The sequence below is a fragment of the Vidua chalybeata genome, chromosome 15, assembly GCF_026979565.1.
Source record: "Vidua chalybeata isolate OUT-0048 chromosome 15, bVidCha1 merged haplotype, whole genome shotgun sequence".
NCBI classification, from domain to species: Eukaryota; Metazoa; Chordata; class Aves; order Passeriformes; family Viduidae; genus Vidua; species Vidua chalybeata.
Window position 1 is genome coordinate 9,522,166 of NC_071544.1, and position 70,790 is coordinate 9,592,955.

The window sequence follows — 70,790 nt, forward strand, 5'->3', positions numbered from 1 at the left end:
TCAGTTGCAGACTGTAACTGAAATGAACAGTGATTCATGGCAAATGAAGTTGGAATTAATTAGAGAATCTCTGGTCTGTGACAGCCACTCTGTTTTCATTCAATGCTTTTGGGAAGATAATGGTTATTGGCACACACAGAGGTGCAATAGACCCAAAACCAGGTTTTTCCACTTCCTCCAGAGATGAATACTGTGTTGCAACAGCGCAGGGCCTTGTAATACAGAGAAGCCCCAGCAATGTGGACGGGATGTTTTTCATATGGGATGTTTTTCATAATGCAGTTTCCATCCTACCACCTCGGTTATTAATTGCAATTTCCAGCGCAAACAGAGATCTATCCAGACCAAGGCTTGGCACAGCTTGGCTGCTCACATCTTGTATCTCAGCAAACTGAAAATGCCCCAAGGCCCAGCCAGCCCAGCGGGGCTGCAGCTGAGGGGGGTGGAAAGGGGAATCCTGCCAGAGGCAGTGTAGAGGTCTGTGTGTGGAGGTGCTGTGTGGGGACATGGGCCACTGGTGGACTTGGCAGTGTGGGGGCAACAGTCGGACTTGATGATCTTTGAGGTCTTTTCCAACCACAGTTAAGCACATAAAGGTCACCTGTGATCAGAGCTCAGACCCTGCCCATACCCTGCTCCTCCAGGTAACATGCAGCAGATAAAGTCCCTTCTGGGAAAGGGGAAGCAGCAAACCTGAAATAGCTGTGCAGCTCAGCTTTCAGGTGCCATTTCCCTGTGCATCCCTAATAATCCCTGAAGCTGCTGTCTTGGTAATAATCTAGCAATTAAAGGAAAATATTGGTATTTAATTAAACTTGTCAATCAACCAGGAATGAGTTTTCCTTATCAAGAGGAGCTGGATGTGATTTTGCCACTTAGAAGTGAATGTTAAAGACTCTTGCAGAATAAACTTTAATTAGGAAAGGAGATTTGGATTAACATGTAAGGCAGAGAGAGAACGAAAGGTCCTCAAAAATCATCTGAGTATGATTCACAGGAAAAGAGGAACCTAAATACGGGAACAGATTTTTTTTTTTTAAAGAAAAGAGCAGCTATATGGTGCTAAACTTCATGGGTAGAAGAGGCATAGGAGGGATTTTGATGAGTCTAGGATGTTTCTATCCAATCCACCTTCCTGTTCTTAATATTTAGTCATTTCAGATATTCAAAGTCTGGTCAGAAGGTACACAGCTACACTGTGGGGCATTAGAAAATCCTCAGGATTTGAATGCCTGACTCTCATAAATTTAGATATCAGAGGAACAAATGTCTCTTCTTGGAGATTTGAAACAGGTACAATTTTTCATCATTTTCTGGTGGTGTTGGTAACATGGGGGACGCTGCCTACCTGCACCTCATTCCCAAACCCAGAGCCCAGGACCTGCCTGGCATATCCACACCGGGATCTGCCCCAGGTGCCAGTGACTGCACCCTCAAAAATCCCAATGTGCTAAACTCAGTGCTCACCTCTACGTTCTTTTTCAGACTTGTTCCCAAGAAATATTGAATTTCATGGCATTGACTCCTGATCCTTGGATGGCTTCTTCAACCATTCTCAGGTATGTCTCCAAAGGCTGGTGCCTCCAAAGGTTGGTTGGGACTCATCGTAAAATCACTTCCATTTTTATTTTCTTTTCAGTACTTTTATTTTCTTTTGGGTTTCATAGGAAACAGGAAAAAGTTGAAAATATACTCAAAGAAATCAGAATTCAAGAAAGTCTGCTCTGCTCTGCACATTGAGTCAGAACAAGGCTGGATGCGGGGAGGTGTTGCCTGGAGGACAGCAATGCTGCCTACTATGTAAACTGGAAAACAGCTCTGCTGTCACTCCAAGATTCTTCCAACCAGGGGATGTTGAAATCCATGTTTTGAATTCTTGGGTATTTCTACAATGTGCCCAAAAACACAGTTTTCCATGGAATAAACTGGCAAATATCATAAGGCAAGATGAAATCTCATAAGAATGTACTGAATGGCCAATGTCAATGGAAATGTACTTCATACATTGCCAGAGATATTTTCAGGCAGAAAAAAACCCAAACCTCACCTCCCAAACAAATGACTGCCTGCCACTTGTAGTTATTTAGTGCTTCCCTATGAAAAAAAAATGCAGGAATCAGACCCAAAAGATATAATTAATCCCACATTAGCAATCTGGGAGGATGGTGCTGGAGCAGGCAGGGGTAGGTGTTGCACCAGTACACTGACCAGTGTGAAACTGGGCTGGAAGGTTTCTCCCACGTTAAGGACTTGCTTTTAAACTTTCTTCTTGAAGTATTCTTCTCCTCAGTCATTGGTTTCTCCATTGAGTACATTACCCCCCCCCCCCCCCAAAAAATAATGTTTTTTTCTAATCAGCCTGCCTGGACATGTTTCTGGATAATTGTATTCTATTGCATGTGATTGGTATAAAATTTGTCTGTCAAAAAACTACAGGAAATATTCACCTTTATAGCTGAGAAAAACATGTTTGTCACTTGTGTGATCTAACCTGAAAGAAAGGATTTTGTCCTGAAGAAATTTTGCTTAAAAGTCTGTAAAAATATTTTAATGGTATTAGTGAAGACCTTATCCCAGGGCTGCCTCAGCCTTCACAGGTTGCTCCTTGAATAGAGCTCTGGACAGAGAGCTCTGGTTTGAGGAATGGAGGCTTTGTTTTATTTCTCATTTTATCTGTGGTTCTCACAACTTATCTCTCTACTAGGAGCTGTTCAATGCACCAAGATGCAGGAGGACTCTGGGGTTGGATTTTTGAAGGTTCAGGCAATTCCCTGTGGTTCCTCAGCCAACAAAATGAATGATGGGGAGAAGCTCTCCCCAGCCACAGAGAACAGCAGCTCCTCTCTGATCTCAGCTGGAAAGGCGACACCCAACACTCCCTCCATGGCCACTCGTGCGCTCAGCTTACAGAATCATAAAGGTTGGAAAAGCCCCCGAAAGTCATCGAGTCCAACCATTAACCCAGCACTGCCAAGGCCACCAATAAACCCTGTCCCCACGTGCCATATTTATATAGTTTTTGAACACTTCCATGGACAGTGATTCCACCACTTCCCTGGTCAGTGCATTCCAATGCTTGACCGCTCTTTCCATGAAGAAATTTTCCCTGATATCCAGTCTAAATGTCCCTTGGCACAACTTGAATCCATTTTATCTCGTCCTAACTCTCATTACACAGGAGAAGAGCCCAATCTCCAGCTGGCTACACCCTCCTGTCAGGGAGCTGTAGAGAGCAGGAAGGCTCCCCCTGAGCCTCCTTTTCTCCATGCTGAGCCCCCCCAGTTCCCTCAGCTGCTCCTCATCAGGCTTGTGCTCCAGCCCCTTTCCCATTGCCCTTCTCTGGACACACTCCCATTCCTATTGCTACATGTTGCTTCTTCATACACAAAGTCTGGAATTTAATCCCACAGCCTGGACAAGACAGTCATTAATCTGCAGCACATATAGACTTTCCTTCTTGCCTCACTTTTGTTTTCCTTTGATGGTTGTTTTAGATGCATCTGTGTTTGCTTTAGGACTCAGACCAGAGCTATGTACTCTTCAGCAGACACTGGGGCTTATCCTGAGGTCTTTCATGTGTTGTTTTCATTAGAATCCTGGTTGCATCCTGGTTGCAGAAAAAAAATTCAGTATTGGAAATACCATTTGGCCAACAGGATCACATATTTGTATTATACAACCCAGCAGTGGGGTTCCCTTTTTCTGGGAATTCTTTGGTCTGGAGAAGTAGTGCCAAGGCAGTGAGATTGATTTATGTCGCCAGTAGAAACCAAACACTCATGGCAACGTTTCACAAACAGCAAACAGCTCCAGGGGCCTTGATATGGAGGTGACTAATGCAGCTGTCCCTGAGCCCCACAGCTCCCTCCCTCTGCAACCACACACAGGGAACAAAGTGTGGACACGCCGTGCTGCCCTGCAGGGGGGTAGGTGCCAGCTGGGCAGCTCATCCCACCTGCAAGTCTCCCCTTCGAGTGCGCTGATGAATTAAATGACCTGAGATATTTTCAGGAAGCAGAACAGAACAGTTTAAAGGATGCAGGGCTTTAAAATAAAACAGTTTTTAAAAACTCTGCCTGTAAGCTGGGAAAGTAAGCTGGGGGCACACACTCACCTTGTTCCTGCAGTCAGGTCTGTGGTCCTCAGATGTGGTGTTGGCTGCAGGTGACCACAGGCTCCCAGGGTAGTTAAACACTCAGTGCCCCACTGTAGCCTCTCTTACATTTTTCCATTAATCCACTTGTCTTACTACCAGGATAAAATACATTTTCCCCATCCTGATTTTCCTTATCCTGGCCATTCCTCCCTCTGACTGTTTTAATCCCCCTCTAGTCCCTGTGTTCTTTATCTATATGATGGGACTTATGCAAGGCTTTTAGTGTTATTGCCTCCTACCATCTACCCCAGTCCACATGCCTGGGAAAAACCCTTTGCAAGGCCAGTGTGTCTGGACAGGTATTGCAGCAAACGGCTCTGCAGCACCAGAGAGGATCAGATCAAAGTGCACATCCTGGTCCAGGGCTCCCTCCCAACGTGCTGCCTGTGAATTCACCACCACGTGCACACTCTGAGCTCTGCCTAACTCGGTCAAGATGTGGTGCCTGCATCCTGCACCTCTGAGAACACCACATGTGCTCGTTGTATTTAGTACGATCACATCTTAACTTACAATACTAGGGGTCAAAACATTTCAGGTGATCCCGGAGCAGCACGAGGAAGCTGTTTTCTCCTGGCTTTCCGCTCCCTCTGCGGAGCAGTGTGTGTTGTGCAGCCAGACCTGACATCCTCGCTCCCCAGAGCCCCGGCTCCACAGATGGAGGGGGCGGGCAGGGCTGCCGGATCCCGGCCCCGGCCGGATCAAAGCGCATCTGCCGGGCGGGCAGAGCATCCCTCCGCCCGGCACGGGGCTGCCTGCCCGCGGCCGCGGTGGAAGGCAACCACAAGGCAGCTGCACATCTCAGGCACCAGGAAGCTGTTCCTGGGATGGAAAACACAAGGATTTAAGTAGCAGGTGTTGTCTGGGGAAGCATTATACAAGCAAAGCTTCAGAACACAGAGAAGCACCTTTCTTCTGTTGGTACTTATCTTTTGAGATCCGGAATTCCTGCAAGGTTTTCTACTTGAAACACAAAAAGGTAGAACAGCACCTAAACAATCATTTTGTTTGCTTTGCTTGTGCTGATGCAGAGGTCAAGGAAGTGTCATAACATGATCTAATTCACTGCTGGCATGACTTCCACAGCTATAATAAATATCATATAATGCCAGAAGTGGATGTAAGCTATTAACCACGCTGAGGTAGGAAATCCAGGGATCAGGAGTGAAGTGACTATATTGAAGATTTTATTTGAGATTCAGATGTCTCATGGAAGAATACAGAGCCTTGAAATGAGATCCAGAGCAGCTGATGGCTTGGATGGGGCCAGGTTGGATGGAGCTCTGGGCAGTCTGATCTAGGGGGTGTCATCCCTGCCCATGGCAGGGGGCTCGATCTTTGAGGTCCCTTCCAAGCGAAACTGCTCTGTGGTTCTGTGAAGACACCAGTTTGCACATCACTGGAACCACTCTGATTGCTCCAACAGGGAATGGGGCACTTACAGGTGTGGTTGCAGGAAAGGAAAATAAATGTTTCAAGACATGCATATTCAGCATTTCAGCATATTCAGCATACTCAGATCAGAGTGAAAACAACAGATTTCCTCTCATACACTGGCCTGAAGAGAACTAAGTGTCTTTTGCACAATGCTCACCAAGAAGTCTGCAGAGAGAAATCCAGCTCAAGAGAAATTCCACAGAGGACAATCAGGACAATCATGACCCAGTACAGGCAAAGGGATAGTAAGAGGAAGGTGTGTTTGAGCAGTGTTCACAAGTAATGGGACTGACAGTGTTGCATACTCCTGTGCCAGAGGATTTTCTTCCCTACTGAGGCAGCAAAAGAATAGTTTCAGCATACTCTGACATTAATTGAAAATGCATTAGTGGCTGAGAGCAAACATTAGCTCTTGGTCTTGAGAAATTTCCTTTGTCACAAGCATAACAGTAATAAAAACTGAAACACCAAAATAAATGTTAGAACATTTAAAAATCATAAAGCCTTCCCTCTTTCTACTTTTCTTCTGCAATAAATTAAAAGCGTAAGACATTTCCCCTGCAGACACAAACATTAAGAAATCATTCAGCAAATGACTTTTTTCAAGCCTGGCATCTCTAGCCTGGGGAGAGCTTTGGAAAGGTCACGAGAATTTGTCCCATGAATGGCTTCTTTTCAAGCCTGGGGGGTAAATCTGTGGGCCTAGGGCAGCGTGATGTTGGCCTGGCAAGGACAAGAGGGCAGATTGTGGGAATGCTGCCTGTTCTTTGCCAGGTGAGTTGTGCCATCTCCTCACCTTTATCATGTGCATAGATACCTTTGCTCCAGGAGGCACCTGAGCTTGTGTTTAAGTCTAATTTTAAGGGAATGTAAGTCCTTTTCTAGAGATCTTTCCTGAACAGCAGCTAGGAGCGATGACTTAAATTGCTGTGCTGCCCTGGGCAGAGACAGGAGCACCCTGTGAGTGCCAGGATGCCTGATACTGCCAGCAAGTCTGGACCCACAGGCTCCTGTGCCCCGAGGATGGACAGACTCTGCCCAGCAGGTCAGGAGCAGGCAGCAGGTTTCACACACTGCCTTCTCAGCACACAGCCCACAGATCACAGCATCAGCCTTGGCACATTCCCCTCCACCAGGAAAACATGGGAAATGCAGGACAAAGACGAAGACATTCAAAGCTCACATTTGGCATGCTACCTGCAGATCATCCTCAGGTGCCTGAGTTTAAAAAACCCAGTGTTTCTGTGTGTACAATAATTTCTTCTGACAATAAAGTCCCCTCTGTTTCAGTCTGTGCTCGTGTCAGAGGGACCTGTGCAGATTCTGCATCTTGGTGCCTCTAAATAGTTTCTCTCACAATAAATATGGGGATGTGCATTTGATGACACATTTGGGGATGGGGATGGGGATGACACATTTTTAACTTTACTTCTTATGGGTGCTAAGCTGAAGACCCAAGAGTGCCCTGTTTCATGAAAGATCAAGTGTTGCAGTGTGAGAAACAAAATACCCAGCCCTAAGAACTGCTCACTGCACCCTTCTTATGGCTGGTTCTTTGTTATTGCTGCCAGACTTTAAAAGGCTGCTGTGTTTCTACCCTGTTCAGGATTGGTGTCCCTCAGAGTCCTAAAGGCATGTGGAGTTCCCACTGTAAAGCAAATTTTTTTGGGGAAAGTATTAAGAAGAATTATGTGCATAGCCATCTGAAAGAATATTCTATGTCCAGAATGAAAAGTAAGGGCCATTTCAAAGGAAAAATCCATAAACACACACTTTCTCCATGGGATGTGGGTGGAACTGTAATCCCCCTGAGAGTGACAAGTGTGCCCTTCCCTTGGACAGCAAACATGGGTCCAAGGTTTCCTAAAAGTCATGTTTTGCCATTAATGACTTAGTGTGAGCTAGAAAAAGTGTTGCAACAAGCTGTGTTCATCCCTGGGGACAATGCTTTGCTCCTACCATGTGGTTAGGGAGGGTGACCCTGTCAGGCTGGGAGCCAGGGGGATGGCAGCACAGCTCCCAGAGATGGTCACCAGGCAAAGCAAGGTGGAATATCTTTCCATAGCCCTCAGGATTTGGGATTCTTTCTCATTTACCTGCCAGGCAGCAGCTGTAATTTCAGCATGTCACTCTGTGGTAACATTTGGAATTCTCCTCCCCAGCAGATGAGGTCCAGGGTGATTCAGTCAGGTGTAATGTGGACTTTGAAGACTCCTGGCTTAAAAGCACCTCCTGTCTTGCCTAAACAGAAGAACAAAATTAAGGAAAACGAGAAAAAAACACCAGTCCCCACTGCAGGAAGAAGGGAAGTGTCACAGACCCATGAGACGTTGCAAAAAATGCTTAAATAAATAAAAGGTCCAGAGACGTCTTTTATTTTATGGTGGAGCAAGACAGAATCAAGTGTCTGTAACCAGAGTGAAATGACATTTGAGCAAAAGCTAGTTTTATATCCACTCACGCTAAAGAAAGGATTTAAGTTCAGCCAAGGTCTTCTTCTGGCTCTCTAACACTGCTGACTTCCACTCAGGGAGAACAAATACATCTTTGCTCATGTAACAATAAGAATATCTTGGTCTTTTCCTGAGCGACTTTGCCACAAATTAGCCAGAGGGAGGGAGAGAGCTAAAGCTTGTGATAGAAATAACTCTCATCAGGAACAAGTGCTCAAGGGGCTTAGAAATGTGATTTTATTAACTTTCTGTCAGTTTTCAGTGCAGGATAAATGTCCACTTAAGAGCATTAGCAATGCATTCCCTCAGAAGAGACATTTGCAGGACCTTGTTCTTCCCAAGCTGCTTGACTTGGTTTGAAAGGGTGAAAGAACAAGCAGCTGGAAGGGCTGGAAGGACAGAAGTGGAGGCAACCTGCACTAAACCTGTCCAAGGCTGCATTTCAGCTCCTTTGGCACCAAGTCCTCAGCTGCTGATGCTCAGAGCACGAAGGGGAGCAGCAGTCAGGGCAAGGAGGGGCTGTGAGAAGTCCCAGTGACAAAAAGGTGCTCACTGAGGTGCTCAGGTGTTTGTTTTGAGAAGGAAGCAGGAGCCTTGTTTGCACACGGGGGATGCAGCATCTCACAAACAGGAATGCAGGCTTTGGCACAGCAAAGACAGGGGTGGCTCCCACCTGCAGGAACAAGAGTCAGGTGTGATGAAAAAATGCTTTTAACAGGTGTTGTATGTTTTTGGTTGGGTAATAATTAGTATTGATTTTATGATTGTAGAAGGTTGATTAATTGTTTTATTATATTATCTTATACTATATTATACTATTTTTTAAAGAAACTTAGTAACCCTTACAGTTAGTTTGATATAATTTTGACTTAATTGGTTAATCAATCTAAACACCATCCAGTGTCCAATTAAGAAATCACGCTTTGGTAAATAAATTTCTTTAACTCATTCTACATGTGTACAACAGTAGGTGTAATAAGTGAAGATAAGAATTGTTTCTTATTCTTTTCTCTGATCTTCTCACAGTCTTTCCTAGGAAGATGCTTGGGAAAGTCTGTGTCTGCTCTCTGTGGCCAGAGAGCTGCTGGTACAAACAGGCTAAGCTTAGCACTGCTGAGTTAAAGCATGTGTCACAGCTCACTGAGAGCCTGAACACTGGTAAAGAGTCTGTTCATTTATTATGCACTTAATTGATTTGTTTCCTGGCTGAAGATAGAACAAAATGGGACCTGAACCTCACCTGGGGCTTCTGAGTCTGGGACTGACATCAACACTCAGCTCGTGTGTGTGACACAGTCTGTAAAATCTACATATAATTCAGCTTAACTCTCCTCACTTTGGCCAGCCAAAAAGACTGGCTGATGCACCAGGAGCAAGGGTGAAATATTTCCTCACAGCACCTTTGGAAGCAGGATCTGGAAGAAAATATCAATACACCTGATGCCTCTTGTCCCACAGTCAGATCTTCTCTTGCCACTGACTCCATCTACTCTCAACAGCAGAGGTTTTCTATTCCTAGATTCCCATCTAGGAAATCCATCTCTGTTAAGTTTCCAGAGTATCCAGCAGACAACAAGGAATATCTCTGGTTCCTAATGCCAGAGCACAGAGAAACATGGGAGAGTGCTGTGCCAAGCCATGGAATCTGTTAAGACTCCCCCCAAGAGATTTCAAAATGTAGCAGAAGTGAATGTCCATGAGCTCACTGTGATGGGAGCACCAGGGCTCTGGGCAGAGCTTCATCCATGACACAGGGATCACTGAGGGGAGGGAGAGCTGAAACCCCCCAAATTCTCTTCTCTCCAGTAAAACACCCTGTTTTTGAAATACTCTTCTGACATTCAAACCCCCTCATCTGTTTGTTTTTAACAGCTAACATTTTCTGAACTTAAATGTCGTCTCAGCTGTATTCCCAGAACTTAAATCATTCTGGTCCTATAACCATTCTTTTATGCTTATGGCATATATTTTGAATTAGTTAAATTAGATTTCACTCTGTTGTCAGTGACTGTCAGTTGTGATGCTTTTGACTTTCAGTTGCAAAATGCGTGGAGGTTCAAGAGGCAGCAGAGTAAGCAGATATTCAAAGCATGAATTAGACTTTTAATAGACAAAAAAAGCTAGGAAGATGGAACTCATAAATTACTTTAGATATGTGGCCATAATTATTACATGCATTTGATTTCTGTATACATATATAGGGATTTTTAGGAGGCTGGTTGCTATGGTAACTACTGCATGGTCCATATGTTGTTTCTGAAATTCTTTTTCCTCAGTGGAAAATTACACCCATGGACATGGATGGCATTTGTAAATCTCCTAAAAAAGCAGCAATTTTCCTTCTCTTCCTAAATGTCATTGACTGTGTAATGGAAGTCTTTGAAGTTCAATTCTCCTCGTTGTCAGTTCACCAAGAAAGAGACGTGAACTGCATCCAAATCTTCCCTCTCTGCCTCCAAACCTCTGCCTTGCCTTGCTGGAAGACTGACTGATAGCAAATGTCCTGACTTTCTAATGGGTGAGTGTGAACTCACTCCTGTGGATATGAATGGTTTTGGACTGGAGCCCCTCTGCTCTGGAGCCAGGCTGAGAGAGCTGGGGGTGTTAACCTGGAGAAAAGAAGGCTCCAGGGAGACCTGAGAGCCCCATCCAGTGCTTAAAGGGGCTCCAAGAGTGCTGGAGAGGGACTTTGGACAGGAACCTGGAGTGAAAGAACAAGGGAGAATGGCTTCAGACTGCAGGCAGGACTAGACTGGATATTAGGAAGAATTTCTTCCATGTGAGGGTGGTGATGCACCAGGATGGAGCTGTCCAGAGAAGCTGTGACTGCCCCATCCTTGCAAGTGTTCCAGGCCAAGTTGGATGGGCCTCTGAGCAACCTGGGCTAGTGGGAGGTGTTCCTGGGCTAGTGGGAGGTGTCCCTGCCCATGGTGGGGAGGTTGGAACAAGATGATTTTTAAGGTCCCTTTCTACCCAAACTGTTCTGTGATTCTGTGCAAGGAAATAAGTATTTCTGGCTGCAGAATGACAACTGGTTTGAAAAATTGGTGTAGAGCAGAATGATTGTCTTCCATGTGGCTCAGGATGTCCCTGCTGTACAAAGCCAAGGAGCTGGAGATAGAATCAGCTCAGCTCCAGATGTGTGCACAGCTGGGAACAGCCAGTGCCTTTGGAAGCTGCACTGTGCTCTGCTCTCAGGGTGAGCAGCAAATTAGAGCTATCCATAGGCACACCAGCACTTTCTGGTGTGTTTTTTTGTTGGCTCTGAACCTTCTAACAGTTCTTCTAAGGTTGGAGCATTTCTCTATTCGTCTACTGGGGTTAGGAGAAAAAAAACCCAAACCCAAATACCTGCACTGTTGCAATCAATTGCTTTGCCTGGTCTGTTTTTGAAGTTCAAATCAAGGGATTAGGAATCCACAATGGAAAAGTCCAGCACTGAGGCTGAAGGAGCAATTCCCTGAGCCAAGAGCCAGGATGGCTTGTCTGATGTGTCCACACTCAGGCTGTGCCTCAGCATTTCATTGCTGCCATCAGCCATGAACACAAGTACGTCTGTAAAATATGGATTTCAGTGAGATTGGATTAGGAGTGGATTTAACTTTGTGTATCTGAAGTTTACCCAAAACCCAGAGACACATAAATGCATTTTTAACCTTATTTTTTTTGCAGCAATTCTGATTAATGACTGTGGCTTGGAAGCCACCACCTTTATACAGCTAAAGAGTCTGTGAATGCTGGCTTTGCAGAAACCTTTCTTGGTGCCTTACACAGCTGCACTTCTGTTTTACATTGGAAAGGTTTGACACCTCAGCAGTATAAAGTTATAGGTTTTACCCCTAAAACTTCCCAAATGCAGTTTCCATTATTAACACAATTGTGACAGCTATAGTTTGTTTATATTGCTTCACCTGGGGCACATAAACTTAAAGGACTGAAAATACCTCCATGCAATAAAAGAATTTTATGTAATTGCTACCTCTTGCTGTAAGGGACAGCTGGTCTTTGAAAGTTGGGAACACATTTACGTCATTGAAGTAAAATGTAAGCCTGGGGTTTAAATGACTGTAATTTATGTTTCTGAAGCTCAAAACAAAAATATGGCTGTCCAAAGGGCAAATACCTTTCCAAACAAACTAATACTCATAATTCATCTTGGAGAGTGTATATGTCTACGACCTCCTTCTAGAAGGCTTTCTTGGCAGTTGCTGGTTTCTTTTGATACTTATTCTCTATTACCTCTGCTTTGCTATCCCCAGTGTTAAAATGTCTATTGACACTTCCCTAATTCAGCTGTTTTTAATGTTTCCTAATTGCTGTGCAAGGCTGTGCCACATCCCTGTGCAGTCCCAAAGCTGTCACAAGGAGCTCTGACCAGTGCAGCCCAAGGTAGGTGTGGAAGAGGCTGGGTCACCAAAGCCTCTTGAAAGCACTGAAAATGACTTATTTCATGTGGCTGGACAAAAACAGTGCCCTGTGAGCAGAATAGTTATTAATGACCCTGCAGTTCTTGTGCTGAGTATTTTCTTGTCACTGTCTCTCAGCATGTGTCTGAACATCATTTATATATTTTGGGTTTAGGGCCCCATTCCAAACAGCTGTTGCTTGTTTAGCCTTTTAATTTTTTTCCCCCTTGTTTTTAATTTATAATACTGAAAATCTCTCTAGCATAGGCTGACACCAGAAATATTTGTTCTAGTCCTTGGATGAAAGCACCCAGCCATGGTCCCTCCTTTTATGATTTACAAATTCACCAACATTTATTATGGCATTGCAAAACAACGGCGACAATAAGAAATTTAACCACAGCTCCCTCACAGCAAATTCCAGGCCCAGAGCTCCTCTGCAATCTTGCAAGCCCATCATCAAGGGGGAGCCTGCATCTGTTTAGATGGTTTATTTTCAAATCTCATTTTGGGGTGTGATCATGCTCTGCCTTGGCTCCGTCCCACATTTGTCATTTGCTTTTAATATATGTTCAGATATACCCATGACTTAAAAATGAGTAATCTCACTTTCATACTTTAAAAAGAGTTTTGTTGGGCTGCCCAGTATAGTTCAGCAGAGAAGAGAAAATGGCAGATTTTGTCAGTCTTGGGTTGTATAAGTGTGAACACTGAAATCAGGACTCCAGAGCAAGAAGACCATGACAGATGAATCCAAATTTCAACTGAGCATTGTGTGGATGATCTCGATTCCTTCCTTAAAAACACCTTTTTGGGCAAGACTGAGCACAACTCCAGGCAAAGTATATCCAGTTGAAATGAGGCTGATATTCAGGCCCTGCTCTGCCTGCCCTCATCACACGGGGAATGTGACCATGAACCTGCTGAGGAGGAGAGGACACGGCCAGTGGTGTCCAGCTGATCCACCAGCTCATGGGAGCATCCTTCTTGCACGTCCCTGGAGCTTTATTTAATGTGCTAGCCTGGTGTTTGGGAATGCTGTGGCTCACTGGGCAGTCCCTGTTAGCTGCTGTGGGACAAAATTCCCCTTTTCCATAGAGCTTTTCCCCGGGCATGGGGAGATGTGGGTGCACACACGCAAGTGAGGCAGGTGGGGTCCTGGCCATGACACAGGCACCCAGCAGTTTGCAGGCTGACCCTTGATGATGGATTATCTTCCCTTCAGAATCACAGTAGAAGTATTGAGGCAGGAGATTGGGAAAAACACAGAAGTAGCTTTAGAAAATGTGCTCAAACCTGGCTCCCAAGTGAGAAGGGGAGCCTGAATGCAAGCCCAGGCCTTCCCTCCCAGCACAAGTGCAGCCCCTGGGCCCCTGGGATGTGCTGTCACATCCCAGGAATGTGTTTCCTGGACATGCAGCATCCATCTCCCTCAGCTGGCTGTCCTGGTTCTGCCAGGACCATCCTCCCTTGCTCTGCTGGCTGAGCCTGCTCCGAAGGGACACCTCAGGCTGGGGATGGGGGAATTGCAGAAGGACCAGGACCCATTTTTTTGAGGAGCACAGCTGCCTGCAGCTGCTGCTGTGGTAAACAGCAAGTATGGATGGGCCACCTGAGTCAAAACCCCCCAGCCTGACTGGCCTGAGGCTCCCTGAGGGCAGGAGTGGACCCAGTTCCCAGCTGCACCATCCAAACCTTGCCAGAGGCAAAGGAGTGAAGCTTGAGTGAAACTGGATTGCTGCTGCACCCATGGATTGTTGCCTGAGAGGAAACAGTCCCAGATGTCAAATCACAGAATCCCAGAAGGGTTTGGGTTGGAAGGAAGTTTAAAGCTCACCTTGTTGCAACTCCTGCCATGAGCATGGACACATTCCACTGGGCCAGCTTGCTCGGTGAAGAATATATTCCTAAAATAAATTGAATAGTGAACAGAACCATCAAGTATGAGCCACTGGTCACTGCCATGTGTGCATGGAGGTGCTGATGGAGCTGGCAACCCAAAGAGCAATTTCCTTTCTTACTCCCCTTCAAGGGCTGGATGTCACAGGATGCAGTGGAAGTTTAATGTTTCTAGGAGGACACTATAACGAGCAGGAGCTTGTCCCTTCCCAGGAACTAACTGATGGAGGTGATTGCCACGATCAGGGACTGCTATTCAGGTCTGGACAGTCCTCCCTCTGTGTCATTGGTACCTTTTCTTCTCTACCTGCTCAGAAACAGCTGCCGATGCTGAGATGCTGAGAAAGTGTAGCCCTTAAGATCTAACGTAGTTGAAATGTCTATAAACACCTTGAGTCTCTTCAGAGAACTCTGTGCCTGTAAAACTGTGCAGCTTAGTAAGATGTCTCATTATTGGTGGTGCTTCCCCCTCCTGCAGTCCATGATTATGTGAGAACTGTGGGAAAAGCACCTTTAAAGACTTCAGTACATCCTCAATGTCTGAATTGAAAAAGTAGTCAAGGAAACGAACTTAATTAAAAAGTTGAAAACTCTTAATATTATTTAAAATGACCTCAAGACTTGGAGCATGTCTGCAGCCTTTTTTCCCAACATTGGCAGGTAACAATATTGAAATAGTGTCAGAATATTTTTCCTTATTTCTTTGTATTAATAACCCAAGAGCACAGGTTGCTCAGATGAAATCTGTTGAACATTAATCACCAGATTCTGTTTTATGGCTGAAATAAATCTGATTAGAAAACAGAAAAAAACCCTAGTAAAACCAATGGCATGAATTCACCATGATGGAAATTCACTGATGGAAATAGGATGCTTATAGAATTCAAATTTTGGTTTTGAGTAGAGATAGGTATTGCACACTGACCAGGGATCAACTAAAATGGCTGCAGGCTATTAATCAGCAGTTATCTTCCCTGCATGTATATGTTGGGAGGATGACAAGATCATTGATCTAAAAGAGCTCCAAGGATATACAAGAGGTAATATTTCCTTGGACATTCATTAAAACAGAAATTTAACTTTCTCTTCCTTCTCAGGGCTGGGTCTCCCACAGTCTGGTTCGGGGGCTGCAGAGCACCATCCACCACAGGAATGTCCTCCCAACAGGTAGCTGCTGTACCCAGGCATAGCTACGTAAGGTTTGTCATTAGGATCAGAACTTGGAAGCAAATCTCCCAACCATCTCCACTCTGGGCAATTCCGTCTGTGCCATGGCGTGGAGCTGCAGCACATGAACTGGATGGGTCACTAAAACTCCTCAGGGCTGACACCAATCCCCTGAAACAGCCAGCATGGGCACTGGGGAGAGCAGGGCTGCTGCAACCACCAACCCCCTCTGCCCACCCATGCGTCAGGCAGCACAACCATGCCCCAGCTCAAGAGTGGGGTCATTGCTGTCAATACCAAACAAGATTTTAGGGACTTTCCACCATTTATCTTCTCACTGCCTCTCTCCTCCCCACAGGTGTACACTTGATACAGTCACTTTTCTGCAGGGGAAGAGCCTGTTTTCCTGGTGGACAGGAATGATGACCCACTTGCCTTCTGCTGCAAACATCCATCAAACCCAGCCTCTGTGTCCCCTGCAGTCTTAATTTTCCTCTTGACAGCAAAGACAAATTACTCCCCCAGGGCTGTTTGCTCATGTCTACTCAAGGTTTCTGTGACATTTCTTGAAGAAGACCTGTTTTTTAAACACACAATGGGTTTTCTTTCCACTTCCACCTACCACTGTGAAGACAGAAATAGATTTGCTTTAAGAAAACCTAATGGTGTCAATCTCTGACACATTCTCCCTCTCTGCTTTCTGTTTTAGGCTTCTTCTGGTTCCCAGATGTTGCCAGCTGTAATTTCTTTTCCCCATATTTGGGGTTGTCCTGCACAGATAAAGCAATATTTCATCGAGGTGCACCAACTAAAAGAAAATATATTTTATTTTTTTTTTCAATCCAAGTTTCCCCAAACTCACCCTGAAGTCTGCTTTTGGGTCCCCCAGCTTTCAAATAGTGGGGAGTATTCCTGGGGGAAATACTCTCCAGTCTCTAGGATTATCCCACTCTCTCCAGCCTCTCTGAGTACACAACACAAGAAGGTGGGAGCTGTTTGAGTCATCAAACCAAAGGAAAGGGGTATTTTGTTTTTTTTAAGGACAATTGTTCAACTGGGGTGTTCCAGGTGATGAAAGCAAATATTACTCCAGGAACATTTGCCTTTAAGACAGCACATAGGAATCACCAACTTTTTCAAAAGACAATTGGATGGTCAATCTCCCTCACATGTATTACTTTTAGGCTTTTAATAGATTTTAAGACTCTTTTTTTTTGGTTCCTTATTTATCAGATATTTCTGTAAATGACAGCCATATTTGTAAGCATCTCAAGGACAATTTCTTTCCCAGTTATGTCCCCTGGGACCAGAGTAAAGCAATGGCCACCCACCTGCCAGCCCCTCACCTGCTCACAGGTAGTTTGTTCTCTGCAAAGCTGTGCCTTGAGCACAGCTGTTCTTTCCAGCCACGTGGAAGGAACCTGAGCTCTGCATGCCACCCGGGGGAGGCAGGCAGGCAACACAAGGAATCAGGAGCTGGTTTTGTTAATGATATTTTAATGATGAGGCATGCAGAGAAATAGGGCAAAAGCACCTTCAATTCCCCCATTTTCTCATTTTGGAGATCTTGTCTTTGCAATTAGCTCTTTAATGTCATCCTCAGTAAAAATTTTCTTCCCTTAATTTCCTTCTTCCCAGAACAACTGCCCTGCAGTATCATACATGGATAGCCATGTCTTGCACTGGAAATACCAAACACCCGATTTGCAAGGAACACTGCCAGCCCTGGCTATGATTAAACCCCATAAAAAATGAAGGGTCTCTCTGGCCAGATCATCTGGATGTTGAAAGAGAGAGGAATGTGATTGCCACTTCCCAGTTTCCCTTGGCACAAGGATTTTCCAACCATCCAGCACATCCTGAGGATGGGAAATGGTGCTGGACCACCTGCGTGCTGGCTGTGCTCAGTGGCCAGCACATCCCTCCAAGCATCAGCATTTCCAAACACAGCCCTGAGGTTACACAAAGTCTTTTTGATCCCACCTCAGTGACCCCAAGGCTACAAATGCTGCCATGGGACTTTCCTCGCTCCTTGTTCCCATAAATCATAGAATCATAGAATAGATTGGATTGGAAGGGACCTTTAGAGGTCATCTAATCCAACCCCCAAATGGAAACATTGCAATTTGGGCACTCTACCATGCAAACTCTCCTTGGCTGTTGAATGCAATAATCACATTCTGGATAGCTGTGAGTTACTGTGCAAAGGGAAAAGGCCTCTCTCAAACCCCCTGCTTTGTCCTTTTACCATTGTGTATGTGGCTGCTTAATATATATTGAATAATTTAAACAATCCACATGCTATAACATGCCCCCAAATGTTTAGTTGAGTGTCCCCAAATCTGTTTTGCATGTTTATCCTTCCATTTGTTAGGAACATAAATGTTCTTTGACTTCACCCTGTGCCTTTCAGCATTATTTTATGGAAATTCTGATTTCCTGCACTGAAAGAAACCCTGATGATAATGAGAGGCTTGAAGCGTTTCAAACAAAGAAAAAGCAGATTGAGTCAATTCTTCATTTTGTTCTTAATCAAAACTAGTTGTGTTCATTTGCATTGACAATGAGCTCAGTGCACAATGCTCCATATGGGCTTGGCTGCTGGCATTCAGTGAATGGCAGGAGCCACTGAAAAAGCTCCCTGGTTTTCAAAGATTTAGGGATGACCTTGCAAAAGTGTCATTTGTCACTGCCTTCCTTGTCCAGAATCACTAGGAAAATCCCTGGAAACAGGCTATGGAATTGCATTGCCCAGTTCTCACAGGCAGCACAGCAGCACTTGCCTACAGGGAAACAGTGGGAAATGAGAAACTGGAAGCTTTTAATGGAGCCCAAAAATATTCCTTTTCATGATTCTTTATCTGGATAATGGTCTTCTACTTCAGATGTTACTCATTTTTCAGGTACACTATTATACCAAGTCCACCATAAATATGAATGTACACAAGCTATGCTCCATTAATCCGGACACCTATTTGCAATTCCAAAGTGTCTAAAACACTTGGAAACAACCCACAAACGTTTACTGTTCCTCATTTCAGACCTGATCTCACAGAACGCCCTTCATGCTAATTCCAGTCCAGTTACACCCAGGAGGTGCAACATACGTGCCATTTTAGGACCAGGTCCTCATTTTTGAGCACATTAACAGCCCCCAGCAGGGCTGTGGTGCACAGACTTTGCAGGTCTGTTCTGCAGAGCATGAACAATTAGAAGAAAGAGGGACAGCAAGTCATACAGGCATCCCTGGGTGTGCTGTTGTGAGTGGCTGGACAAGTTCTGCTCAGGAAGGATTTATTTCGACTCATTTTGGTCTGTGGCTGTGAGAGGCTTGCAAAACCTTTCACCTTCTTTCCCTGGAGTCATGTATATTTTATGAGAAATTTAAGAATTACCTCTTATTAAAATGGGGATAGTGTAATTACCAATAAAAAGCAGATGTTATGGCATGACTAATGCTTGAAAATGTGTATGTAGCAAGTACAACATACGAGCACATCCAGACTTTTCACTGAGATAATAAAAATTGTCTTTGTTGAAACAAACTGGCCAAGTCATAGAGGTCTGAAGTCACAGGGAAATCATTGCAGAAAACACTGAAAGGCTCCACAAAAGGGCAGCTTTGCTCCCACTGATCTCAGCAGCAAAATGTAACAGCAGGAGGTTGAGACAGAGAACTCCCATGGCTGCTCACCCTGCCCTTGTCAGGAGGTGTTGGGAAAGGTCCTGTTAAAGCACCAAAGCTCACCGTGCTGAGAACATCCTTCCCCTCCACGCTGTAATGAGCTGTAATTAGTGAGCTCCCTGACACCTCCAGCACCTCTCAAGGGTCCACGACCCACCTGCAACAGTCAAGATCATTCCCTTGGAGCACTCCCAAGTATTTTGGCAAGGCGTATCAGGAGCAATCCGCATAGGCTGACTTTTGAAACAGGAATGTGCAAATAGCATGGAAATGGAGTTGTTCAACAAATCTGCTCAGGCAGTCCCAGAGTTCAGAAATTTCTGCTGAGCTCAAAACTTCCTCTCCCTTCCTTTCCTGAAAATTGCATTTATTGCTCTCTACAGATACTTGAAGGGAGGCTGTGGCAAGGGGAGGGTTGCCTCTTCTCCCAGGGAACTAGAGAAAAGACAAGGGGAAATGGCCTCAAGTTGCACCAGGGGAGGTTCACATTGGATATTATGAAAAGTTTGTTCACTGAAACAGTGGTTAAACATTGGAAGAGACTGCCCAGGGAAATGGAGGAGTCATCATCCCTAGAAGTGTTAAAAAGTGAGTAAACATGGCACTCACGGTTTTGTGGTCATTCAGTCAAAGGCTGGACTTTATGATCTTGAAGGTCTTTTCCAATCTTAATGATTAAATAATTCTATTGTGTTTTTGCCATAAATGAATGTTTAAAGATGCACTCATTTTGCAAAAGACCCTTTTCAGCTTGGGATGTGTGTGGATGTCAGCCTGTGGGTATAAATTTGGAGGCACAGGAAGATCTGTGCCTTGGCCAGAGGAGGCTGTAAGGGCAGTGGGAGCTGGAGGTGGGAGCTCAGTCCCCGGGGGTGCAGGAGGGCCTGGAGCACCACAGCCATGGGCTGGTGCTCACCCCAGTCACTCATCTCCAAATCCCAAGTCTGAATCTTTGAGTTGTTCCTGTCCCAAAGCCCATGCCCTGCCCAAAGCCCAGTGATTCAGGGTGCACTGGAGGCAGCAGAGACCTCCCCACTTTTCCCCTAAGTCCCTCCCAAATTCAGTCATTATTTCCTCTGCCTACAAATTCCATATTTCAATTTCAAGGGAAAAAAGCACATCCAAATCCTCAGACTGTTCTTGGCCCTGCCAGAGTGTTAACTCACTGGAGGAAGCTCCAGCACTGTGCTGGGCTGTGCTGCAGGCTGGAGGGGTTTGTTCCTGTTGGTTTGTACCAGCATCAGCTCTGGCATTCTGTGAAATGAAACTAAGACGTGCATAAGCAGCCTTGACAGCAATTAGTTCTGGCAGAACCTTTGTGGTAATGAATTTCAATGATGGTGGGGTTTGGGGTGCCTGAACACTTCATCAGCTGCCGGTATATCAGACTGCTGCAGCTGAGAAATCACATTATAATAAACCACTTTTTACTGCAGGCACCAACCAGGATAATATATGGGATGAATAATAATAGTCCATTCAAAATCATTCCTGTGCTTTAGAGCTTTGGATTTTCAGTAAATAGATCAAATACTATGCAGAAATGAATCTTATTCAGAACTTCTCCATTACCCAGCTATTTATGAGCATTTTTAATGTATTGTCAGAGAAGTTGCTCCACTCTATTACACTTGCTAGCTAAACTCTGAAATACATACATGTTGATGCAGTAATAAGAAAAATAATCTCTAATACAGCAAAATGTATTTTAAGTTTAAATGAAAAAAAACCCCAACTATTTCAGCATCAAATATCATCAAGTCTATCTCTTTTTATTTACAGCAAAAATTCTTCTTTTGAAGTATGGAAATACATTACTTAGAAATACCTTAAAAGGCACAATTGAGCCATTCTCATGCTTTCTTCTATGTTTATAAACCAGAAGTGCATTGTTATAAGGGCAGATACTGGGACAGCAGCTCTGTGCACAGGCCAGTAGTGACAGGGCAAGGGGGAAAGGCTTTTAACAAAAAAATGAGAGATTTAGGTGAGAAGTTTGGAAGAAGTTCTTTACTCAGAGGGTGGTCAGGCCCTGGCACAGGCTGCCCAGAGAAGCTGTGGCTGCCCCATCTCTGGGAGTGTTCACAGCCAGTTTGGATGGGGCTTGGAGTGACCTGGGATAGTGGGAGGTGTCCCTGCTCATGGCAGGGGATTGGAACAAGATGAGATTTAAGGTTCCTTCTGACCAAAACCACTCTGTGATTCTGTGATTATCTTGCAATTGAATGGAATGTTACTTATCACCGTCTTTACAATAACTAGCATTAAAATGAAAAAAACCTGCATTAATCTGAAGTTATTTCTATTAAAATTTATCCTTTTGAATGTGTCACTTTGGCTGCTGGTCACATGGTTGGAAGTCCATCAAACATTCTCTCCTACACCAGAGAAGGAAGGTGATGTCTGGTTTACCAGGGCTTGTCTCAGGAGCTCATTACCTCACTGGCAGAGATAAAAGCAACTGAAGCTTTAGAAAGTAGCCAGGCCATCTGCAATCATCCCAGCAAAGCCAGGATGCCCACAACAATGTAGTGGGGAGGAGGAAAGGGACCCCTCAGCCAGCAGGGAGCTGGGGTGGGTGGGTGGGGTGTTCTCCCTCTATGATGCTCCCCTGGAACCCATCACCATGGCAGCCAGAGATGCAGGACAATGATTCTCTCCCTGCTGGCTTTCCCCTGCCTGGACTCTTCTTGAGCATGTGGTAAACATAAAACCATCCTTTGTCTCACCCTGGGGAACAGGTGCTTGGCAGTTACGTTGCCCAATGGGTATGTTCAGGCCCAATTGAATGAGATGCTTTTAAGGTATCCTTAAAGTGCAGAAATCCTTGGACACAGGGCTTTAGGTAAGAAAAAAGCGGGAGAAAGTCAGTGTGGATGAGGAAATAACAGCACCAGAGTAGCAAATCACCAAGAAGCAGTTAAATTTTCTAGTGCAAAAATATTTGTGTGTGTTTACCTGTAACAGCAAGATGGCCTTTTTTTTCCACAGTAAAATAGTGGCTTATATAGCAATGATATGTTAAATTAACTTTTCAAATTAAGACAGAAATAGAAGAAGAATTGATTTGAAACTTCAAATTCAAACTCTTTTGAAGACCTGAATTGCGTATGTCCATTTTGGTTGTACAGAAAACTCAAAAAGAATATATCTGGAGGAAGGAGGATTCTAAAATATTTTTTTTCAGGCTCTATCCAAATTTCAATGTTCTTCCATTTCCAGAATGCTCATAATTACTGCTGATCTACAAATATTTTCAGGAGACCATAAATCACCCTAAATAGCCCAAGGCTATGGGAGTTCTTTTCTTTGGCTAGGAATCTTCCAAGGCAGCTCATGAAATCTGATGTAAGTTTAACCTCAAATGAAGTAAAAGCACTCTCTCTAAGGTTTCATACAGTGCTGGACAGTAGCCTGTGAAAAATCAGGTAGTGAGACAGGGGGTTGTTTTCTGAGCTTTGTTATTGCTGTTCTTAATCAACAAGGAGAAAATACCAAATCACATATTTTTCCTGTGTGAACTACTAAAGACTGCTTGACAGTATAGAAACTAACTTGGTATTTAGATTTAATTGAAAACCCTACATGAGAAAATATTTCACGACTCAAGAAGAAACAGCTGAAAGACAATGTGAAGTCCTTACAATCCCTGGTCTTTAACTGGCCTGATTCTCTCTCAGCAGTGGCCGAGGTGCCATGGCCTGGGTGTAGCAGGACACATCAACATTGCTTTTGGCCCTTGCCCACTGATGGTACAATTTTATCATGTTCAATCAAATATAACTTCATTTCAGGATGTGGAGACAGAACACCACCACAGCCCTGTCATCCTGCCCAGGAGGCTTGGAAAACATCCTGCTCACCAGAGACAGTCCTGAAGACTTCAATCCCAACCTCCTGCTTTACAATGAGCAGCCTGGCCCAGATTCCCAGGTGCTGGACCTTGAGTACCTGCCCTACTACAGAACATCCCACCTCTGTGTCTGCCCAGCACCCCACATCTACACAGAAAGAGAAAAAAGCTCCAATGAAAGCAAGGCTAACACTAAACAGGATAAGAAAGTGAGTTATTCAGCCACTCCACAGGATATTTGCCATGCTGAAGGACATCTGAAGAGCTTCTTGGCCAACCACTGATACAGATTACATATACGGTTAAATTGGGTTAAATACCTGCACATTAGGTTCAGGTGAACTCACCTTGAATGTTTCTAAAAGCTCTTGGTCCTGTGCATGTTTTTTCCAGAGCATCCTGCCAAGTTTAGAGCTGAGCAAGAGGACAATTTCTCCTACAAGCAAGGAAAAGCCCCCAGCCCAGGAGTTCCTGGGAGCCAGCAGCTCTGCACTTCACCTGCCCGTGCCCTCCTTCCCCAGCAGGCTCCCACACCTGACACAGCCCCCTCCCTGCAGTGGGTACTTCCCTTACTACAGGACAGAGGGAGGGATTTGCACTGGCCCACTTCAAAGAACAGAGTCCTTCACTGGGATAGAAGGTCTGGAGACCAAAGGGGGAGGACAAAGGGGAGGATCAAGTATTTGGAATCTCCGTGACAGCTGCTTGGTGTCCTGAGAAGAAAGAAGGTGTTTTGTGGATGCAGATGTGAAGGAGAAACTCCTGAAACCTATGGCAACATGAAAATCTGCATGACTTTGAATAAAATGAAAATATTCCTTCTCTCACAAAAAAGCCAACAAGTGATTTCTCAGACTGTGTAATAGAAGCAGAAAGAAGCAGAGCAGGAGCTTGGGAAATCCAATAAAATTTCTCTAGATATGAGGAAGAGAACTGTGCTTCTCTGTAGCTAACCCCAAAGGCAAGATGCTCACTCAAGGGCTGTGCAGCTATGGGAAATGGCCAATGGGAAAAAATTAAGAATTATTTAAATCTAAGTTGCTTGGAGGAATTAAAAAGACACATAATTTCCAGTTGGGATTGGGAAATACATTTCCTTTCCCCCTCACTACAATCCTTCCATTGTATTACTGGCATCTGTTAGACCTGTGCACAACAGCCATACACTGGAGGAAAAAAAAAGGTTTTATTTAAATTCTTTCTCAATATGATTTTTTGAACACATTTCCATTATGTCTGTCTTCATTTCACTTGCACAGTCAGTAATGAAAATACTCTTGATTACTTTAATATGTGAAACTAGGAGCTTCTATAAACATCAGTTTTGATGCTGGAAAACTGGGAAACAGCATCCAGAAACATTTTGGCACTGGTGAATCTTGACTGATTTACACCAGATGAGGATCTAACCAAAAAAGGTCAGCTCAGTATTTTCTTTGCAGTTGTGAAATCCTGCAGCATCCTCTCCTTACTGCCAACTATGTCACCTCTTCGAGACACCACACGAGTTGATGAAACACGGCTCTTTCCCATCCCTGCACTGTGCACAGACAATTTCTGCTCAAAATAGGTGAGCTCACTCCAACCAGTTAGTAAATCTGCAAGTGTTTCTGTAATGATCACACACTGGTCTGACAGTGTATTGACAGGCTGTGTCTAAATGTGCCAATGTTACCTATTTTAAGGATTGAGGAAGAAAAACACATCACATTTCTCCATTCACATCTCCATAGGCAGACCGGTTTTCCCTGTGGTAAGTGTGACACTGAGACCAGGAATGCTACAGCCATGCAAGGCACATGATGGTTTTAATAATAATTTTTGCTTACACTGCACTTCAGTGGTTTTTGACCAATTGGGAAGGGATTTTGCTTAGATGCTGGAAACCAGCAGAGCTCCCTGATAGGAGTTTTGTTCCCAGTCTTTCTCCTAGGCACTGCTCAGGATGAAGTGGTGCCTCATCCCCAGGTTTTTAAAAAATGTTAAAAAACCTGGGGTCAGCCAGACTGGTGAAAATTTGTCCCAATGTCCTCACACAGCTGCTCCAGCTGGAATCAGGAATGCAGCTGGAGCACCAAGCATGCCTTCTGCATCCCTGCATTCCCAGGGGCACCCAGTGCCACCTTCCTGCTGAAAAACAAGATAAATCAGATTCCAGATGAACAAAGTCAGACTTAGGTATGAAATAGCTTCTGGTTTTAAGCACAAAGAAGGCTGACGTCTCGAGTATGTTGAAAGAAAGCCGTACAAAATAGAGTGAGATTATCCAAACTCAAGGGATCAGGCAGAGAAGGGAAGGAATTCTGTCTGAAAAGCAGGTGTGGATTGCTTTGTGAATATTAAATTCAGCATTTCCATATATTTGGCATATTAAAAACTTTGAATGAAGTCATATCAAATCCACAAATCTGCCTGATTTTTACAAGATAGAAATTAGCTGCTTTCTATTGGCTGTACTTGATAATTTATGGGAACAATGGACATCAGAAATCAAGGATTTGGGAGATGGGAATATTACAAGCTTTATGCTCATGGATCAGAGAAGCCTAATTTTAATCAAAAGCTGGCAAATATCATATGTTGCCATCTTGAAATCGGAGCTGAACAAAACTCATGATTCTAATGTGTTCTCCATACAGTCATGCTCAGAGGTAAAAAGGAAAGGATGGAGGGCAGTGCTGGAAGTGTCTGTGTTTCTCTCTAAGGTTTATGCTACTTTATTACTTTTCCACATAGTTAACATCCTGTACACAGGCAGCAAACCATTTTTCTCAAACTGCTCCATGGATCAGATTCCTGCCTTAGTGAGGACATCATGTGCCTTCACCCCAAGAGTGGTCCTAGTCACACAGTGTGGTTCATCCTTGTGTACTGATAATGTATTGCCTTTCATCTCTCTATTTGAAAAATTCATAATTACTGCCCTAAACCTTCAGTTCTTCAGCACTAGCAGTCCTCTGAAGTTTGAAAAACAATCTGCAATTACTTTGATGCATGCTGTGCAGTCCTCATTGATCCCGTTCAAGCTTTTAATCTCATGAATTCACAAAGTTAATTCATAAAACAAACCAAACAAACCATAGCAAAGTATGCCCTTTAATAACAAAAGTGGTGATGATCATAGATGTCTTTGGGGATTTCTGATAACTCAGGTTCTTCTTTCTCAACAGTTGATGTCAGATTTCATTTGGAAAGGGAGGGCAAGACTCTAGCCACAATATCTGTTAGTCTGTGTGCCTCTTGGGAAAAACCTACTTCAAAGTCAATAAAAAGACTCACAGAGACATGTCAGGTCATGGAATTTGTCTCTGAAGTCAGGTACAAGAGACTTGTTTTAGTAAAACACTGCAGACCTTAAGATCTAGACCCAAAGATTCCTAAAATCAATGAGAAAACTCCATCAGCCTCAGCAAGGTGGAGCTTGGGCCTCCAGTCTCCCCATGTGGAACAGAACAGCACATTCCTTATATAAACATGAACTCCATTAAATGTTGTTTTAGGGAGAAAATTAGCTTCCAAACATCTAAATGTATTGGTGTGCACCCTGCCCGAAGGACTGGCCTTAGCAGGGCTCTCCTTTCTGTCCCAAATCTGGATTGTGTCAATGTATATTACTTATTATTACTTATTACTATTTTGAACTCTGCTAGAAAGGAAGCTTTTGGCAAGTAGCATCTACCACAGAAGAGCAGAACTCAGTATGAAACAAAAAAGCTTAAACAAGTCCCTGCCCAGCAACGTGATGGGAAGGAATGGAAGTGAGTCATTAATAGGAAACAACTTGGCTTCCTTTCGGAACTGTATTTATGGTGAGTGACTAGAGAATACCTTGAATATACACCTCCATGCAAATACCAGAACATGCACATCACTGGGTAAGCCCAGGGCTGGGGGAACAACACAGCTCTCCTGCTGGGACAGCCTAATCCAGGATTCGCTGTTTTGCCAATGCAATTTAGGAACCACATCAGAGATGAGGAACTGTGCTCTGCAGAGCAGGGGCAGGTTGAAGGTAGTGCCTGAGGGCTGTGCTGAATGCTGATCAGCAGCAGGAACATGTGGAAATATGAAGGAATGAAGAAGCAAGGATTGCAAGGTGTGGTTGTCCACAGGGAAGCTGATGCAACAGGAGGGGAAGCAGCTGTGCTTCTGTCACACCTGGACCTTGGAATGGATTCCATCAGTCTGTCCTGACACACAGACATGTTTCTGTACATACCTAGAGCTACATCCTAAATCTCACCAGAATGAATGTGTTTGGACCCAAGTGAGGTACCTGTCCAAAATAAACCTGTTGCCTAAAATATGAAAAGGTGGGATGGGGTGAAGGCACAGGCTGGCCCAGTCTGCAACCCTTTCTCCGTTAATGATGTAGGTGGGAAGGGATGGTGAAAAGGCAAAGAGCGCTGACTTACATAATCCCCCATAAATCTATCTGTCCCTACCCCAGTGCTACCAGTTCCCATTAACTCCTCCCAGGCTCCTGGGGGCACTTTTGCCTTTCCCAGGAACATAAATTGATGGGATTTGCAGGTGTTGGGCAAGACAGAAATGCCAGCACCTGATCCAAATTAAGAAGTCCTTGACTTCCACAGCAATCATCAGAGTTTCACATGTGGAAAAATGCATGTGCTACATATTTTATTTTGCAGCCTTTTGTCAAGGCTGGTGTCCCTGGGCTAATTTCTGCTACTGGTAAACATACATGGAGAAATGCATCCCCAAGGACAGCTGAACATCAGGATCACCTGAGTTGTGGACTCCTCTCATGTTTGAAATATATCCACTGTGCGGGGGAATGTGCTCTGCTTTTCTGAGCACCTACCTCTGTGCATGAGGAAGAACTTCTGTACTGGGAGGGTGACGGAGCGCTGGGACAGAGAGGTTCTGGGGCTTCCTTCCCTAAGATATCAAAAGCCACCTGGACACAATCCTGAGTAATGTGGTCTAGGGGATCCTGCTTGTGCAGGGAGGTTGGACTAGATGAGTTCCAGTGGTCTCTTCCAATGTGAACCATTCCCTGACTCCTGTGCATCAGTAACTGCACGGGGCACAGCCACCTGCCTGGCCATAGCCTGTGGTCTGAGGGAGACTGGGCCACCTTCTCATGTGCTTAGCTGAGAAAAAAATAATGCCAAAGCCTAGAGGTGGCACAGAGCTCCTTCTGTTGCGCTTACACCAAAGAGAAAGCACATTCCATGGTGGCTTGTACTGAACAAAATTATCAAAGACAAACAGATAAATTGGAAATTCTTGCAGGAACAAGACCTGAAGGCAACTGGCAATACAGGAAGTGCAAAGGGAGAGTGGTGGAGAGTGAGGAGTTAAGCTTGCCTGGCTGACCAGAGCTGTGAAAATAGACACCAACCTGCCTGGGAGGAGGCAGTGAACTCTTTCCCACTCCAAAGCTCTGCAATGGCTGAGACATCAAAACCCCAACACAATATAAACCTAACAATAGGGTCTGACAGCTGCACAGTGTTTGAACAACGCCTCAGATGGGGAAGTTTGTGAAATCCTCTATATCCCACCGGACCATGGGAGCTGCAGCTTTTCCTGGTTTCTCTGGCTGTATTTTCCCTTAAACCAGAGACTGTGCCCCTGGTCTCACCACATCCTTTCAGGGACTCAACTCACACCCACAGCCACCAAGCTTTGGATTTACTCCCTAAATACATTTCCTCTGGCAGCAGAGTGCTGATCCCTTCCTTTGAAGAGCTCACTGTCTTATGGCATCCTCATGAATGGGTGCTCTGGGTAAACTTGAGGGGGTCTCACTCCAAGCAGCTGCCCTGTTAGCACCTGATGATGGCTAATAATAATGATTAATGAATCTTAATCTTCCTGCCACAATTCTCTTTCATTAATATTTATATTTGGCAGATGTATCCCCAAGGGATAACTTGAGCTGCTAAGTATTAGTCTGCTATGTACAGCTGGTATTTTCTGTAGAAACTTTGAGGACAGTCTTTGAAAGAGCATATTATATGCAACTTTATTTTCAATTGCTAATGCTGTCACATGTCAGCATAGAGAAAAATGTTTATTTTAGGCCTCCTCATCTGATGAAGTAAAAAAACTCCCTTAGATACCAACATTTTCATGAAAAAAAAAGGATCTGATGTAAAGGAATGATTACACACTTAAACAACTGGCATTACCACAGAGGTCAAGCTCAGCTATGGATACCACTAAGCCTCCTAATTACAACAGGGTGTAATTTAAGGCATCTTTAGATGTCAGTGATTAAACGTGTACCATTTTCCAGTTAGATGTATGTGTTCAGCTTCAAAAAAAAAAGTCTTGTGAAGCATTTTTGGAAGCACAAACATTCAATTAAATGATCTAGTTGAGTCCTCATAATTGGACTGAAGTCTGTTTATAACTAATTCATGACACAACATAATTAGCCAAATGATTAATTGGTAATTACTCTATGAAAACAAATTAATCATTGTGTTTCTCAAATCAAGATTCTCTCTCTACACCATTGCAAACCATTTGGCTCTGGTCTGTGAATGTGTTGATTTAGTTCTAGTTATCCATCTATGTCCTGGCTATGAAATTTGGAGGAATCTCCTCCCGGCTCTCAGCAATGCACTGACAGCTGTAGCAACAGGCAGCATCAAAAACATTTTCCATTTTTTTAGCATTTTATTACCCTCTCCAGACATGCCTGAACCTGCTGGCTGGATATTGCTTTTCTTTGACCGTGCTCTCACTTGAAAGTAGGAAGGAAAATTTTGCAATTATGTTCATATAAAGACTAAGAAAATGAGCAGATGAGGATGTGAAATACAGTCAGCCTTTTTGTCTGAAACACTCCTCAGCCTGCAGGGCCTTCAACCTTACAGTTTCCAAAATAAATTGTTAAACCATGTTGGCACAGGGAAAGCACCAAGAGGTTTTATATTTTAAAAATAAGCTGCTTGCACAGTTGTGAGTTTTCTCCAGGAACTGCTGGGAATGCTCCAGCCTTTGGGAAATGTGGCTCACCATGTCCAGCACAGGGAGGGACAACTGAGCTTGCCCATCAGAGGGTCTGGGGACAGCAATGGGCACGAAGGAGCTTCACAGCCAGAACAGCCTCAAAATAGAGTCACGGAGCAATTTAGGTTGGAAAAGCCTCTGAGATCACCGAGTGCAACCATTAACCCAGCACTGCCATGTCCACCACTAACCCACATCTCTAAGGGCCACATCCATGTCTTCTAAATCCCTACAGGGATGATCACTCCATCACTTCCCTAGGAAGCCTATTCCAATGCTTGACAACCCTTCTGGTGAAGAAATCTTCCTTAACTGCCAACCTAAACCTCCCCTGTGCAACCTGAGGCTGTTTCCTCTTGTCCTAGAAAAATAAATCTTTAAGTGGCTGATAAACACTTTTGTCTTTGCTTGTTCTCAGAAAGAGAAGGAAAATCTGAAATGCTTTAAGAGGAAGTACGCTGGCAGAAAGGAGAGATGAGCTCTCAGGGAATGTGCTGGTCATCTGGAGAGAAAAGAGACCATGCTTTAGCAGGGAGCACAAAAATTCTAAAACAGACCAAAATGGAAGGTTGTTCAGAATTTCCTGAGGAAAGATTTCAAAGGACATGCTTAAACAAGCAGGGCAGGCAGATGGGGTGTAAAACCATCCATGGGAGGTGGCTGGATTCATGACTCGAGTGCGATGGAGACGTATCCTGCTGGTCCCACATGGAGCTGGCAGCCCCTGCAAAGCTCTGTGCTGACTTCAGATGTACAGCCAAGATAACCACAAAGCCCCCCGCTGTCTGATGGGCCGTTTGCCAAATAGTCCCTGAGTAACCAAAGTCAGATCTACCTGAAGCCCCTTGACAAGTCAGATTCCCAGTCTCAGTTTGTTCCAGATTTTGAGGAACTATGGAGTGAAGTTGATTTCTGTAGCAGCCGGAAACTGGGTATGGTGGTGACTCTGGGTGGTGACTCCATGATAGCACTCCACCAAATAATTTTTATTTAAAGGAAGGTGACATTGCTAGGTGACACAGAAGACATCAGCTTCTTCATGCTCTAGGTATGATTCATGGCAGTTTTAGTATTTTAGCAGGGTAAGTAGCTTCAGTGACGTGCTAGAAATGAGGGTTGAGCTGTTTTTCAGCTCGGGTGCCCTAGGGACCCTGTACCAATTGCCAGATTGCTTCCTGGATGAGAGCGTAACTCAGCCATCAAACATTTTTTTACCCTTTGCATTCAGCTTTATGTACCCAAAGCTGTTCCTAATGGGGTGCAGATGTTTCTCACACTGAGTTGTTACACAGAATGGGCAGGGGAAGGAACTACTGAAAACTTCAGCAGAAACGAAGGGAAATCATGGCACTCTTGAATCACCAGCAATGAAAGAGGTGGGGAGAAAAAACACAAACAACCTTTTTTGTTTTTTCACCAATCATTGCTGCTGTTTCATGAGGGAAAGATGGGAGAGAGACGAGGACAACTGGAACTCTGAAAGTTAATAAAACATAAAAACTCACAGAAGGAAAAGAAAAGGAAAAAACAGAGGCTGTGAGTCTGTGCTGGGGTGAGCTGCAGTGAGAGCAGCAGCTTGGGTAGCTCAATCCTGGCCCCAGCACTGCTAATTGTATTAATTGCACAAACTGTGTGACTTCAGGGATAGCAGCACACAGCCTCAGCACTACCTGCTGCAGCTATTTCCCTGTCTCCCTCTGGGCTCCCCAGGATCTGCTGATGGAGAACAGGACACCTGGGAAGGGACAGGGATGAAGTCACAGCACATCCAGGCATGGTGCCTACAGCTTTGAGATTTGGTTCACACCAGCTAAAGAAAACTCCTTGCAGCAGCAAGCAGCTGTGGGGTAATAAAACAAGCTGGAAGTTCCTGCTTGCCTTCATGTACAGCAGGTCTGGGCTAGTTTGATTTATGTGATTTTTCCACTGAGCAGCAGCAGCGATGGATGGAACGGAATGATCTTGGGATAATTTGAGAACAAGTCTTCTGATGCTTCTTCTAAGTCCCTCACTGAGAACATTTTTCTCCCTTCTGTCTTTTTTTTCTGTCTTTTTGCAAGCAAAATGCTGAGGCTTGATAGGCAGGGCTGACAGGCTGGATACCACACACCCTGTTGAGGGGGATACTGAGACTGGAAACAGGAGCTTTCTGCCTCCTCCCTGCACAGTCCCAGCCTGCCCTTGGGAGTACCCTCACTCTCCAGTGCCTATTCCTCACCACATGCTCACACAGCAGTAGTAACAAAAATTCAACCAGCTTTGGACTGACTCCTCTGACATTACTCCTCCTGATAGGGAAAGGCAGAAAGCTGGAAAAATGATGCTGAAACTATTATTAAAAAAAAATCATAAATAAAAACAAACCCAGAAAACCTGAGGAGGCAAAAATATTCCATCTGTAAAATTGTCACAGCCACAACTCAAAAGGTCACCATTACCTTTGGCCCATTCAAACCACTCTGTTGGCTGCATCTGTTAGCTGGCACCAGTGTGTACCCCCTGAATGGAAAATAATTGCACAGGTGATGAGCCAAATGCTGAAAATCATGGTCCTCAAGGAGGTCTGGTGTTGTAGATGTCGGCAAACCCAATGGGAAGAATGATGATGTCTGACTTAGTTCAGAAGGCTGAATGATTGCTTTATTATAATTATGCTATAATACATTAATATACTATATAAAAGAGGATACAAAAAAATACATGCTACTTTCTTTAACTACCATATCTAACTACTCACAACTCGTGACCCTGTTTGCCAGAGTCCAGACACAGGTGGATCCGATTGGCCACCAGACCCAAACAATCCACCATGATCCAACCAAGCGATCACTCTGGTAAACAATTCTCCAAACACATTCCAAAACCAAGGAGCAGAAATACAAATTGTTTTCTCTTTCATTTCTCTCTGCGTACCTTTATGAAAAATCCTGAAAGAGAGAGAAATGTGCTTGCCACAGTCTGGAGGAGTGGGGGAGCTGCAGCTGCTTTTGCTAGAGAGGCAGGATTAGAGGAAACCCAAGGGCAACCAGGAGCAAAACCATGGCAGGAATTTTAAGGGACGAAAACAGCTTTCTAAACCATTGTGTAGTTGATGATGAGGAAGACAAACACATTTAATGCTGAAATGAAATGGATTTAAAAGCCATCATGAAAAAATTATCCCAGCTGCTGAGTCCTGTAAAAGCTCTTCACAATGTTCCACAGTTGGAGAGGGCTCATGTTGCCCACCATCACTTGCCACCTCCATCCGTGTCCTCATCCCTGCCCCATCTTGGTGTCCCCTGCAAGCACCACAGTGCAACCTGGGTCATGCTCCTCTGAAACAGGGAAAATCAAAATAAAGGGCAGAAAGCAGCATTTGGTAGTAGGAGCACAGCCTGGTTTTATCATTATTTAGGGCAAGAAGCTGCCTTTGAAAACAGAAGATGAAGTTTTGAATCATACCAAAGGAGTGAATTACTGACTCCTGGCACGTGATGCTGCAGGAGAGCTCCAGCTCTGAGCCCCATGGGTGGGACTGACAGCCTAGCTGTGCCTGTTCCTCAGGAACAAATGGCACATTTTCAGGTTGGTAAAACAAATAACAGCTCGTGCCAAATGCTGGGAATAGACAAAGATCCTTAAGACTGTGACAAAAGACTATTTTTATACTTCATCAGTGCAGGGAGGCCAAGTCATGGTTTCCTCATCATCAGATTAAAAAGAAATAGGGATATAGATCCTTCCCCCACAGCAAGGAAAACACAGCTTGTGCAAAGCTCATTGATCCTTCCTGCTCTGCTCCAAGTGTAAGCCTGACCTCACTGAACCCCCTTCTCTGGCTGTTTCCCCCTCAGATACATCAGTCTGGGGACACCTGGGGTGTGCTGAGAGCCAGCAAGAGCTACAAGATCCTGCTATGCTACGGATCCAAACTGTTTTATCCAAGCCAAGGCACCTGGTGGGATGGGCTTTTCTCTGTCATATTCAATCTAAGTCCTCAGATGCAGCTGTAGCATCCAGGTCTGTGCAGAGCCTGAACTGACATCCGGGCAGGAAAACTCTTGAACATCCCCCTGAATGCCAGGGGTCTGTCCTGCTGTGCAGAGCCCATCTCGGCACTGGCGTGTGCAGGTGAACAGCACCCTCTGCAGCCACCCCGGCTGCCAGAGCAGGGAAAAGCAGCCTCGGAGAAGCATTTTAATCCATCTTCCTCTGTAAATGGAGACCGTGAATTCTCGTTAAATTAATATAAACTTGCAATTGTGATACCAGCTTAATGTAAAGCCCGTCAGATAGGCTCACTTTAGCAAAGTCAGCTACGGCAATGGATGCTTTAAAGATCTGGGCAAACTCTAATAGGTTTAATTTCTTGTCATAGTGCCTGCTTAGAAACAAAATAATAAAATTATTCCAGTTAACTACAAGCAAATAAAATGTTATTTTGCAGCCTATGGGGAATATGTTTTCCATAACAAAGAATAAAATTTGTCCATGTGCTGTAATTTAGTAGTCAAGCAATTTTATATGATTTTATAGAGCTGGAAATATCTTCAGCTGCTAAAAAGAAACTCTTTCAGCTAAACCAATAATTTCTGTTTCCCGGTGCCTCAGGAGGGCTGTGAGTGTTTCTTACAGAAACAGATGTAGGGAGGAAGGGGCAAAGCAGAGATCTGGAGGGAGGGCAGAGGGGAAACTGCTCCAAAAACAACGTCAGGAGGCACTTCTAGGATGGGCAGTTTATCCCATTTCCTTTTGGTGGCACTGTCGGCCCGAATATTATCGAACATCAGGTCCTTGGGGGTCTGGCGTTCTCAAGGTACCAAAATCTGGCTCTTGGTGCTGTGGGAAGTACATTGCAGCAATTTGTTTCTGTTGCTTTAATAGGTTTTGGAGGAAAACTGTTGATATATGCAACAAGGTAATTACTCAGCATTCTGTCTGTGACAAACACCTGAAGTTTTTGTGCCTAAGTTCCTTTTGGTAGTGCTGTAGACACTGATGGTGTCTCTGGAATGACAGCAAGGATGCACAGCAATGAGCCACTGGCAAAATAATACATTTTGAAGAATAAACATTTCCTTGAGCTTTGTACAGACACCACAAGAGCACAACTCAGACCAGATCTGGGCTCTGATCCACAGCCTTCCAGAGTGAAAAGCTCTAGAATTTGCACACAAGGACCCAGCTGTAAAGCCCAGCAGCCTGAGCTGTGCGGAGCCCAGCGTGGGGACGTGGGTGCTGAGACATCCCCGTGTCCCATGGCAACACCAAAAGCAGTGGGAGATGTTGTCATGCAGGGAGGTGACCCTTCACAGCACCCAGGCTGTGAGACCCAGCTGCCTGGATGGGAACGGGACCATGAGTGATCAGCAACTGCTTCTGCCAGAATTTCACTCACTGGGTGTTTTCCTTTGCAGTGCTTGTCACAGCCTCCCTCTGCTAAAGCCCAGCAGAAGGCTTTGCTCCAGAGTATTTGCTTTCCCTCTTTGTCCAGGAGATGGACAACTCCACCACACAAGCCCTCAGTGAGCTCCAGGGCAGGTCGCACATGTGTCTGAGGGAAAGGAGCCATGAGCAGGCATTTTTTCTTGAGGTACTCCTCATCTTCAACAGCTCCTGGAGCCAAAATCCACAAGGACACATCCAGCCACAGCTGAAGGTGCAGCACTCTTCCCTGCTTTACTGGACTCCAAGGAGCCTCTAGAGGGACCTTCCCGGAGTCCTGTTTATAATGTCAGATAATTGCCATGCAGAGATTTGCAAAGGGTGAACAGGATTTCTCCAGCAGACCCAAGGTTCTGCTCCCCATTTTCCCATCTTCACTCTGCTGACTTTTCCTACCCAAACCCTTCTCAGCTTGATGCTCTCCTGATTTTCCCTTTCACTACAGTGATGCTGCAAGACCTTCCAGAAAGGATGAACACAAATTCTTCCTATAAAATCCACAGTGAATTAATGGGGCTTAAACAGGACTTTGTGAGCAGGGAATCAGCGAGACTGAACACAAACAAAGGATGCTTCTCCATTAACACAAATGAGAAACTGTCTCACTGTGCCCATTCAATCAAAGGATTGCCCACAAAGCAGTGGTGTTTGCTTCTCTCATGTAAATTTTCCTGCAGCTTTTGAGAATCGTGATTGGTATTTACAACTTTGAAATCTCTGGTTAACTGTGTTGTTTGCAATTCCTCTTCCTGGAGTTATTGATTGCAGAGATGTTTCCAAGCAAATAGGGTGTTCACCCTGTAAAGTTAGCCTGCTCTCCTTCCTCCCATGACTAGTTTCTACCCCGGCCAAGCTGGGCTTGGCAACCTACACAAAATCCCTTTCCTGCAGAGGAATAGTAAAAAAGGTGGAAGAATGTTTGGAGGGGTAAACACAGAGGAGACTTTGTCATGGAAGACAATCACAAACACACACACACACACACCCCTCACGCAATTTAAGTTTAATTTTAGCACTAAATATTTTAATTACTCCCAATTACTGAGATTTTCAAGGTGACTTACAAAAGCCAAGGTCCAGTTTGCCATTTATTTTTCTAAAGAGTTAGATATCCAGCATCCACAAGCCAAAAAGGGTTTATTCTAATTTACAATTGCCAGTGGGGTTTTGTGTGAGATACTGTGCATTCACCTGCTGGTTTTCCAGATGTGGTATTTAGCAAATGCATGTCAGCAGAAGGGGTTTGGTCACACGAAGCTGGAGCTCAAACCAAACACATCTCACCTGAAGAGGTTCTGCCTGGTGTCTGACTTTACACAAGAGCTGGAAAACAAGAATGGGGATTATTTTACCTAAATGTGGATGTCTGCAGTGGGACTGTGTTCACCTCACCTTAGGTTCCCACTGGATGGTGAGCCACAGCTCACCTCAGATGCCCAAGGGGGCTGCCATGACCAGCCCAGGCAGAGAACTGAGAAGGAAAACGTGAAGCTCAAAGGAATAAATCCTGTCCCAAGTGTTGAGAAGATTCCTCCTGGCCACCAGCCCTTTTCCCAAGACCTTCTCATTCTCATTTACTGTGAGGTTGCAACAGGCTGCCCAGAGAAGGTGTGGATGCCCCATCCGTGGGAGTGTTCAAGGCCAGTTTGGATGGAACCCTGGGCAACCTGATCTAGTGGAAGGTGTCCTGCCCACGGCAGGAGGGTGGAATGGGAGGATCTTTAAGGTCCCTTCCAACCCAAACCATTCTGTGCTTCTGTGACATGACCATGAAGTGTGGTGGGGCTGAGCTGAGCACCATGAGCTGTTGATGAAACAGTCAAAACTCGGAAACCTGGTCATGGCTTTGGGCAAAGTGCTCCACTCAGGCTCATTAGCAGTCCAACCACATGTTGCCTGCCCAGCTGCCCCTGCCAGGGAAACTTCCTGCTCTTTCCAGGTCTTATCAATAGCTGCTGTGTGGAAAATGAACCCAGGCAATGGGAGCAGGGAGCATGAGTCACAGCTGGCTGTTTCCTCCTGCCAGGACAGAGAAGAACACCTTTGCTGCCATACTGTAGCTGGCTTTTACAGCATTGCTCTGCTCTCAGCTTCAAGCATGTCCTGCTGAGCTGGCTCATCTCAGCCAAAACCTCCTGAGCCTGTGGGACAGTCAGCCTTGCCTGGGTGGAAGCGTGGCTGCAGCTCACCCAGCTCCAGATACTGCTGCTTCTCCTGCTCTCCAGAAATTGTGGCAGAGGAAGAGCTTGGTGCAGTGGACAGGGCTGCTCATTGCTCTCAAGAAAAGGTGTTGGATGGTGTTTGAGAGCTGCTGCTCATGGAATGTCTACCCTGACTGCTGGCCGGTGCTCAGCCAGGCTGGGATCTGGGGGGGATATTTAAGATATGTTAGATATGTTAGATATGTTAGATGCCTGGTGCTGGAGGCTGAGGGCAGTCGGTCCCAGGTCTGTGCAGCACCATGGAACTGCATCAGCTGGGTCTTGCCTGTAGGTCTGGAGAGAGATCTCATGGGATAGCAGCTACTTCAGGCATTCGTCAGAAGACTTCCCTAAATAAAAATAAATAGATAGAGAGATGATCTGATGAGATATGATATGATGATATGATATGATTGATATGATATGATATGGATGATATAGATACAGATGATGAAAAGACCAGAGGATTCCCTTCACTGCCTAGTTCTTCCTGGAATGCTTCTCCTCCAGTAAACCCTACCCGGGTTCTGGGCAAGGAAGGGCAGAGAAGAGCTTTTCAGCTGTTCACAGTGGGGCCCCCCATGCCTGTTTCTGGTGTGTTTGTAGCCTCTAATTCATCTGCCATGCACATTCCTGCAGAACAAGCACTCATGTTTTGCTGCCTACAGAAACAGGCTTGTTTGGTAGCTCCTGGAGGGGAAAACTATTTCTGCTATGTGCCCCCTGACATGTCTTTCCACAGCCTGGATCTGTCTGGTTGCTCTAGTCATGAAGCTGTCCTCCTATCACCACTTACAAATTGCTTCAGACTGTTTGTACATGGCTTTTTTTAATTTACTGGGCTCTGCTCATGTGACTCAGCCCCCCAAAGAGACACCAAGCATCAGAATTTGGTCCCAGTGACTTTGGCTGCAGAAGTAAGGTTTAATGTCATTTTACTTGTGTCTTGTCCAGCAGCTTAAGCCATTATTTGTTACTAACAGGTTAATATTTTAAAGGAATTTAAAAGGAATATTTAAAGGGAATTTGAAAGTGAACTTACAATGAAATGCATCCTAGCCCAGAAATTGTTTACAGATGGATATGAAATTAACAACTCCTTTCTATCTCTAACATACTCTGTCCCTGCTGAGTTGATTCTTTAATTCCCAGAGAAGTTAAGTGTGAATCTACCACAAGTTTCTGAGTCTGTACCAGTCCCTTCACTGCAATGCTCTCCCAGAGAAAATATACAACGCCAAGTAAGACAGTGGGAAATTCCTTCGTATTTATTGGTAGCATTATAAATCTGCTGTGGAAACTATGTAAATTGGTCAAAAGAGAGTGGTACTCTAAATAAAATTTAAAAAAAAATGGAGGGAGGGTTGTGGTTGAGAAGGAGGCAGAATCCAGAGTGTTCAGGATGACACAATCTCCCTGTTTCCTCTTTTGGCAGGGGGAAGAGAATTCCTCATCCCTAATCGAAACCACACTTATCTCCCTCTGATCAGCGCTTGTGAGCAGCTACAAGCCAGGCTGGGACTCAGAGCAGCAGAAAGGATGGATTGATCCCTTCCCAGCTTTCCATATGTCACTGCTGCCTGTTAGAGGAGATGTCCTGCCAGCTGGGGGATGGAGGTGTGTGCACAGGTCTCAACAAACAGCTCTGTATTTGACAGCAGAAGGTGCAGACAAGAGCCCTTGAGCCTCTGGATGTGGCAGCATGCTGGAAAGTGCTGGAAAGTGCTTCTGAGAGCAAAGATGCCCCTGCCACTGTCCAAAAGTAGCTTTGTTTTAGTGGTCCCAGCTCAGACCAGTTTGGTAAAAATCACAGAATCATAGAATCCTAGAACAGTTTGGGTTGGATGAGAACATTAAAACTCATCCACTTCCAACCTGCCTGCCAGGCAGGGACACCTTCCACAAGGCCAGGCTGCTCAAAGCAGCAGAAGGAGCTGCAGCACAGGTTCACCTGTGCATAACCAGAAAGATGCCTCAGCCTGGCTGGGAGTGACTCACCTGCTCCCAGTCCATAGCTGGCACGAAGGATAAAGTCTCTGAGTGGCAGCCACTATGCTTCAGGGACAAACACCCCCTCACAAACCACAGAGGAGCAGGGCACTGAGGGGCTGACTGTCCCGGCTTGCACACAGGTCCCTGCCCACACTGGGATCATTCACAGGTTTGTGGGCACTGCTGGCAGCAGGAGCCTCGAGCATCCTGCGCCCCTGGCTGTGTCCACAGGGACAGCTGCAAGGGCATCTCCCTACCTCCCTCCTCTAGGCCAGGAGCTGTTTAGAGTAAACTCTCCAAGTGGTTTCAGCTCCACGTTCAGTGTTGCACAAAGACCATGTCCAGTATTCTCCCTGAGTTAGCAGATGTTCTGAATTTGTAATGGAAATGTGTTACTCCCAGTTAAAGAGAATTCATATGATTAATGATTAATGTGCTATCTGAATAATTACCTTATTCAGCCAGCTTTTCTTCTGGTTTTGCAAGAAAACATGCATGAAAAATGAGGACAAAACTCTTTTTCTGTGTTAGTGTACATGTGGAATAATATTTTTTCTAAATGAAGAAAGCAAATTTAAGAAAACAAATAACTGACAAGTTTCCACAGTGCTTGTGCACACATGTTCTCTCCAACATTTATCTAGGACCACAGTCCCCCTCAAAATTCATTAGAGACCTGGTGCTTGAAGAAAACCTTCCTCATGAAGAATGAGCATTGTTATATGCATTGAAAAATCTAAAGTTTCAGGTGTAGATTATCTGAGCTGATAACCGTGCACACAATATTAAATTTCTATAAGCAGTTTCTAGACAAAAGCCCCCTTCAGCCAACTCAGTGATAAGGTTTCCCATGAATATGTGCATGCACATAAGGGAACATTGTTTTAAGGCCTTTTTTTGTGTAATATATAATTTAGCAATGGAAATACCAAATTTTAAAGAAAAAAAAAATTTATATTTTCAGCCAGTATTTTGGCATTCAGGATTTCTTGCTCATGAGCTACCAACATTTTCTATAGTTACCAGAACATGTAGACAAAATGCATTTCAAGAAAATCCAACCTTGCATTTAAGGAAGGTAATGTAGGAAACCTGATGCCAGTTTTGTCAGAAAGTCTCCAAAACTGACCCAAGGAACTGCCACCTACAGAAATCTAGCCTAGACAGAATAAAATTTGCTTTGGGCTGTAGTATAAACCTCAGCCAGATGTATGTGTACAGTGCCAAGGGCCAAGATGTCTTTTTTGGAGCAGTCATGCCCCTGAAGTGCAAGAGCACATTTCTGATGGAGTTGGTGAGCACAAGGAAAGCTGGTTGAGGATGGAGGAGGTCCTGTACTGAGTGGCCAGGTGCTGTTCAGGTGTAAAACATTAGATTTACTATTTGGAAGTGCCAAAGAGGAGGCACAACAGCCAGGTTGGGCTCAAAATCAGGTATTCATGATTCAAGAGAGGGAGCCCAGCCTTCAACCTCAGTCAGAAAGGCATGTTAGGAATCCCCAGAAAAGGGGTTGAGATCAAAACAGAAAATATCTTTATTTTGCTGAGTGGTTCTTTCCTATCACTTGTGGCACTGGCTGCACAGTTGAAAGACTTTAAACAAAAATGATTGAGGAGGGTGAAAAGGAACATCTTGCATGAAAGCAAAACACACCAGATCTGGAATCTTGACTCTGGGAAAGACAGGACAAAGGGAGAAGCATGTGACCAATGTATAAGAAAATTGTGAATACTACATAGAAGGAATCATTCAGGGGGACAATTGTTCATTGCTTCCCAAAATACAGAAATTGGGGTTATCTCCTGGAAAGATTATAAAGAAATTTGAGTTATCTCCTGGAAAAATCATACAAAAATTGCAGGTATCTCCTCAAACAGTCATTTCAATGAAGGGAACGGAGATATTTTTCGACTGATTAAGGGTGCAATACTCTTTGCCTCTGTACTTACATCTTCAATCCACGAGTGTGCATGACCTTCCCCACATCCCTACCTTTTCCCCCGTTCAGGCTGAGCCCCGTGCCCCGCTGCCTGCCCAGGGAGCGATGCTGCTCCTCCCGCCCCTCGGTGCCCCCGCCCCGGGCTGGTGCGCAGCCCTGTCTGCACCGTCCCCCGCCGGACGAACCCCGGCGCTGCCGCGGCCGTCACGCCCGCCTGGACCGCGACCCTCCCCGCCCCGGCCGGGCGGTGTCTCCGCGGCCCCTGTGGCGCCTTTAAGCCGCGGTGCGTGATGTCACAGCGCTTGGAAGCCGCGGGCGCGGAACGCGGAGCGCACGGAGCCCGCACGGCCGCGGGAGCGCTGCCCGCGGGGATCCCCTGCCCGCCGGGAGCCGGCCCCGCGGGACGGGCTCGGTGGCGCAGCATGGGGAGCGTCCAGCTGCAGGACTTCGTGGCGGGCTTGGTGGGCGGTGAGTGATGCCGTGAGCGCGGCCGGGGAGGCGCCGAAGGGCGCACGGCGGAGGCGCCGGGGATAAAACCCTCCAGGGATAAAACCCTCCGGGAATAAAACCCTCCCTCCGGGTCACCCGCGGTCTGTGCCTCCGCCCGGCGTCTCCCACGGTTTGCTTTGCTTTGGTACACGGTTTAGTCCCACTTCCATGGGCGGGATGGTTAAAATTCAAGTTTGGAACGTGTGATGCTGCTGTGCGGGCCGGTTTCCAGAGGCCCCCGCACGTCCCCAGCTCCCGCCGGCTCTGCTGTCTTTGCCCCCGTGGCTGGAAGCGCCGCGGGGCTCGGAGGGGGCTGGCAGCTGTCAGCCCGGGGCTCCCCGTGTCCCCATCCCCGCGAGAGGCACTGCCGGGTCCTCACCCCGCCACAGGGCTAATGGCCACGGCAGGGATTGATCCTGTCTGCCGGGAATTCCGATGGCAAACACCGGGAAAGAGATAACAGAAAGAAAAGGAAGGCAAATGACACGTAGAGGCGTCAGTAATGGGACAAGGTTTACTGAACTGAGCTGGTTTGCCAGCTGAGAGGGCGACCAGCTCTGCTGCCCCCAGGGCTGCAGCAGGACAGGGTCACCAGCCACCGCAGAGCAAACCTCTGCTCAGGTGACCCTTCAGACCCAACACAGGAGCAGGGTGTGAGGTGGCTCACAGGTGTCCTGCCAGATGAGGTTAATAAGTTAGCAGACTAAGAAACCCAAAACCTCTGCCAAAAGTTTACATGAGCAGCTGATTTTTGGATCTCTGTAGGCTGTGGTTGCTCTCTCTGCCCCACTGCCCTGTGCTGTTGCTGCACACCCCCAGCAATGGGACAGGATGTCCTGGTAGATGAACAGCCACCAGTGCTCTGCAGCAGTGACAGCTGAGAGCCTTCATGCATAGCACTAGACCATGGGTGGTCCCAGGTCTGGGAGGAGAGGGGACATTTTTTTAGCACATTTTTAGAAAAGTCATAGTGTGTTGACCAAGGACATGCTCTTTTCAGTACTAACCCACTATGAGTGAGAAATTGCATGTAGTCCCCAAAGCACTGTGGGCACTGGTTTGCACAGATTTGCTGGTGAAGACCCACTCTCCGCAAACCCTAAAACCTGCCAGTGTTGTTTGCAACAAAGACACAAAATCATATCCTGACCATGGCACACAGGTGTTCCATTCTCCTGGAGAAGAGGGAAACCAAACTGTGCTCTGTGCTGCCACGAGAGCTCCTGGCAGTGAGTGGTGTGAGTAGGTGGGTAAAAGGTAAGAGAATATGGGCCAATTTCTCCCCAGAGAACCATGAGGAGGAAGGCAGGATGGCACTGGGCAGATCTATACAGAGCAGGATCCCCTGTAGCTGAATCCTCTCTGACAGATATCTCTATAAACTGCTCTTAAAACAGCAAAGGATGAGGAATTTGCAGGTCCCATTAGCAGTCAGCTAGGACATCACTCTGAGCCAGGAGAAAGCATTGCCTTGTACTGAACAGGAATCTCACCATTCTGAGGCTAAAAATTTGTGTGAGCTTACAGGAGTGCACCTGGACAAGATATACAAACATGACTTCTCCTTCTCTGGTGCCTTTGATGTAAAGCTGAAGGAGTCCAGGAGAGTGTACACAGAAAAGTGATTAAACTCAGCTTTTAGCTATTGTCAGGGAAGGGGCATTCTGATGGACATTGCCCTGGCTGAGTCCCTTACAACTGTTCCTGTGGAAATCTCTTCTCTCCTCTAAACCCACTGCATCCTGTCCTGCCACAAAAGCTTCAGTGTTGTGCATAATACTTTGCTTTCATCCCCAGGAATTGCCAGTGTGGTTGTGGGCCATCCGCTGGACACAGTCAAGGTAAAACCCTTTGAACTGTGTTCACGTGTCACCACCCAAACCCCCACCAATCCAGACCTTCTCTCAAGCTGATGCCTTGAAGGACCTTCACTTATCCCAAAGGGCAATTTGGAATGTTTTCACAGACCTTCTTCCTCTCCAATGCTCATTTTGAATGAGGAACTAAAAGAACTGACTGATATGTGCAAGTTCCTCTGTGACAAATTAATGCTGAAAATTAACCTGGCCTGACTCAATGTGTGGTTCACTGAACAGTTCTGCCAATGTTTTATTGAACTTTGCTACAGACCAGCATTCAGAGGGCAATGAGGGAACTGTATTTGTTTTGCTGCAGGCACATTTTTATGTGTTTCCCTAGTGCTAGTAATGCTGGAAGGGCAGAGTTCTGAAATTGTTATCCCAGGGCTGTGACACACAGTGTTTATGATTCCCTCATGATAATTATTCCTCCAACAGAAGGGTTTAGAGAAGTAAGAAGGTATTTGTCAGCATGATGCAGACAAGCCCATGCACATACCAGTGCATCCTGACTCGACCAAGCTGACCATCCCTACTGCTGCAGAAACAGGGAGGAGGATCCTGCTCCTTTCTTTTTTTTTTTTGCCCAGGCATTTCTGGGCAGCTTTCATCACTTTAGCTTCTCTGCCCTTCTTAGGGTTGTTCAGCCTGAAGAATAGAAGGCTCCAAAGAAATCTTATTGCAGCCTTCTTGTACTTGAAGGGGGTCTAAAGTAAAGACAGAATTTTTAGCAGGGCCCATTGCAATAGTATAAGCAGTACTGGTTTTAAACAGAAAGGGAATAGGTTTAGATTAGATATAAGGAGGTCTTATACAAAAAGGCGGTAAAACACAGGCACAGGCTGCCCAGAGAGGTGGGGGATGCCCATCCCTAGAAACATTCAAGGGCAGGATGGATGGGCAACCTGGTCTAGTTGGAGATGTCCCTGCTCACTGCAGGCAGGTTGAAAGAGATGGCCTTAAAAGATCTCTTTCAACTTGAGCTATTCCGCAATTCTGTGACTCTGTGTTCTCTGCTCTGGTTCAAGCCTGGCTCTGGCACCAGGCAGGACTGTCAGTTGTGGCAAACCCAAAAGCCATTGGTCGCGTTTGCACCTTAAAGACCTTTGGAGGTGATGCCAAGGAGGCAGGACCCAGCATGGCCCACACCAACCACATCCCTTCCCCAGCCATCACAGCCATCCCCTTGCACACACCAGGCTCTCCTTGGATCAGGAGATGCCCAGCCAGCCCTATTCTTTCTGAGCTGCTAAAGTGATACCAGCCCCAAGGGCATCCCTGTGCAAAGGTGGGTGCAGACCCCACACGGGAAGAGCCACAAGGCACCCCAACCCCCCAGCCATGGGCAGGGCACAGGCAGCAAAGGCAGGCTCTGCCCAGCGTTGCCAAGGTAATTCCCATCTCAGGCTGGTGTCCATGGCATCATTGCCTGGCTTGGGGGAGTTTGGCTATGAGAATCCTGCTCAGAAACATTGAGTTTGCATGCCAAGAAGGAGCAAGCCCATCCTTCAGTGGTTATAAAGACAACTGTCAGGCTGCTCCCTCTGTTGCTCTTGGCTTTGGGCAAGTTTTGCCTTGAGAATACCAAGTAGGCAGACTTGTTACGTTCCAAATTTAGGAGCAGGAAAGGGGAAAAATGGAGTTTTCATACAGCACTAGGCCAGCAAAGGGGCTGCTCAGCAGCACCTGCAGCCTCCAGGGGATCAGGTGTCTTTCCCCATCTGGGGGAAGAGGCAGGACTGAGTATAAGGCTCTGTGCAATAAGTGGTATCTACACCACACTTCCCATCAAGTCATCTCTTCCCCCTTCAGCCACCTCTTCCCATCAATGCAGCTTCCATCAAACCCCAGCAGCTGGTTTTTCCTACATCCTTGCAAAACTCTCAAAGTTGTGCCTTTATTCACTTTTCATCCTACCCATTGCATTCATTTTCCCAGAACTGTCTTCAGCTTCTGGGTGTCACCCAAGAGCCCTATCTAATCAAAACATAACAAAAAGGAGAACTATCCAGAGGTACATCTATACTGGTAGTAGCTGACTTTGTCACAGATGCCAGCAGGGATTTCAGTGCCGGGTTAGCTGAAGATTAGCTAAGGGACATGTGTGAGAACCAGATTGTGAGAACACTCTGTTGCCCCCAGTTACTAAAAAAATATACTAACTTGAATCTCTAAATACCTGATTACTGAGTAAAAAAAAAAAAAACAAAAAAAAACCCCACAAGCCCATGGAGGCAAAGTGGAAATGTCTGGGCTTTCCTGGGTCACTCAGGGTGCAGCCACCTTCCCCTGTTCCCCCCAGCCCCATTATCCCCAGTGTGAGTCACGGTGTGCCCGGTCTGCACCCATGGCCTGAGCCTTCCCACATTGCACAACGTGTGCTGCGTGAGCCATGGCAGCATCTTCAGGTACCAGCTTGTTCTGGGTGCTCAGTAAATATTCTGCTTTGGCTGCTGCTTCTCCATGGCCTCTGGCCAGGCCTGGAGTGGAGCAGGGATGCTCCATGTGTGCAAAGAGCTGCATGGAACCACCCCAGGGTGAGGGGCAAGCCTGGGCTGAGGGGTGAACGCAGACTTTGGTGCCTCCTGCTCCTGCCAGCGTCCCATGGCAGCACTGGCAGCCTCTTGCAGGGCTCTGGGCCAAGTGATTGTACCATCCAACCTGCTGTTTGCAATCTAAAAGCTCCCCCAGTCATGAACTCTGGCAGACACACATTCCTTTGGGCTTTAAATTCCCAAATAATGTCCTGCTTCACCCTGGTGTAAATCAGGGCTGAGCCAGTGGATGGGATTGGACACCATCCCTCCAGTGCAGGTTGGCAGTGTCCCTCCAGCCTTCATTGCTATGAGCAGTGCTGATAGATAGAGTCAGAAATGTCCCCATTTCCTAAAAACATTCTTGATGGAGCATGTGTGTCTTTCTATAGCAAATGAGCTCTGGCCTCAGCCAAGATGAAGCCTAAGGTGCTGTGAAATGAGCAGTGTTTCCATTTCCTTGCACAACTCTAAGCCCAAAAAATGCATCCCTTGTTAGGATGTTTCTAATGCAACCTTGTGAGCAGCTTGAATGAAAGATGATCTAAATATATACATATGAGAAGGGGAAATGCTTAATCCTGTAGGCTCTGTTGTGACCTACGTGCCATTTCTTACATCTCTTGGAAGGTGTATAACCAATTTGCTCTCCAGAAATAAAATTGGTTTTTTTTGAAATTATATGAAATTGTGTTTTTGAGTGAAGCATGGAGAATGTCTGAGATGGTGCTGAATTATTTTAGCTCCAATTAGTATCGCTGTATCTTAAAATCCACCTTGGAGCAGAAGGGCCCCAGAAGTCTCCCAGAGGAGCTGACCTCTCCTCTCTTTGCAACACATCCCAGTCTTCCCTGAGAGTCTCCAAATGGAGAAGACCACACCACTCTCCAATTTCCACATAAATCAGGCCCTTGCCAATGACAGCACTGCACACCAGCAGCCTGCTGTGCCGGGTCAGGGTGGCTGGTCCAGACTGGAGAGCAATTTGACAGTCATTGATTCCAGATGTTCAGAGAACTTCAGGCTGTGAGATCCTGCTTAGCCTTGCTTCTGGCAAAGTTCAAGAGGGTGGATGCACATATATCTTATTTTATTGCTCAGTTTTCTTTACAACTAAGGAAGGACTTGCTCTCAAAGCAAAGTACACATTGTTTACATAGCATGAGCCTCCATTGGGCTGGAAACATAGGATTTTAATCACATTTTACAAATGTCTTTTGCAGACTCGTTTGCAAGCTGGAAAAGGATATGGAAATACACTCAAGTGTGTTCTCACTGTGTACAGAAATGAGTCTGTAAGTACTTCATCGTACGTTAAATGTGCTGGTAGGAAGTGCAAGTCAATAAATAGATAAATACATAAAGCCATTGTACAAAATGCTGTTGACGCCAGCAGTTATATAAAGACCAATAAAGTTTATGCAATTGAACCTGCAAATCCCTACAGCCTTCTCTTGCTTAACTCTAAGGTTAAGTCACCACTTGGTGACTCCTATAGGGAAAAGGGAGATCCCTGACATGGAATGATCAGTGTCTCCACAGGGGTTGCATCCACAGTGACTCTTTTGCCTGATCCTACTGGCAAAGGTCCCCCAGAAGGATTTTGCTGACTTTGGTGAAGCCAGAACAAACACTGTGTATATGAGGCACTTCTACATGGGTTCCTGTGCTTTCAGCCATATCCCATATTCTGCACAATCTTTATAAACCTTTAGCAGCATGAACCAATTTCCTTTGCTCAGCGTGTGCAAACAGTTGGTTCCAGGAGACATCTGCTACTTGGATTTGCGTTTCATCCCTGACTATGGCAGGGGATTGGAACGAGATGACTTTCCAAGTCCTTTCCAACCCAAACCATTGTGTGACTCTGTGATTTCTAACCTGATAGACAAGCTGGGGTTTGCACTGCTCAGTCTCCTAAGCCCTGCTCCCTTTCCTGGGTAGCTGGCCGGCTTCTTCAAGGGCATGTCCTTCCCACTGGCCAGCATCGGCATCTACAGCTCCGTGGTGTTTGGAGTCTTCAGCAACACGCAGCGGCTCCTCAGCCAGCGCCGGCACGGGGACCCGGCCGCCGCGCCCTCGCTCACCGACATGACTCTGGCCAGCGTCGTGGCTGGGGTCATCTCTGTGGGCATTGGCACTCCCGTGGAACTGGTCAAGATAAGGCTACAGATGCAAACACAGCCCTACACCAAAGGTAGGAAGCAACAGTTTCATCTTCCTGTCTCTGCCAGTCTTTGGTACATACACAGAGCTTTACAACTGTGGTCAAGGCCGGGCTTTCTGCTGCTTTGTGCTGCTGCAGTTGGGCTAAAAATTCCCCCTTTTACCTGAGGATGGACCCCATCCTGCTCAGCTCATGGGAAGGTTTGTTATCAATGGCATTTTTAGACAGTTGGTATCTATAAGGAACATGAAGCAGGTCTGCTCAAGACCAGGAGCTGCAGAAATTGAGTCCTTGGGCTGTGGGGTCCCTTAGAGATCTCAGCAGCAGCAGCACCATGGCTGCCAGTGGCAACGCCAGCTCCCCATCTCCCTCTGCACACTCTCAGTCCCACATATATTTGCCCATAAACCTCTGTTATTCCACCATTCTCTGTTCAAAAGCAGAATTTTACCATTTACATTTAAAAACCAACTTATTTCACACCGGGTGCCAGATAGCCTAGGTGTGAGCAGGATGGGTCAGGAGGGGACACCAGCAGGATGGCAGTGAGTGGCTGTTCCTTGTCCACAAGGTAGAAGGAGCTGCTTCAGCCTTAGACAGCAGCTGAACTCCATTGCAGGCTGCCAGCACGGAGCAAACCCCACCAGAGAACATGCACAGCCAAATGAAGACATGGAGCAGCTTCAGAGCTGAACAGCTTGGATTTCAGCATTTCACCTTTCTCACAATTACAGTCATGGCATTTAACTGTGAAATGCTGGCATTTTTCTGTTGCTTTGATAAAACAATATTATGTCCATTTTTAAAGCCTCCATGAGGCTTAGAAGCCTAATGCCTTTTACAAAAACAGCTTGGTCTGCATGGGAAGGGCAGACTCTGAATATGCAAAGGCTTTCAGAGATGTGACTTGGCAGAAGTTGAAGTTGAAATCCATGAAAATTTGGCACATTGCCTTAAACTTATTTGGAAGTCTCACTGGGCACATACCTATTGGGAGGTACACCATGCATCTGAGAAAAATCTGTCTGAAGTGTCTACATGTTTTCTGACAATGGACCTAAATACTCTCTCCTAAAACTTTTTCCCCATGTTATCTGCTGACCCCAGAAGAAACTGGATGGCAGTGACTTCTAATCAATGGCACTGGGCTTTGGAGAGGAGTTCTGTGGCAATATATATATATTCCAACAGTTATTTTTTTTTTTTTTTTTTAGCAAACGTTAAACTAAATTCCACAGTTCCTGGATCTCCTGTGTACCGAGGCCCAATTCACTGCTTAAGGACAATCCTACAGAAAGAGGGGATACCTGGAGTATACAGAGGCAACATAGCAATGCTCCTGAGGGATGTTCCCGGGTACTGCGCCTATTTCATCCCATACGCAATGTTCTGTGACTGGATAACGCCCCATGGAAGCATTTCTCCTAATCCCTTCTCTATCTGGGTGGCAGGGGGTGTAGCAGGTAAGCACCTTTACTTCCTCACAGCACTGGCAAAACCACAACAGGAAGGTTCTCACGGCAGATTATGAGGGTGACTCAAGAGCCACTGCATCCTCCTGAACACCAGCAGAGGACATGGGACTGAACCTTCCTTCCCCAGGGCTGGGTTCCCCCAGCTGCACTTTATGACTTGACAAACTTTATGGAAGTCATGTTATCAGACCTTCCTTGGGATCTTTTCAGTGAAGAGAACAGACAGCGCCTTCATCTCCCTGGATACCTCAGGGCAGCCTGCCAATCACGTTGCCAGGGATATGTGGAAGCCAAGATGCCTCCAGAAGAGGACTTCAACCTGTTGGCTGCCCACCAGGAGGGTGTGCACCTACCCACACCTAGCAGAAGCCCAGTTGACTGTTACTGATCTCTTTTTCCATACGTACATTTGCCAGTAAAACTGGCATGTGTGCCCCCACCGTGCGAGAGGTCACCCCCACTCCCACTCCCCACTTCTTGGTCATTTCTAAATTGCAGATCCATAAAGGCAAGTCAATCCTTAGCTCAGGTAATGATAACAAAATGCCTTCTCCTCAAATAAAGAGGCCCCTGGTGCCTCTGGATAGCTTTTCTGGTGTGCCCCAACACTCATGAAGGTCCAGACAAACTCTTGTCTGTCCAGCTGGGCCATGGATTGCAGTCATGTACTGATCTTTCCAGAGGCAAACCATCCCACTCAGCTGCAGGCTGGTCAATGGAAATAGGCATTTCTGTAGAGGAATGACAGGGTATCTCACTGTGTGGAGCCCAATCCTGGCAGCCTGAGATGCGCCTACCTGTGAGCTGTATCCTCAGCTCACACTTTGCTTTACAATGGAATTATCAGAAGACTCAGTTTTTTCTGAAATTGTCCCAAGCAGCAGCTCAGGCTCTTCCCATGGCATGTCCATGTTCCACCAGAAGCACAGCAGAAGATGTATTTGCACCTGGAGAAGCCCCTCTTGGGCTGCCTGCATTTGATCAGCAGCATAACCTCCAAAATCTGAACTCTTCTTCCAGAAACAGGGAACTTTCTCCCAGAATTCTGTTTCTGTGCCGAGCAGGGTGAACACCCTGAATGAAAATCACATGAATATGATGTGATAGATGTGAATTCCTGAGTTCATTGACATGCGGGCAAGGAAGAATAGAGAAGGAATTATTCAAATACTTCTGCATTTTTCCAGGAGCCGTTTCCTGGGCAGTATCTACTCCAATGGATGTTGTGAAAAGTCGGATTCAGGCAGATGGAGTTTATTTAAACCAGTACAAAGGGACCCTTGACTGCATGTTGCAGAGCTACCAGAATGAGGGCTTAAAAGTAAGTGACATTTGAAGTTAAATCTGGTTATTAGGTATTTGTCAATTGGAAAATACAGTGGCTGTTAAAAACCTATCTACAGTGTTGAGAGACAGCTAAAGCCAGTTAGTGCTAAATTATTATTATGGCAGTAGGTAAATATAGTGTAGATTCCTTCTAAATCAAAATAGTGAGAGTTATAATACATGTTACATGATGAAGAAATGAATGACTGGGGGGGGTCACACACTGCTGGTGTAATTAACTTCAAACAACATTTCATGTTAGTGCACTTAATCATGGATATAATTTCACTTAGCATAAATCAGAGGTAGAAAGTCTTACCTCTGTGATTCTTCTGCAAAATGCAGAGGCCAAATGTTTCCCATTGACTTTGGTGTCAATAAACCGATTCCAGTGGGACTGTCCTGGCACTCTGGGTGTGTCTGGTCACCTTGGGCAATGCTTTGGCAGCACTAATGCTACTTTGGCACTGCTTGCCCTCATTTTGCACCAAGATAGTGTTGAATGTCAGCGTTCTTATATCAGAATTGCTTTAGTTTCAAACATGAAGAAGGGCTGCATGCCAAACAACTTATCTCCCTTTTCTGACTTTGTCTGTTAGTGTAATAAAAGATATTTGTTCTCCCTGCAAATTTTGCCTCAGTTAGATGTGAATGGCAGAGAATAAGGGTTTGCAGCTTTATTGTGCTGCCAAGGCATGGTTGTGGAAGTAACATCTTCTGATATTGAAATAAATTTGTATTTATCATCAGAACAAGATGTGGTCTCTTGGCTCCAAAGAGTTAATTTTCACATTCTGAGAGAAATGTAACAAGTTGCAAACAGAAAAATAACCTGCAAAATCACAAGTCAGTGTGATTTCAGTATTTGCCAACATGCCACTATGTTATGCTAGCTGTCACAGGAGCCTGTGGTCTGGCTCAACTTTTGCCACTGAGTGAAGAAAGTCACATTCATGTGAAGCACAAGCACCTGAAGAGATGCTGAGGACTGTGCTTGGACAGTCAGATGGGGGACAGGGTGCCCAGGCTCTACGGTACCTGCCTTGTGCATTCCACTTGGTGTGCACTTTCACAGCAGGGTGGCTGAAACTGGAATTTCCATGGGTTTTCCCTTCTCTCTCCATCCTCATCCTCATCCTCTGCCTTCCTTGTCCTGCCTGAACTAACAACTAGAAGAGTTTTCTGGTAGAGTTCTGTACTTGTAGTTTTTCTGCTGTCACATCTGACACCTGCCCCAAAGCCATCAGTAGGCATGAGTAATTAGGTGATAGCAAGACTGGATCCTGCTCTCGTTAGGAAATCTTTTTAAATGTTGGGAGACTCACAACTGACAAATGGCAAACCCATGGCTGGATGTTTTCATTCTGGCACAAAGGAACAGCATTCTCAGTGCTGGAAATAACTGCCTGATGTACACAAAGAAACACACCTACACCCTTGTCTTTCTCCACAGCCAGATGTGCTCACTCAGATAAGAAAAAATTATGCCTCTGGACTTTCCATCCTAAACCTTCATTATTATTTAACTTGAGTCTCTCATGTTACTTTATGGATAATGCAAAAACATTGAATTTCCTCCAAAAAACTTCTCTTTCCTAACAAAATAAAACATCCCAATAAATCAATTAATATCCTAAATGTCCCAATACTGCAATTTCACATTGCAAGCTTTATCTAAACTATGTGAACATATTTTGATTCTGTCTCAAACAAGTCAGCACTATGCTTAGGATTTATTGGACACAAGATATGATGATGTTTAGTAGAGTTCAATAATTTCAGAGGGAAAATTGGTTATATGCTTAAATCTAAGGGCTTCTGATCTTGGGGCCAAGATTTTTCATGGTTTTTTACAGTAGCTGTGGGAACTTTGCTGTTATAAAGCCTGGAAAGGGGTTTGATTGCTGATGTTCCTTTTCACATCTATTCTGAATTTTTGGTGTTTAGATTAGTGACTTGTGGTGATGAGCCTTGGTGGTTAATGGGGTGATTTTGTGAGATGTAGGCCAGCAGAGATCCCCCCTGGAACCATCATACTGTGAGCAGACTGGCCCCCAAGTGAGCAGTTTATGCACATCCTCGCACACAGCAGGATGTGGTGTTTGTAGTGAGGAGCACAATGATGCCAAACCAGTGACTTCTGCCGCTGTGCTCCTCTTCCCCAGTGCAGACCTCAGCCAAGACCAGCAGTGGGAGCGCATCTTCCAAGCAAACCCAAAAGATTTGGTCCTTTAGAATCCCACCACAACTTCATTCAATGTTTTCTTCCTCTTCTTAAAATAGTCCATATATTCCTATGCTCTAACCTTGCTCCATTCCCAACAGGTCTTTTGTAGGGGCCTCCTGGTCAATACAATGAGAGGATTCCCATCGAGCGCAGCCATGTTTCTTGGCTATGAACTTTCTCTCAAAGCAATGAAAAGATGTCAAACTCAGACCAATCCCTAACTTCCAGGTCAGCACATAAAGACCCCCTAGCTTTATTAAAATTACAGAATTAATCTTTGAATCAAATAGAGTTGCAATTGTATAGATCCTCTGAAAGTTGTACAACTTACATGGGTACCTACACCTGAATAGCCAAAGACAATTTGGGTCTGTGGGATTCAGAGCAGGCTGCAAATGTGCCAATGGATTTTAGTTTCAGTCCATATCTCCTGGAGCTTCACTGTAATCTGTTCTGATTGTTGTGATTATTTTAATTAATATTAATCAGAAATAAAAATTTGAAAGGAGATTATTCTGTAATATTTTATAAGCTTTGAAATATCATTTTTACTATAGTCCCTGCACAGTATTCTTTCCTCACTTGTTCCCAAAGATATGAAATTAAGTTCTTTCAAAGTGCATTGACTATCAAGTCACTGTTTCACTCTTTCCCTCATTAACTTGGAGCTGCATAGAGAAGCAGCATTACAAAAGAAATAAACTTTTTTAGCATCTAGATACTCAAGATTTTTCTTGGCCATCTTTGCTGTTTTCTGCAGTACTTCATAAATCTCTTTCTTTATTATTTCAGAAGTGTTGCCAAGAAGACCAGAAAGTCTCCTACCTCCTGAGCCAGATCAGCAGTGTGATGATGTTGGTGAGGGCTCAGCTGCTCTGACTGAAGACTCCCATCCTGCACCTACAGCAGCTGCTGTGGACACGTGGTCCATGGAGGACTCCGAAAATCACACCAGCTCAATCAAACCCAAAGACTATTTTATTAGCAAATCTTTCACTGTTGACTAAGAGCACCTTAGTAATTCTCGTGGTGGTGGGCTTCTCCACCAATGACATTTTTTGTATTGAACCAGGAAGAGAACTTCCCTTTCCCAAGGGATATACCCAAGCCCAGCCCACCTAAAATCACCAAGGGAGCGTCTTTTGTACGGCATTATAATACTCAAGGAAAGGAGGAAATGCAGTGGGTACCCAGGTGCTTTTTCTGGATTCTCACCAAATCCTAGCTTGCTTTCAGCTTCAAAGAAGTGGTTGACTCCTCTCATACAAACACTTGTGTTCTACAACACAGTTTGGCACAATTTAACACATTACCATGAAAAATGTAAAGGCTTCAACAACCTCAGTCAACTGAAGATAATTTCAATTATCTAAGGTATAAATTAAATTGGGAAACAGGAGGATGTTAAATTCAGAGACTAGGCTGCTTTTTTTTTTTATACAGAAAACAATAAAACAAGTTTGTATTTCATATAGAAGGCTGCCTATTAATTTACACAGCTTGCCTGGTGCAGCCCTCCAGGGACTGGCTTGAGGTATCTCACTAGACCTTCTGAGCTCCCTGACATGACTTGCCAGCTGCCAAAACCTGCAGACATCACTTTGTAGCTGTGAGCAGACCATCACCAAAGGAAGTCTCTTTAGGACACAGTGTACTTCAGACCTCCAGCTCTTTGCTGGAATCCCACTGAGACCACTGGGGCAGGCCCAGTCTCTCTTCGGTCTACCTCAGCATCTCAATTATTCCAAGATCATTTACATCATGATTATTTCTCTTTATGCTTTTAAATATCCTTATGATTTATTTTCTGAGCATGGAGCTTTTGATGCCAAAGCCCAAGAAGAACCAGCTTTGCTGTGACAAGAGGACTCTGGTGGCACTGGCAGGAGAGGCCAAGGGGGCTCACATGCAGAGGGACACATGACATGAGAGAATAATCTAGGACAACACCTCATCTGGGAAATGTTCTAGAGGAACAGCTCTTCTTCTGGAGAAGAGCTCTGGGGGAAAAGTCCACTGATTGCAGTTTCAGCAGATGCCTTCAAAAAAAGGTTTCTGAAGAAAATGCGGAGCAGCTGTCCAGCTTTCCTCCATAAAATGAGGAGAAGGAAAGAGAAACTCCTATGTCTTCTTCCATGGATGAACGGGGGAATTGGTCACAACACTTGAAGATCACAGCAGAAAGTGCCTAAAACTTTGGGTCTTGAGCAGAACTTGGAAATGGGGTCACCTTCTCTGGGCTCCTCATCACTGGGGCCCAGATTAAAAACAGAAGTGTGGGTTCTCCCAGACCTGGCCTTAAAATGGGGAAGAAACAGCTGGTGTTGCTTCATCTCAAAAGGCTCGCAGTGCCCTTGGCCTTCTTTAGGCTACATGGAACAGTTTTTAATAAACAATATGAAAAAAATTGATGAGCCTTCACAGAAGTATTCGTTGCTGGCTGCATTTAAGGATTCATCCTTTTCATGTTGCCGATTTTACTGCATGTATGTAAAACATGTTTTTTATATCATGTGTCTCCAGGGATAATACTTGGGCGGACTATTTTTTAATGCAAATAAATGGTGTGTTCATCTGCCTGTATAATGTAAAATGGATCATGAATGAATTAAACTGATGAGGTCACAACAAGCTGTGTATCTGCATGATCCTGCCCTCGTGGTGCCCAGGTTCGATGCACTCAGCGCTCTCTGAGTGTAAAGCCCTGAGACCCATGTTGGAGTTGCACGGTGATATTTCATGATATGATTCATCCAATTAAACCAATTTTGAGACTGGAGCCCAGGATTTGTCTGGACAAAACTCTTGTGTAGCACACACCTGCCAGAAGGAGCTGTCAGGGAGAGCTATGGGCAAAAGGGAGAAGAGGGCAGAAAGTTACTCTAAATAATATAAATATGTATGAAATAAATATATATAACATAAATATAAAATCCTGAAGATCAAGTGGGAAGTGAATATAAAGCTTTGGCCACTTGATGGCATCCTCATCCCTGGCAGGGCATGTGTTGCTCACTGGAGCTGCCAAGCAACCCCTCTGTGTCTTGTCCATTCTGCTGCCTAACCAGCACACATTCCCTTCCCCATGGGCAGCCCCACACTGCACAGCCTGGGGTGACCCTGCCCTGCCAAAGGCTGCCCTGGTCTGGCAGCACTGGAGGCAAGCCCTGGACACACTGGTTAATCAGTGCATCACGCCATTAGCGCTCACAGACAAACCACAAAAGAGGCAAAGCAGCTCCGGGCTAGAGCACGAGGGTTTCAAGGGTGACAGCAGCACAGGCCACTGTGAAGGAGATTCGGCTGCCTCTGGGCCACTGCTGGTGACCAAGGACACTTTAGGGTTGGGACAAGCAGCTTTTGAGGCACAGCACTCTGTGATACCCCTCGCTGTGACCAATCACCGCCCTGGGAAGTGCTCAAGGCCAGCTTGGACAAGGCCCTGGTTTAGTGGAAGGTGTCCCTGCCCATGGTGAGTGGGTTGGAAGGAGATGAGCTTTAAGGTCCTTTCCAACCCAAACCCTTCTACAGGTCTATGATCCCTGCACATGGAGACTGATAGACTGTTTAGTCTTGCTTTTGCAGTAGTGAGTGTGTGGCTGTGTCATCAGTGAAAGAGGTCCAGTGATGCTGGGGTTGTGTGACACCACAGGGGGCCAGCCCCATGTCCCAGAGATGAGGGATGGCGATTAAAATTTATACACACAGAGAATTAACAAGTCTGTGTCTTGTGAATAATCTCCTAGATGAAATATCAAATGCATTAATTTTTGGAAATAATATCATTATAATTATCCATGGATAGAAATTAGGATCTCCAAAGAATTTTTCAGGGACCTGGTGATGGGAGTTTAAAACAGCGTTTCCTGGGAGGCAGGCAGACAGACAGACAGACAGACAGATAGCTGATTCAGTGGGGCACTGATTACATATGTTGGTGATTTTGTCTCTGAATTACAAGAAAGAAAACCCCTGTGTCAACAGAATTCAGAATATAGACCCAGCTCCTTTGTCAGTGCTGTGTCTGTACTGACCTGCCATCAGTGTTCCACACACATGCTGGAGTGGTAGAAGCCATTGCTTGGTAGGTTGGTCAAAGTGTTTACAGAGCCCCTCATTTCTAAAATAAATGCAGTAAATTCTGAGATTGTTAAAAAATGAGAAGGCAGACCAGAAGAACAAGGGATACATACTTCTATGTGTTTGTTGCCTGGATTGTGAAAGCATATTCAGACCTGTCATCCCTCAAATAAGTCTGTAATTGCCCAACTTTCATGTCTCTGGTGGCATTCCAGCTCTTACAACAGCCTGTATTACTTAATGAGATGCAGGCTGTTTTTCACACTTTATAAACTATTTAGTGCTATGAAAGCAAAAAGTGGTAACAACAGCTTATTTCCTTCATTGAAAAAACCCAACAGGAACCAATTTCCCATTGAAAATATGTTTTTCCAGAAAACAGCCCTGACCTGGATGAAGGTCTTTGGGGCTGGGAGAAGCTTAATGATGTCTATGGCGGATAGAGTGGGAAGAGGCTTCCCAGCAGTTTTAACATCTACTGAAACCCTGCCTATAAAGGTCTTCTCCAGTCTAAATGATTTTATGATGGGTCTAGGCCAGGCTGAGGTTTTCTCATGCCTCGGAGTCCCTGCCTGGTGTTTCCCCACCACAGGGAAAAAGGCAAGATCACAGTCCACATCTCAATTTCTCTTTTTCTGAGACAGAGGAGTAGGTGACGTCTTTGCAGGCATTAAGATATATCTCTTTGGTTTATCTGAAGTTTTTTGTTTTGTCATAGAGATTGTTATAGTAGAGATTCTTCTCCTAGGCGTGGCATTCATGTCAGCCAAGTAGGCCAATGCCTGTCTTGTACTTGCAAAGAAAAAAGTAAAGTGTAGAGCCAGAAAAATTATGAGATCCAAAGAGACAAGTGGGAAGAAGTTCAAGTGCTAAATTGAATGTAAACTGCACAAGAAAAGCTTCCTCTCTCTAAAGCCATCTTCTTCCTATATATGCTCCTTCAGTATTGCACAGACTGATCACTGCCAGCTTAGATGAGCAGTATGTAGAGTGTCCTTCCAGAGACAGGCTCCAAAAGGAATGAAGCCATAAAGTGAGGGGAAATTGAAGTAGTCACACTGATTTTCAAGGCAGTTTTCCTAAACCATTGATCCTGTGACAGCTCCAGAATCAGACACAAGTGGAACAACCAACCTGTTAGGAGCCACTCATGCAGCAGAAGTGTTTTTTTAAGGGGTTTTAGAAGTCCCATGTGCAGTTTCACTGTAAGATATAAAGTGCTGGATATATCAAGAAATCCTTATATAGTAAGGGTGAAATTCCAAGGCTACTGAGCTGTCTCTAAAGAGAATACAAAGGTCCTCTGAGTGATGGAGAAAGCAATGGATAACCTTGAGTCACAAGGAGAAATATTTGGAGAAACCAGAACCTTGCAAGTGGGAAAAAACATGTTAAGTCTGCCCTGCCACCAACACCTGCTGCATCAAACTGGCACCTGCATGGCCTCACCTCTGTGAAAACACCAGGACTTAGCTCATCTTCATGGACTGCTCTATTCTCCCATGTTTCAAAACATTTTATCATTAATGTAGCCTACTTCACACACAGTATAGAAACACATGGTATAGAAATCCTGCCAATTCTCATGGATAAGGGCCAGCTTGTTCTAACTTATGCAACCAGGTGGGAACCAATATCCTGCCCTGCTTTGCTGCTAAATTACTATTGCTGTGTTTCCTTCAAGCAGCCTGCAGGTGGATTTTCAACGCTTCCAGCGTGAAAAGTGAGCTGCGATGTGGGGCTGGCTGGTGAAAAGCTCTAACACAGCCATGGAATGAATGCCTTGTGCTGTCTGTCTGTCCTGCATGTTCAGCCTCCCTCTGCGCGCTGTGCTGAGTGGGAAATCCAGCACACAAGGTCATCGCACAGTGGGACAAGCAAGGAAGGGTGAGTGGACTTCTGATGTGAGAGCCCTCAAATTTCCCTTTCCTGGTATGAAAGGCCACAAAAGAAGACACTGGAAGAGGACACTAGGAAAAATCTTAAAATACAAGAGAACTGGTGATCTCTATGATCAATTCCTGCTGCCTTCTGCCTGCTTTTAGAGATGGTTGGTTGTGGGAAACCTTTTAAATATGCATGACACATATCGTGGCTGGCCTATTGCTGTCAGTGCTTTTTTCTTTTGGCTCTTGCTAAATATTATTGCAACATGGAAAGCTTGGCTGAACCCAGGCCAGCTCTGGTGACGGTACTATTGCATGGAACAAGGAGGACTTGCAGTCCTGAAGGTCTCTCTCATGTGCTCTCCCCTCTCCCAGATCCTGAGTGCCACTAGTGTTTGTTAATATGCTTAAATGGCTTCAAATTAATTAAAACGCTTCTGAAAGTAATGAGAACTCCATTACCTACAGAAACTAATGTGAGTCCTGAGGACATCCTGTGGTCCACCTGCTAGGGCAGAGCACAGCATGTGGCTCTCAGGGGGTGCACTACCCTCTTGGATTGGATTGAATTTGGAATGTTCTCTGATCTGAAATGTTCGTCAGAATTTGATACCTTTCTATTATAAGCAATCTTGCTATTACTATGCTATGGTTTACCCTTTCACAGAGGGATTAGAATGCCCCTATTTTCCTTGATTTCTACATTAGCATATGTCATCTTTATCTAAGAGAAAGGGAAAAAAATACACCTTATCTCCGGAAAATGAAACTATGAATAGCATCTCTTCATTTGAGGTCTTTCTATCTCCCATCTTGATCAGTGCATACAGCAAACGTAAAACAAACTGCTTTGTTACCTCCTCTGCAGGGAATTGGTTTTTTCTACATTAGAAAACCTAAAATGTGTAGAAATTCTTAGAAACTCTACACTGGGATGCAAATTCTCTCGTGAGAACTCATGAGAACTCACAAACTCTGGAGATTTATGCAAACCAGGTTAAGACACCAATCTGGAAATTGGATGTTTTGTGCAGCATTTTTGGCCATTCAACCTAGCACCAAAGTAAAGGCATTATAAGAAAATAAATATCCCAAAGTATTCACACATAAGCCAAAAAATGTGCAGGACATTAGAGTCTCCAAAGGAACCAGAACGAACTGCCTCTAAGATACCACAGAAATACATTGGAGAGTTTTATATATTCACCTTTCCCAAATAATCTGTTCAGAGTTGGAATCTTAATATCCCATCACTCGAAAGCTGATGGGCTGCCCAGGTGCTGGCAGTACCCGTGGTGATGGAGCTCTCTACCCACTCCTTACTCTGCTCCTCCACTGCACCCTGCCCACTGCATCCCTCAGCATGCAGGGAAGTGGCAGGACACGGGGACACTCCACCTGCTGCTGTGTGGCTCTGCCCCAGACTGACCACAGAGAGTTTCTCTACTCAGGTGTCCTCATGGCAACATAGGGGATGTTTTTATGGGCTACTGCTCCCAGTACCTTTAAGGTTGGTGATCTTTATTTCATTTTTTTGAGCAGTGGATGAAAAACTTTTATTTCCTTTCTTCCACATTTTGGTCTGTGTTGCTGAAAGAGAGATTAAGGGAGAAGAGTGGATGATCAGCTACCTAGACATGAGGACAGAAAATTAACTGGCAAATGACAACCTATTTGTGAAAATATGTTGCTGTAGCTTTTCATCATAATGAATATTTTTAAAATATCAAAGCTAAATGTTTGAAGATTCTATTAAAAAGTTGGTCTTTTTGCTGGGATGGCATCAGATATTAATTTCTACAGCCTTGGATGTACAGCCTCTAAATGCCAGAAAAGAATCTAAAGTCTCTAAAGAGAAGCTGCAACTGGTACCACTCACTCCTGCACCTCATCTACCTGGGCTCTAACCAATACATGGAAAGATCTTTCAGTGCCAGTTTGACTTCTAGTGACTTCTCTTTCACTGTAAATTGAATGCAGCTTCTCTGACAACTCATTTGGCCTGGAGCAACAACAGTGTGAGACAGATCTCACTAAGCAATCAAATAGAAATGCTAAGATGTAGAGATAGTGCTGGCACTGCTGGCAGAGAGTGACTGTGGGCAAGGAGGAACCACGGGCATGGGAGCAGCTCAGAAGCAGCTCTGGAAGCTCTGATATTCTCATCTTCACTTAGGAACAAAAATACAGACCTTGCCTTTTGGGCTGTAGGCCTGGGAAGAAGTTCTGCTCACTGCCCAATGTCCATAATTACATCTTGTGTACAGAAAGGTCTTAATTATGGGCTCTGTACACCTTCCACACTGAATCACCTAAAGCAGGAAGCATCCAGCCCAGCCCAGAGGAGGTGCTGGTGTGCAGGCAGGCAGGCAGGGGCAGGACCTCCTCTGCTCCCCTGGTAGCGGAGCCACACGCAGCCAGATGAACCCATTGCTGGTTGGCAAATGCCACAGAAAAAACAGCTAATTGTAGCTCCGTGTTTTCTCTTTCCAGGACAGTTTCCAGAGGGATCACACTTATCCTTCAGCCAGGCTGACCTGAAGAAGTCTCAAGCTTTTGGAGGAGACCTTTAAGGCATAATGGGACCTACGGCAAAGAGAAGGGATCCTTAGAAGTCAACCCTGGGGATTTAAAAGAAATCTGAAGGGCTACCATTTGCTCTGCCAAGGTGTGCAACTTGCAAAAGGAAACTTCTGTGGCCAGGGAGGGCTCTCACCAACACTCAGCTGTATTTGGAGAGGCCACCAAATTTCCAAGGGAATTTCCAAGTTAACACCATTTGAGTTCCCTAGGACTACATTTGCATCCAGTCCTTCCAGCTCAAAAAGCAATGGTGGGATGCAAGCCTGTTTGCACTCTCAGGGCCCCACGCTCAGCCGCACACTGGTGCCCCTGCACTCAGCAGAGATGAGACCACGGCCAAGGACTATGGGTTGGCTCTCTGGATGCAGCAGCTCTAATTCAATGTGACAACTTGTCCAGGCAGTGCTCCACGACTTCATCCATCTCTCTGTCTGCTCCATGGACCCCTGCAGTGTCACCAGCTTCCTCTGAGCAAGGTCCTGCTCTGAATCTGGGGGAAGCCACCCTGCAGCACATCAGTTTGCCTTCTCAGGAACTTTGGCAATGCTGAAACATTATAATCTCTTTGCTTTCATGTAACTATAATTTACATAGGTGCAGAAGGCAAACCTCATATGCGAAAAAAAAAAAAAAAGCTTTCATAGATTTTTTTTTAATCATTGTTTCCTGCTGGGGTGTGATATCATAATGTTCAAATTAATCACTTCTGAGGAGCATTTGTAAATTTCCACAGTACTAAAGTCACTGAAGTAGGTGACTCAATTCCATGTTTGATTTCTTTAAAATGCTGTCCAAGCTATGGGAAAAAATAGTGGGCACCTGGTATCAGTTTTATAATTGGGTTTTTCCATATTAGAATGGGAATTTTGTGAAGACTCAATTAAAAGGAGCGTCCTCCTGTTCTTCTGTCACCCATCAGACTGAGTTAACATGAATGCCAGCATGCTGTCATACATACTCCTCTCTTGTCTGCTGCTCTCTGTGCAAGCAGAGTACTGTGGTGTCCGGGAAATTATCCGCTATACACAGCGCCTACTTGTAAGTGGCTGTTTAGCACCTTAATTCTGAAAAAATGCATGCTTGTGCAGGACATGATAGCAAATACTGAATTCTCACTTGCTTTCTTCCAGGACGATAGTTCTGTGAGTTGCCCATGTAGGCAGACAGCTACCAGTGTGAGTACATGGCTTTTGAGAATATGAGACTAAAAAAATCTGTTCTTGTACATTGAATGCTGGATGTTAACACTCATTCTTTTTTGTTTTCAGTCATGTTCGTGTCTCCCCATTCCTGAAGTGAGTATATTTCTTTTCAAGCTCTTGTAGATGTTAAAGAAGTTTGGTATTAGCTGAGTTTAAGTTTGTTCACTTTGCTCCTTACGTAACTTTTGCTTTCAGTTATAAGGAAGATTCTAATACACCAATAGCAACAAAACTGAACTTGCTGAATAGTTGTGGGGAGGGAAGCAGAAGCCTTCCCACTACAGAGCAATCAGAATCAAGCCCAGATTCAGGCAAAAGTCCTCTGTAGGCTTGACTTGCATATCAAGAGATACAGGCTCTTGCTTCGAAAATCTCTGCAAGGCTTTGTTTTATGGCTGGGTGCCTAAATACCAAGTGAACCTGGGCTAGAGATACTAGTCATCTAAATACTAAGTGAATCTGGGCTACGTCAGGCCTCTGACTTATCTCTAGGTGTATCCAGCACTATTTCATTGTTTTAAACCTCCCCAGATATGGTGAAGCCCCAGCATTAGCTGAAACTATGCCTCAAAAAGGTAACGTTTACAGTTTGAGGTTTTCTGAGAGATGGTACAGTTGTTTCTTATGGTATACATGAGAATTCAGTGTTTTACAGTCCCCTCAAAGGTCTTCTGTCAGTTTTCAATATATTGCAAAATATGTTGCATTTGACTGTGACCTGCTGCCACATTTAGGAATACAAATTTCTTCCTTCTGTGGATAAACACAGAATGCATTCTGAGTTTTTCTAATGCCTTCTTTGTTGAACAGCGTGGCCACGAACTGGCATGCTTTGTGGATGGAACCAAACACCTGATGGAAAAAAACACACCTTCCAATCCAGTAATTACAAGGCTTTACTGGACCTTCCAGGCTCTACTGGATAGAGGCCTCTGTAAAGTAAGACTTTCTTACTTTTCTACGGATCTTTTTTTATCTTTTACAAAAGAAAGGATTTTTAAAATAATTTAAACATTTGCAGATTAAGTGTTTCATTAATTTCAGATGTGTTTTAAATGTTCATATTGTGCAGGAGCCAGATAAAGCTGCAACATGTGTGAGGCAGTGAAAAGTTTTTTAAGTTGGCAGAGGAAGAAGGGAGATGGGCTCAGCCCCACTGTGTCCTTTCTTTTCTCCAAACCCTTGGAACATAGATCTCTGGGAGAGGAGCTTTATTTAAATTGCTTTTCTATTCTCCTTTCTCAAAATGTATTTTAAATAATAATGACCTAACACAACCAGGTGGGCAGAGCATCCTTGTCCTCTGCAGCTTTAATTCTACCTAAGCAGCATTGTCTTCACTGATTCCCAGCTCTGAAATACAGCTGTGACCTGCAGCATCTTGCAGCTCGTGATGATGCTCAGGAAGGCTCTTGGGTCCTCCCTCAGGTGCCTTTTCTGAGGCAGTGAAACATCCTTTATTTCCATACTGAGCAAAGCTCCTGTGTGATTCAGTGAGGCACAGAAGATGCTGACACTGCAGTGTCTCCAGCTCCTTAAAGCTGCCTTCAAACTTGCAAGGAAGAGTAGTTAGGGTGGCCTTGAGACACTGACCCCTTGCACCAATCCTACCCAGCTCCTCATGGTATCCACTCTGTTCTCTGGGCTGAAACAGCCTAGTTTAGGTGACTTCAGCTGTAACTGGATATATGAACTGAATATACAGAATTACATGACAATTCACCCGCCACCTTCTTAGTCACCATGAAAAGCCACTCTTACACTCACCACTCAAGGAACAATTCTCTGGGAAATGATTTTGAAATCCTTGTAGCACCAAATAATGTATGTTTTCACTGGGTTGTCTAAATTCTTTATTTAATTTTAAAATCTTTGCTTACCCAATCTTTGTTCTTTCTTTCACAGAGACTGGCACATGACAATCAATGCCAGTATGAAGTCAAGGGAAATGTGAAGGAATTTCTGGAAAAAATCCTGACAACCTATCAAGAAATTGATAAATTCAATGCTTAATGTTATTTTTTTTTAAAGATTTTAAAAACCCAAAGTCTTTGAAAAGAACAGAGAACAGAAGAGTTATTTATTGTATTTATTGTCCATCTGGAATGTAGAAGGTAGAAATAATCATTAATAAACCAATAAAATTATAATTTACCTGAGCACAAAATGTATTTGAGTCTTCATTTTATGTTCTGTACTTGGTAAAAGGTTTGAACATCCTGTTATCATACCTGTAGGTATCAAAACGCTTCTGCAAAGCTCCAGTCCAACAATTTCACCAATATGAGATGCTCCAGCAAAATTCACACTCTGCCCATTGTATAGCACAAGAAATATTTCAGGACTTGAGATGGAAACAAAAAATCTGTGTTTTCTTCCTGCATCATGTGTTTTTTGATAATACCTACACACCATGAACAAGTCACTTAACTTCTTCCTTGCAAGGCTGCAGGTTTTCCTGCCTATAGCCACTTTTTTTTCCTTCTAAATATTCAGTAGTAGACAACTCATGAACATCTTAACTTACAAAAACAAGACCAAACCCAGCATTAATTACAAGCTCTTAACAGGGTTGTGCATTTGGAATGTGTTGTGGTCAACTGTTTCTTTCCCAGTATTTAATGCTGGCTTTTTTTCTATATGCCATGAGCTCAGAAATGCCTCTCTCTCACTTCTCTACTCAGCTCAACAGAAGAGTCAAAAATGGAGCGTTGTTGGAAAAAGAAACCAAGCAATGTGTAAGAGAAGATGCTTATCTCAGCCACCTATTCTAGCCTTACCAACATCTTACTTAGATCTCTTCACAGTAGGGAAAATCCTAAATTTCATCTCTGTTGTGGCCCAGAGAGGAGTAAAAGCACTGTAATGGGGCCTTTGAGATGGAATATCTTAAATATCTCCAAGGACTCATAACTTCACCACCTCCAGTGGAGTGGGGTGGATTTTTCAGAACCTCCAGAAAGAAATAAAAAGCATGTAATTTCCTTTCTTTATTTCATTGATGGGATGGACATGTTTCTGGGATCAAAAGCATGATCACCTACACTGTTGTTCTTAAGCTTCTGATTTGTATGGGCTTAGGGAAAAGACAGAACTGGGTTATAGAAAACACACCTAATACAACTATATAAAAGGAGTTAAACTTAAGTCAGAAGCATTTTCTCATGTGTTTCTGCCACCTGTTTCAAGTATGATAAAGAAATAAAAAATGCTAAAATAGAAAAACCATTTCTGTTAACACCTACAAACATGAAACCAAGAAATAAACCAACTATTTCATCTTTCTCACATTTCTATATCTTCCTACATTCTCTATACCATTCAGCTCAGACAGCTCTCCCCTAAATAATCAATTCGTTTTTTGCATTCTAGTGCAAAGAAAAATCATCCATGATTGAATCAGCACAAAGATTCAATCACAAAATATCCATCTGACAAATCAGCACAATGCTTATGTCTGCTCCTGGCTCTAAGCAGAAGAAAAAGGTTCATTAACATCCATATTGAATCTATGATGCTAGATCCCAAAATTCTAAGTACCATCTCCACCAAACTGATATTCAGGCTTGTTAATATTTTCCAAGTGCAAATCCAAGCTATTCCAGTCTTCCTGTTTTGCTGATGTTTTGCTTTGTGTGTGCAGCTCACCTGCACTGTGTCTAGACATATTATGTAGCAAGAGGAAAATCTGATAAAAATCTGCTCATTTTTATAGATGAATGAAAGACTTCCCAAGTCATAGGACTGCAAGAAAAAATAAAATTCTTTGTCTAATACTTTTTATTCCCAAATTTACTTAATTAAATTTATGCAATACAAGAATAGTGAAATTGTGACACCAAGCAAAAGATACAGAATAAATTCAGCTTTGTCCAGCATAAGCTGGCAAGAGTGGAATATAGTCAGTCAACTTCCAGTCAAGAGACAATAATAGGAAACTCTTGCACAGATTTTGAAAAACAAACAAACAAACAAACTTTTAAACTGCAGAAGATACATCTGCAAACTATTATGTGATGCCTCAGTTTGCACTTGTGTGAGAGAAGTGATCACTGTGTGCTTAAACTATCGAGTGCAGGATTGTGCAACCTGAAATAAGAGCTCCACTGCCGACTGCCACTGAAGCCCTGTGAGCTGCTGCAAAGTGTTTGCTTGCACTGGTGACCTCCCCAAGCTCCTGTGAGTCCAGGAATGGGGCAGTCCCTCAAATACTTTCACTGTCTGCGTCCCCACAGGCAAATTCAGATCTTCTCCCCGGGACTCTTATGCCCTGCATGACTTTGCAAGCCCCAGGGCAGGCTGTGGGCAGGGCTGGATGTCTCTTGGCAGGCCAGAGCACCCCTTCAGCTGACCCTGGGCCGGCTCCTGGGGGATTTGGGACCCAGCAGATGCCCACGGTCCGCCTCTAACTCTCGTGTTTGACTCTCAGTAGGACTGGAAACTGACAGATGAAAACAAAAGGCAACTAATCCATTAAGTTACTTAATTACTGTAACGAGCACCTTATTTTCTTATCTCAGTTATCTCTCTGTTGCAGCTCTCTAGCGGGATGTGTCATATCGTGCTCTGATAGAGAGGATGTGGCCTAGGGCAGGGGGGACAGGGGAGGTGAAGAAGGTCAGACATTCCTGAGGCAAGATAACTTGTCTGCACAAGTCAATTACATTGTGGAATACATTGACAATTCCTAATTGTCAATCAACAGTGACTTTGGGAAAGAGCCCTTCTTCCAGCACTTCAAACCTGCCCAGGAGCCCGTGGCACGGTGCATGCGTGTTTTCAAGTATGCACAGCTCCACACCTGCCTTGTTTGAACACCTCACATCAGATACAGGAAACTCGGAGACAAGGTGGACAATTTGCTTTATGATTTCAGAGACAGAAACACTTGGTAACTGAGGATGCAGGGTAGGAGTGGCTATTTTCTGCAAACTGGGAAGTAACACCATTATCTGTGTACAAATCACCTCTTTTTTCAGGAATGCCTGCTCAGGAGAGTTCAGTGTTGGGCAGGCACAGACCAGTTCCATATCATGTACCACCACAACTGTAATATTTTCCTCCTTAGCATGAAGTAATGCAAAATTATATGCTAAGAGTGACCCAAAGGCACTTGAGAAGCTCTTTTGCCCTTCAGCAAAGAGGAATTCTCCCAATCCTGCTACAGCAGCCAGCACACAAGTCTTTCTTTGAAGGGTTTTGTTGCTGTCAACAGTCAGCCAGAAACCCATTCACAAAATCTGCAGTTCCACAGTAGAATTTTCTTAGTTCAGGCACCCACATAGAAGCATGGATATTGCAAAACTTGTAGTGTTGTCTTCAGAAACCCAGCTAGGACAGCTTTATGTGCTGGAGTCTCTGCTAGGATACTTACCAGGGCAGAAGTACAGCAGCAGAGCCAAAGCTCTTGTGCTGCAGTCTGTTATCCTGCATGGATATTACCTAAGTCCATGACCTGCTGCAGGACAAGCCCAAGCCCTGAGCAGTGCCAATGGTCGAATAAGAATCTGTTTCCAATGACAAATACATGAAAACTGCTTTTGAAGATATTTCTGGAGGCACTAGAACTGCCCCAGTGCATCTGGCACGTTGTTGCTCTTCCCTTAATCTCCTGCATCCATGTAAGAACAAGTCTGGTATATGCCATGCTATGGGAAGGAGAGGCTGCTGTTCAAATGCTCCCAGCCATAAATCACACTTGGTATATAAAAGCAGCTTTGCATACTTGTAAAAGAAAGCTGATCTTATCTGGGTTATCCTCACAACACACTCTTGAGGCATGAGGACAAGCCTCACTCTTCTAGTTTTACAGAAAAGTAAGGAAATTAGTTAAGATGGAGAACTCATTTCTCTGCATTTTTTAATTTTCTGAAGACTGGTAGTGTTTGATTGTAAAATTCAACACCCACCAGGGTTTAACATTTTCAAGACTCAATAGTATCACATAAGTTATATCATATTAACAATATCAGGTGGTGGTACTAGCAAGACTAAAGCCAAAGGAATTACAGTTCCCAGTCCCAGAAAAACCTTTACCTGATCATAGGTGGTTGCAGCTCCCTTCCCATCTTCCCTATTGGCCTCCCACTTTTGATTCAATCAATTGAAAAATCTCCAGAAGTGAGAACTAAAGATTCTTCAGGACCTCTAGGGGCATCTGCCATGGAAGCAACCACAGTGATCTACAAATCTATATCATGCAGCATCTTAATGGACACACTCCACAACACAAGCTGCACATGTTTAAAACATAAATCCTTTGTGAACTTCTGTAAATAATCCTGAATTTTCACACCATTGTTATGAGATACAAGATTAACGCTGTCTTCTTCCTATTGGGATACAGATATAGTTCAGGTAACAAAGGAGTGACAGAGCTGGAAAGAGAAGGCAAAAAGCTTTAGTAAAACAATGTCATGATTGCAATATATATATTTTTTTTTAATCACATACAAAAAATCAATGATCAATGAGCAATGTGTCTAAATTGCTTCTGCTGTCTTAAATCTAGTAGTGAAGTAACACATGATACAATCCTAAGCTTATATCAGGTTATAATCTAAAAAAAATCAGTAAGTACAAAACTACCTTAAAGATAATTTTCCATGTATAATACCAGTGTTTTTTCTTTTTGTTCATGTTAGAAACAGCATCATCAAGATACTTCACAGGAAAACAGATGCCCTTGATTTTTTCATTATGTTCATATGGCTTATTTTTAATTTGATAAATTTCAGACTAAATAAGTATTTCCCAATAAGTCAACAAAAAGCCCAGGAGTGAGGGGAGTTCCCCCTGACTCCCCACAAACTGGAATTGTAAAAGAGCAAAAGAAGAGGGAAATCATGACTTAAGAGATGAAGATAGTGATCTGCCTAGTTCTGACTTTGTAAGCAGCCTGTGGGAGAGAAGAGACATGTTCTGTCTAACATTGACTTCAGGCAGGATATACATCAGTCACTGACAGAAGATTGTTCCACAGTGGCACAAAGTTTCTCACTCTCATTTTGCCATACTTCCATACACCTGACATCATGCAAGTAAGTAAAACAGAACAGAAAGGAAAGCATGAAACTGAAGATCCCTACTGACCACAAGGGATTTTCAGCAATATAGTGCACTTAGAAATAGAGGCTGTGGCATTCAAAGAGAAGGAAAAGTGCAAACATGCATTTAATTGTTGTCACCTACTCAGAAGCAAGTACCCTACAGACCATTTGCTTTAGCACATCTCACAAGGGTTTAAGAGAACAGGCATTTAGGGCCCAATGAACCCTTCACTGATGGCTGACTGAGGCAGCAAAAATTATACAACAGTTTTAAGGACAGGGAAGAGAAATTTATGAGTTTTAAAGCA

The 70,790-nt window shown here is 44.7% G+C and overlaps 2 protein-coding genes and 1 long non-coding RNA gene across 8 annotated transcripts; 2 read left to right on the forward strand and 1 right to left on the reverse strand.

Annotated features, from left to right (window-relative positions):
• Positions 1 to 21,814: 21,814 nt before the first annotated feature.
• Positions 21,815 to 23,980, forward strand: LOC128795746 (uncharacterized). 5 transcript variants are annotated; one of them, XR_008433626.1, is made up of 4 exons: positions 21,815 to 21,904; positions 22,426 to 22,551; positions 22,998 to 23,265; positions 23,450 to 23,980. XR_008433626.1 is itself a non-coding variant. In XM_053956771.1 (3 exons), exons 1-3 carry the CDS (start codon positions 21,843 to 21,845, stop codon positions 23,771 to 23,773), a joined length of 654 nt encoding a protein of 217 aa, XP_053812746.1. In that variant the 5' UTR covers positions 21,827 to 21,842; the 3' UTR covers positions 23,774 to 23,980. The 5 variants fall into 5 exon arrangements, 2 of the variants coding, with proteins under 2 accessions (XP_053812746.1, XP_053812747.1); XR_008433625.1 differs by lacking the exon at positions 21,815 to 21,904 and adding an exon at positions 21,911 to 22,048; XM_053956771.1 differs by lacking the exon at positions 22,426 to 22,551 and having other exon boundaries at positions 21,827 to 21,904.
• Positions 23,981 to 36,593: 12,613 nt separating this feature from the next.
• Positions 36,594 to 37,647, reverse strand: LOC128795692 (uncharacterized). Its single transcript, XR_008433607.1, has 2 exons — positions 36,901 to 37,647; positions 36,594 to 36,796 (listed from the first exon to the last, which is right to left on the reverse strand). It is a non-coding gene; the product is annotated as an uncharacterized LOC128795692 (long non-coding RNA).
• Positions 37,648 to 41,910: 4,263 nt separating this feature from the next.
• Positions 41,911 to 55,152, forward strand: SLC25A48 (solute carrier family 25 member 48). Of its 2 annotated transcripts, XM_053956885.1 has the most exons (9): positions 41,911 to 42,073; positions 43,257 to 43,351; positions 43,892 to 43,935; positions 47,711 to 47,782; positions 48,432 to 48,684; positions 49,869 to 50,117; positions 51,317 to 51,450; positions 53,781 to 53,910; positions 54,475 to 55,152. In XM_053956885.1, the coding sequence occupies exons 5-8, from the start codon at positions 48,453 to 48,455 to the stop codon at positions 53,901 to 53,903; spliced, it is 738 nt and encodes a 245-aa protein (XP_053812860.1). In that variant the 5' UTR covers positions 41,911 to 42,073; positions 43,257 to 43,351; positions 43,892 to 43,935; positions 47,711 to 47,782; positions 48,432 to 48,452; the 3' UTR covers positions 53,904 to 53,910; positions 54,475 to 55,152. The 2 variants fall into 2 exon arrangements, with proteins under 2 accessions (XP_053812860.1, XP_053812859.1); XM_053956884.1 differs by lacking the exon at positions 43,257 to 43,351 and having other exon boundaries at positions 41,935 to 42,073.
• The last annotated feature ends 15,638 nt before the right edge of the window (positions 55,153 to 70,790 follow it).

Excerpts from the sequence above, each read along its gene's own strand:
- LOC128795746 (XM_053956771.1), top strand. The coding sequence starts at position 21,843 with ATGCAGGACAATGATTCTCTCCCTGCTGGCTTTCCCCTGCCTGGACTC. Across the intron at positions 21,905-22,997 it reads GGACTCTTCTTGAGCATGTG|GATGTGGAGACAGAACACCA; the intron begins GTAAACATAAAA and ends ACTTCATTTCAG. Across the intron at positions 23,266-23,449 it reads ACACTAAACAGGATAAGAAA|AGCATCCTGCCAAGTTTAGA; the intron begins GTGAGTTATTCA and ends TGTTTTTTCCAG.
- SLC25A48 (XM_053956884.1), top strand. The coding sequence starts at position 42,028 with ATGGGGAGCGTCCAGCTGCAGGACTTCGTGGCGGGCTTGGTGGGCG. Across the intron at positions 43,936-47,710 it reads ATCCGCTGGACACAGTCAAG|ACTCGTTTGCAAGCTGGAAA; the intron begins GTAAAACCCTTT and ends TGTCTTTTGCAG. Across the intron at positions 48,685-49,868 it reads AACACAGCCCTACACCAAAG|CAAACGTTAAACTAAATTCC; the intron begins GTAGGAAGCAAC and ends TTTTTTTTTTAG.